General features: G+C 40.2%; 2 protein-coding genes across 2 annotated transcripts; one reads left to right on the forward strand and one right to left on the reverse strand.

Annotated features, from left to right (window-relative positions):
• The first annotated feature begins 13,322 nt into the window (after positions 1-13,322).
• On the forward strand, positions 13,323-35,554 carry LOC140523086 (uncharacterized). Its single transcript, XM_072638147.1, has 5 exons — positions 13,323-13,423; positions 15,547-15,803; positions 30,487-30,702; positions 35,088-35,249; positions 35,413-35,554. Exons 2-5 carry the CDS (start codon positions 15,568-15,570, stop codon positions 35,552-35,554), a joined length of 756 nt encoding a protein of 251 aa, XP_072494248.1. The 5' UTR covers positions 13,323-13,423; positions 15,547-15,567.
• A 6,643-nt stretch (positions 35,555-42,197) lies between these two features.
• LOC140524056 (uncharacterized) lies at positions 42,198-43,786 on the reverse strand. Its single transcript, XM_072638564.1, has one exon. The coding sequence runs from the start codon at positions 43,783-43,785 to the stop codon at positions 42,871-42,873; it is 915 nt and encodes a 304-aa protein (XP_072494665.1). The 5' UTR covers position 43,786; the 3' UTR covers positions 42,198-42,870.
• Between the last annotated feature and the right edge of the window lie 28,303 nt (positions 43,787-72,089).

The raw sequence follows: 72,089 nt of genomic DNA on the forward strand, positions 1-72,089 counted from the left end.
TCTCCCCCTTTCACCTCTGCCCTATATCCAATCAGTTGCAAAGTCCCATTTATGTTGCCTTTATAAGATTTCTTGTATCTGATTCCCAGTTCTCCATTCATATGACTGTTCTCATGGACAACCTCCATCACATCTGGATTAGTTTCCCTGCTTGTTTTTCAGTGTTTCCTCTGTCTTATCCGATGCCTGCACAGCTACCAAAGTGATACTCTTAACACACAAGTCTGACTATCTTCTTCCTAGACTCAAAAATCTTCACTAGCCTCACAATGCTTCTAAGATTCATCCTAAGAAAAATCTCAGCTTTCCTTGACTCCTAAGAGATAAGTAAATCTTCCTTCTTAAGCAGTCTACTTGTGAGCTCTCTAAATATTGTTCAAACAAGAACCTGACAGCTTACCTGGAAAATTTGTTTGAAAAAATTTTGTTTCCATGGTAAATGTGCAAGATGATGCTTCTGTTTCTTTGTCCAAAACCTATCACATCAAAGGAAGGCTAGTATTTTGAATTTAATTTTTGTTTAATTTTTATGCCCTTGGAGAAATGAACAAGAGTTCAACATGGAAAAGAAAAATTTCTCTGCCATTTTGATGTAATATTGCCCATAATTTTGCCTGTCTTATTATGGTCCTAATCAGGCTTTAGATTTTCTCTGGGGTCTGAACCTGCACTTGAGCATAAGAAAGTTTCAGTTTTTAATAGTATTATTTCTGCATTTTGGTAAATATGTATTGGGCAGCAGTTACCTGGAACATGAACTCAGAGAGGAAATGTTTCCCTTAAGAATGTGTATAGGTCCTCGGTCCCCAAAAAGCTCCTCAGGGACACAGATGATTTGCTTTTTGATTTGGAATCCCCAGCACCAAGTAACTGTGCTTTGAACATGGTAGGAAGTGATTCAATATTTACTGAATTGAAAGAAGTTGATGACTCTCACAGGTTTCATAGACATGGTACACGAGATGCATGCAACCCACAGTATTCCCTAATGCTGTCCAAATCAAATTAAAATGTAATTGAGAAATATTTAACAAAATAACTTAATGAATAAAAATAAGAACAATGAAAACCCCTGTGGTTTTCAAGGCCAATGTGCAGTTTGCAGGGATTCCTATACACAGCTTATTTGTCCCCAATTATATTTGAATTTGAAGATAACATGGTTTAGAAGAGGGGAGGTGATCAGGAAAAAAGGGGCTCTTGAAGAGTCTGATCTTGCCAGACTTCAGTAGCTTGGCTTAAAATATGAGGTGCTTCAGGGTAGAAGAGGTTTCACTTTTGTCTTTTTATCCCAGCCCTGGGACAGTGCCTTGCATACAGATGAGCTTTAAGAAATTCTTGGTGATTTGAATTGGATCTTATTGAAATAAATCATATGTGTACTGGTCAGGTAATTTTTCAGCACCCTGACTTGTTGTTGGAGAATCTTCTAAGGAAGACTTGCAGAAAAGACAAGGACAAAACTTGTAAAGGATAAGGTGTGGAAATCATGTCATGTATAGCCTTGGAGTAAGGTTGAAACCAGTGACATCAGAATGCATTGAAGTTATTTGTAGCCTATGCAAACTTCAGGGATCACAGCGGGTGAGGCATGGGTAGGAGATGGGAAGCAGGTTTGCTGCCTTGAAAGAATTACTGGGGAAGTGAGTAATAAGAAATAAAATGTCATATAGACAGGGTAGGGAGGAAGAAAGGTGGGGCTGGAAGCCCCTGCTAAGCAGTCTCTAATATCCTCATTTAATGTCTCCCTTACTCAGCTTACCTACTCACCTGCCCATACACTAAGTTACTATGGGAAATGGTGTCTTCATACACAGAGAACACTCAGGTAGGGATATGACCCTGAAAACTTGGGTCAGGAGCACTGGTCCTGTGGAGAATGGGATACAATACGGACAGTGATTGAACTTCTGGAAGGCCTTGTTTTTCTTGCCCCCTGTATTACACAGGGGTAGAGCACCTAGCAAGAAATCAGGAAAACCTGAGTTCAGATCTTGCCTCAGACACTTAGTAGGTATGTGACTATGAAAGTCCCTTAAAATTTCTCAACTTCCTCTATCAAATGAGGGTTCTAATAGCATCTACTTCCCAGGGTTGTGGTGATGATTAACTGAATGAAACTAAGGGAAGGGCTTTGGTAGCATTGTAGTGGTCGGGCTATGATCATGGTGTAAGCTTAGGAGGGCCTTGTCTCTGCTCCCACCATTTACTGGTAACTAAGGAAGGGTAAGGGGAGGAGTGGGGTGACATCATTGTGAGCTTCCTGGTGCCAAATAGCTTTCCAATGGGTGGTTTTTATCAAAAAGGGTGAATGGACAGGTAAAGGAGGAAAATGGATGTGATTCACAGCTGGGTAGGGAAAGAATGAAAATGGTAAAGCCCAAAGGCATCTCGTTTCCTTGAGGCATGGAGAGGATACCATATAAAAGGTCCCCAGCATCCCCACAGCTGAGTAGCAGACCAGAGTACTTTGACAAGTTCCCCTTCTCTGAGCACCAGGTAAGTTTTTTTCTTCTGGATTTCTAGCAAAGAACCTGAGCATTGGGATTCCATTGCCTTTGAACTTTGCTTTGGAGATGAAGAATCTGACCTCCAGAGAAAAGTGACTTGACTAAAGTCACACAATTAGTTACTGCAGTAATAGATTAAGATTGGATTCAGGTTTCCTCATTTCTGACTGGAGCAATTTAGGCTTTATTGGTCATTTCATTCTGCTGAAATAAATGTAAAATTCATAATGCTGCCTCCAGAAATAATATTCAAGAATATGGTGCCAGTATTTCCTTCAAACACAGATTAAAGGTGAATAGATCTTAGAAATTTCTTTCTCATACTTCATGTATACATACATAAGTGTGTTTATGTATCATATGTATACATACATGTATGCATATTCTGAAAAAGGATGCAGATGAGGGACATGCTCCCTCTGTTAGGGGTATTTGAAGCAATGTCACATTGAAGCTGGATTAGATTAGTTCTGCTTGGACCAGAGCCCAGGACTAGGAACAAAGAGAGAGAACTGCCCAAAGGCAGATTTAGGCTTGACTTAATGAAAGGATTTCCTGACAGTTAGAGCTATCCCAAATTTGAATGAAATGCCATGGACTAGAGTGGAAGTCTGCAAAGAGAGGCTGGATGAGGCTAGTTATAGAATGAGGTTATGTTATTCAGGTCTGGGTTGGACTAGATGGCCTATAAACTCTCTTCTGACTTTGAGATTATGTGACTCTGACTATTTATGGTCAAAATGTTTAATTTTATAGATGAGAATCTAGAAACAGTTGAATGGAATAGTGGACAGAGTGCTGGGCCTGGCTGGAGTCAGGGAGACTTGAGTTTCAATACGCCGTCAGACGCTTGTGAGCTTCTGTCTCCAGCAAACCATTCAATCTCCATCGGCTTCTGTGACTTCATCTGTCCAATTGAATAATAACAGTACCTATTTCTTAGAGTTGTTTGAAGGAGATGGGTTAAAACAGTTTGCTATAGAAATAATTATCACTATTTTTAGGGAGGCAGGAACTTGTCCAAAGTCACACAGCTATTGAGTGGAAGAGTTAGGAGTTTAACACTTTTAAACTTTAATACTAGAACTCTTGATTCTGTACGTGTGCATTCGTGTGTATGTGTGTGTATGTGTGTGTGTGTTTCTCCCAAAACATAACATATTGTCTGTATTAGGAAGTCTCCAGATTTGTTAATATGGGGTTTGTGAATCTGACATTTTAGCATTTTGATAATATATTTCCATATAATTAAATGAACTCCTATGTATTTTATTTTATGCATTTAAGAACCTGAGGAATCTACAGGCGTCATGGGCATAAGGAGTCCATGTCACAAAAAAAGCTTAAGCCTGCTCAATTTGTATGGAACTCTCCATCTCGGATCTTCAATATAGTTATGCTGTATTAATGCAGTAGTTTTTAATGTTTTTTAATCTGTGCATCAGAACCTCCCTCACAGTTTCTTTCCAAGTGACTTTGAAGTGTTTGGATTTTATCTCAGAAGTAGACCATATTGCACTAATCCATGCTGCAACTTTGGATAGTACAGGATAAGAGAATAAGACAAGGAAAGACCTCACAAGTCCACATTAGAGTACATTTTTTGGTCCACGAACCAGTACTACCAGCTCTTACATAGGTGACTTAAACTGCCCAGACCATAGCCATTTATTTATGTGTACAAAAGGAGGTTGGAGGACATGATCTCTGATGTTCCTTCCAGGGCTAGACTTGATCATCCCAGAGAGAACAAGTAAAGGGAAAAGTGCAGGGGAAGAGAAATGAAGCTTTGGAGAAAAGAAAGCAGACAGGGATGGGGAAGGAGAGGCAGGACTAAAAGATGGAAAAGGGTGCTGGGAGTTTCAAGAACAGCCTGTTGATAGTTGGGTCCTGAAGCAGGAGCAGAAATGATGAGAAAACCAGCAATCAGGGAAAACTAAAGACCATCATTCTGTGTTCCAAGTTAGTCAGATTCAAAGTATATTCTAAAAGTTAAATGGGCAAGAGAGACCCCAAAATGTCCTGAAAGTCATGTTCTTCTAGCAGGGCCTTGTTCTCTCCCCATATGATAAAAGAGTTGATATCATTTCCTCTCCAGGTCTTTCCACAACACTGAGCCATGTCTTCTCAGCAATGGAAGCAGCCCTGTACACTGCCACCCCAGCAGCCATGTGTCTCCCAAACCAAGGAGCCTTGCCATCCCAAGATACCAGTGCCTTGCCATCCCAAGGTGCCTGAACCTTGCCATCCCAAGGTGCCACAGCCTTGCCATCCCAAGGTGCCACAGCCTTGTATAACCATTGTTAATCCCCCTTGTCAAGAGAAGTGCCCACAGGTCCCCAAAACCAAGCGGAAGTAAGATGGCTCTGGACTATGCCCTCTTGGGGACCAACCTTTGAGGGCAGAACCTCCCTCCAATCAGCTTTCCAGTTCCAATGTTTCAAGCTCTCCATGTTGCCTGGGAAAGTTCTCCTCTGGTGATCCTGTCCTTCCCATGTTCCAATCAATTAGCAAAGGCCCTGGCGTTCATTTGGGTCCTGAAAATGTTTTCTACAGAAATGTGTCCATTTCTAAGCATGAGGACCAGGCTGAAGCTCCATCTGTCTGAGCTGATCCTCTGGCTACTCAACATTGAGGATTAGAATCAGGATCAACCTATAAAGGTTTCAACTCAGAAGTGATTAAACCCTCCCCTCATCCATTAAACTTACTTGTTATGCTATTTCTGACTGTCTGTGTGTTATCACTGAAAGCTTTCTGGTCTTCTATTTCTTTTTCGTCCTTCCAGGTTGTAGGTGGGTGGAGGATATGGGGAAGCTTGGGAGTATCTCTCCTAGCTCAGGAGCTCTCAATCAAGCATGGGATGGATAAAGGTTCAGGGTATCTCATCCTGGCATGAGCTTCAGGAGCAGCTGGGAGCATTCTGGGCACTTAGCAGAAAGTTGGTCAGGATTGGATGGATGATTAGGTAATCATCTTTCTAATCATTCTTTCTAAGGCTACTCAGTCCAGAGTTGGGTCTGGCACACCTGGCTCTGCTTTTGGGTCCAATTGATGTCCAGAATCCAAAATGGTGCTGCTCTCTCTCCACTTGTACCTCACCCTCTTTGCCAGCACCTGCTGAAGGTGAAATGAAGCCCAAGAATGTTAAGTTTTGGCTTTGCTGATTGTGGCTGATGTGACCTTAGACAAATGAAGGTATTCCACTAATGCTCTGTGTCTTCTCTAAGTTTGGATAATGTTTTCACTTGCAGTGTTATAGAATTTAAGTGAGGGAAACTTCCATTTAAATTTAAATATACAGTACCACGATGATTTCTTTATGCTAATTCTCACTTATCCTAAGAAAACATGGGGTATATACACCTACTCACTCAGCAAGTGATTATCTAATCACATCCCAAGGACTTTACAGTTGAATAAGTCAGACCCAGAAGGAGACAATATGACAAGGCCAAGACTGCACAACTTTTGAATGGCTGAGTCAGGCTTAAAACTCATCTTTCAATTCTTAGGGAGAACAAAAAGTTTATTGAATAGCTACAATGCACCAGGCATCGTGCTATACTCATCTGATCGTCACAACTCACAATGGGAAATGTGAGAAGGAGGAGGCAGAAAAAGGTAAATTACATCACAAGAAGAGGCACAAAGAGATATTATAGTAGAAGGAGAGAGGGGCAGGAGATAAGCATTGTTTGAGATTTACTCTCATCTGATTTGGTTCAAGGAGGGAAAAACAAACTCAATTAAGTATAGAAATGTAACTAACTTTATAGTCACCAAGAAGGGAAAGGGGAAAGAAAATGGAGGGGAGGCTAAAATGGAGGAAAGAAGTAGTAAGGGAAAAGAGGAATAAAAGGGATGGGGGCTGAAAGAAGGGAAGGGAGGGAAATGGTGGTCAAAAATTAAAACTCTATTGTGGAGGGGAAGGGAGAAGGGAAAACTGAAAGCACAAGGTGGGGGAGGAAAGAGGATAGAGAATAGATAGTAATCATAACTGTGAACATGAATGGCATGAACTCTCCCATAACATCGAGATGGACAGCAAAATGGATTAAAAACCATAATCCAACAATATACTGTTTACAGGAAACACATTTGAAATGGTGGGATAAAGGTAAAAGGTTGAAGCAAAAGCAGAAATAGATCTAATCAAAAGAGATACAGAAGAAAACTATATCCTGCTACAACGTACCATAGACAATGAAATAATATCATTACTAAACATATCATTACTAAATGTATAAGCTCCAAGTGGTATAGCATTCAAATTTTTAGAGAAGAAGTTAAAGAAGTTACAGAAAGAAGTAGACAGCAAAACTATACTAGTGAGCGACCTCAAACTCCCCCTCTCTGAACATGATAAATCTAACCTCAGGATAAACAAGAAAGAAGTTAAGGAGGTGAATAAAACTCTGGATAAGTTAGATATGATAGGTCTCTGGAGAAAATTGAATGGGAATACAGAGGAACATATCTTTTTTCAGGAATACATGGCACATATACAACAATTGACCATGTGCTAGGGCATAACAACCTCACAGTGCAGTGCAGAGAGGCAGAGATAGTCAATGAATCCTTCTCAGATCATAATGCAATAAAAATTATGTGTAATAAAAAGTCATGAAAAGATAAACCAAAAATTAATTGGAAACTAAATAATCTAATCCTAAAGAATGAGTGGGTTAAACAACAAATCATAGAAACATTGAACAGCTTCAATCAAGAGAATGAAAATAATGAGACATCCTACTACAACTTATGGGATACTGCAAAAGCAGTTCTAAGGGGAAGTTGTATATTATTGAATGTCTACCTGAGTAAAATAGAGAAAGAAGAGGTCAATGAATTGGGCATGCAAATGAAAAGGCTAGAAAAGAACAAACTGAAAATTCCCAGGTAAATACAAAATTAGAAATACTGAAAACCAAAGAAGAGATTAATAATGTTGAAATTAAGAAAACTATTGAACTAATAAATAAAACTAAGAGTTGGTTTTATGAAAAAAACAATAAAATTGACAAACCTTTTGTCAATTTGATTAAAAAAAAACCAAATTACTAATATCAAAAGTGAAACGGTATGCCTCTGACAAGGAGGAAATTAAAACAATAGTTAGTAATTACTTTACACAACTGTATGCTCATAAATTTGACAATGTAAATGAGATGGATGAACATTTAAAAAAAATAAATTGCCCAGATTAACAGAAGAGAAAGTTGAACACTTAAATAACCCTATCTCAGAAAAAGAAACTGAACAAACTATCAATGAACTCCCTAGGAAAAAATCTCCAGGGCCAGATGGATTTACAAGTGAATTCTATCAAACATTTAAAGAATAATTAGTTCCAAAACTATATAGACAATTTGGGAAAATTGATGAAGAAGGAGTCCTACCAAATTCTCTTTATGGTACAAATATGGTTCTGATACCTAAATCAGGAAGAGCCAAAACAGAGAAAGAAAATTATAGACCAATTTCTCTAATGAATATAGGTGCAAAAATTTTAAATAAGATATTAGCAATAAGAATACAGCAACTTATCATGAGAATAATACATTATGATCAGGTAGGATTTATACCAGGAGTGCAGGGCTGGTCCAATATTAAGAAAGCGATCAGCATTATTGTTCATATCAACAACAAACTAACAGAAACCATATAATTATCTCCATAGATGCAGAAAAAGTCTTTTACAAAATACAGCACCCATTCCTATTGAAAACACTGGAGAGCATAGAAATAAATGGAGCTTTCCATAAAATAATAAACAGTATCTACCTAAAACCAACAGCGAGCATTATATGTAATGGGCATAAGCTGGATACATGTCTAATAAGATCAGGAGTGAAACAAGGATGTCCTTTATCACCATAGTTATTCTATATGGTACTAGAAATGTTAGCTTTAGCAACAATTTAGAAAAAGAAATTGAGGGTTAAGAATTGGCAAAGAAGAAAGTAAGTTATCACTCTTTGAAGATGATATGATGATATACTTGGAGAATCCCAGATCAAGCAAAAAAACCACTTGAAATATTAAACAACTTTGGCAAAGTTGCAGGTTACAAAAGAAACCCACATAAATCATCTGCATATCTATGTATTACTAGCAAAGCCCAAGAAGCAAGAGGTAGAAAGAGAAATCCCATTCAAAGCTAAGGTAAGCAGTATAAAATATCTGGGAATCTACTTGACAAAACAAACCCAGGTACTATAGGAACACAATTACAAAACACTTTTTGTACAAATAAAGTCAGATCTAAGTAAGTGGGAAAACATCAGTTGGTCATGGGTAGGCCGAGCTAATATAATAAAAATTGTATTATAATAAAAATGACAATCCTAAATTAATTAACCTATTCAATGCCATACCAATCAAACTACCAGATAATTCTTTTCTATAACTAGAAAAAATATCAGAATTCATCCAGAAGAACAAAAGGTCCAGAATATCAAGGTAACTAATGAAAAGAAATGCTAGGGAAGATGGCCTACCCTACCAGATCTCAAATTGTATTATAAAGCAGAAATCATGAAAACCACTTGGTATTGGCTAAGAAACAGGGGCATAGACCAGTGGAATAGGTTAGGTATTCAAGACATGGTAGTCAATGAATACAGCAAGCTACTGCTTGATAAACCCAAGGACCTCAACTACTGGGATAAGAACTCACTGTTTGACAAAAATTTCTGGGAAAACTGTATAACAGTGTGATGGAAACTGGGCATAGCCCAATGCCTGACACTGTACACAAGAATAAAGTCCAAATGGATACATGATCTAAGTATAAAATTTGATACTATAGACAAATTAGGGGAGCAAGGAATAGTGTATTTGTTAGATTTATGGAGAATGGAGAAATTTTTCACTAAACAAGAGACAGAGAACATTGTGAAGTTCAAAATGGATAATTTTGATTACATTAAATTGAAAAGTTTTTGCATAAACACACCCAATGCAACCAAGATTAGGAGGGAAGCAGAAAACTGGGTAAGAATGTTTCAAACTAGTGTCTGTGATAAAGGCCTCATTTCTCAAATGTAAAGAGAACTGAGTCAAATGTACAAGAATACAAGTCATTCCCCAATTGATAAATGGTCAAAGGAGATGTACAGGCAGTTTTCAGAGGAAGAAATTAAAACTATCTATACTTATATGAAAAAATGCTCTAAGTCAATCTTGATTAAAGAGATGCAAATCAAAACAACTCTGAGATTCCACATCACACCTATCAGATTGGCTAACATGACAAAACAGGAAGATGATAAATGTTGGAGAAGATGTAGGAGAGTTGGAACACTAGTTCAATATTGGTGGAGTTTTGAGCTGACCCAACCATTCTGGAGAGCAATTTGGAACTATGCCCAAAGGGCTACAAAAATGTGCATACCCTTTGACCCAGCAGTATTGCTTCTAGGACTGTATCCCAAAGAGATCATAATAATGGGAAAGGGTCCACATGTGCAAAAATATTTATAGCTGCTCTGTTTGTGGTGACTAAGAACTGAAAATTGAGTGGATGTCCATCAATTGTGGAATGGCTGAACAAGTTGTGGTATATGAATGTAGTGGAATGCTATTGTGCTATTAGAAATGATGAACAGGAAGACTTCCGAGAGGCCTGGAAAGACTTATATGAACTGATGCTGAGTGAAAGGAGCAGAACCAGGAGAACTTTGTACACAGCAACAACCACAGTGTGTGAGGAATTTTTCTGGTAAACTTAGTCCTTCACAGCAATGCAAGGACCTAAAAAATTCCCTATGGACTCTTGAGGCAAAATGCCTTCCACATCCAAAGAAAGATCTATGGAATTGGATCACAGAATGAAGCAGACCATTTTCTCCTGTGTTATGTTTTGTTTTGTTTTGTTTTCATGGTTTCTCCCATTCATTTTAATTCTATTAAACATGACTAAGATGAAAATGTATTTAATAAGAAAGTATATGTAGAACCTATATAAGATTGTATGCAATCTCAGGGAGGGAGAAGGTGAGGCACAGGAGAAAGTTAAGGGAGGAAGGGGGAAAAAATCTAAGACATATGGAAGTGATTGTAGAAAACTGAAAACAGAAACTAATTAATTAAAAAAAGATATTGTGCTGGGACATAGTATCTTGTGAAAAGATAAAATGATTAAAAAAGAGGAAAGAAAAATTTACATTGTTTTTGTCTTTAAGGATTTTCCACACAATACCTTTCATTCTCATTTTCTATTCCTCTTTATCCCCTGGCCCCTTCCATGTGAATTACAAATTTGGCCAGGACATACCCCTTCTTTAAAATCTATACTTAACCCTCATTATTGTTCAGTCGTTTTCAGTCACGTCTGACTCTTGGTGACCTGATTTGGGGTTTCCATGGCAAAGATACTGAAGTGCTTTGCCACTTCATTCTCCAGTTCATTTTACAGATGGGGAAAGGGAGGTAAACAGGGTTAATTGACTTGCCCAGGGTCACACAGTAAACTTGAACTCTGATTTTCTAGGTTCCAGGCCCTATACTCTATCCACTTTACCACCTAGACTAAAGCAACTGCTCTATGTCTCTTCTCTTTTTCACAGTCACACTTGTGGTAAGAAACCTCTATGATCATTTGATCCATTTCTCCAATTCTCACTCACTCCTCCAATATTTGCAATTTGCCTTCTGAACTGGCCCCAATTCTATAGAAATTGTTCTTTCCAAAGCATGTACCTGAGCTAATGAATTAAAAGGTCTGTTCTCAGGCTTCACTTAGGATTTTAATAATTTTTTTTTTTTGACATCACTTACCATTCCTTCCTCATAGATACTATGTCTCCTCCTTTGCTTTCCATGAAATTCCTCTTTCTCCATTCTCCTTCTACCCACCTGACCACTCCTCCTCAGGCTTTTTTCCATCTTTTTTTTCCAATGAGTGTGTGTGTTTTCAAAGATTCTGTCCTATGCCTTCTTTTCCTTGTTCAATGGTTGCTTCATCAGTTTTGGTGAATTGAATGATCATCTCTAGGTAGATGACTCCCAACTTTATATATTCAGTCAGGCCCAATCAATGTCATGAAATCAAGTTATTCATTTCCAGCTTCATTCTGAAGTGTTCGAGGAGATGCCTCAGCAGGACCTCAAACTTACCATGTCCAAAGTAGAATTAGTTTTTTTGCCCCTCCTTCCCCCTATCATCCACACTTACTCTAGACTTCTCCATATCTTTTGAAGGCACTACCACCTTCTCTTTAATCCAGTTTCACAACCTCAGTCATCCTTAATTATTCTCACTCTCTCTTCCTTCTTCCTTCCCTCTCTCCCTTCCTTTCCCTTCCTCTCTCCCTCTCTGTCCCCTCTGCCCTTCCTATCTCCACGTCTTCTCTTCACCCTACCCCTATATCCAGTCAGTTGCAAAGTCCCATTTATGTTGCCTTTACCAGATTTCTGTTATTTGGTTCCCACTTCTCCATTCACATGACTGTTCCTATGGACAAACCCTATCTTGTCTGCATTATAGCAACTGCTTTCTCATTAACTTCTCTGCTTGCTTTTTTCAGCACTTCCTCTCTCTGATCTGATGCTTGCACAGCTAACAAAGTGATATTCTTAACACACAAGTCTGACTGTTTTCTTCCCTGACTCAAAAAACTTCACTGGCCTCACAATGTTTCTAAGATTCCTCCTAAGAAGAATCTTATTTGATAGATGAAGTTGAATGAATTTGAGACTTTCACCGTCACATAGCAATTAAGTGTCTGAGGCAAACTTTGAGCCCAGATTTTCCTGACTTTAAATTGGGTTCTCTGTCCCTTGTGTGATACAAGGAGCAGGAAGAACAAAGCCCTCCAGAAGTTCAGTTCCTGTCTATTGTATCCCATTCTCCAAGGGGCCTGTGCCCCTGACCCAAGTTTTGGAGGTCAAACTCCTTCCTGATTGTTGTCTGTGTATAAACAAGTCATCCACCTTTGGAGGGAGGTCCGAACCAATGGCATCAGAATGCAGTGAAGTCATCGGAAACCTATGCAAATTTCAGAGAGCAGAGAGGGTGAGACATGGTCAGGACATGGGAAACAGATTTGTGCCTTGAAAGAATTACTGGGGAAGTGAGTAATAAGGAATGAATACCTAGCCTAGATAGGGGAGGGAGGGAAAAATGAGAAGTCTCTAATATCTTCATTGAATGTCTCCCTCACTCAACTCACCTACTCACCTACCTATACACTAAGTAATTATGGGAAATGATCTGTTTGTACACACAGAATCCTCAGGAAGGGGCCTGACCTCCAAAATTTGGGTCAGGGAACTGGCCCCTTGGAGAATGGAATAAAATACAGACAATGATTGAACTTCTGGAGAGTCTTGTTCTTCCTGCTCCCTGTATTACACAGGGGATAGAGCAACCATTTTAGACTCAGGAAGACCTGGGATCAAATCTTGCCTCAGACACTTAATAGCTTTGTGACCATGAAAGACCCTTAAATTCTCTCAACTTCATCTATCACGTGATGGTTATAATAGAACCTACTTCAGAGGGTTGTGGTGAGGATTAAATGAGGGCACCATTTAAGGGCTTTGGCAGCACTGTAGCACTATTGCTATGAACATGGTATAAGGTTAGGAGGGCCTTGTCGCCACTCCCACCATTTACTGGTAGCTAAGGAAGGGTAAGGGGAGGAGTGGGGTGACATCATTGTGAGTCTCCTGGTGCTAAAGAGCTCTCCAATGGGTGGTTTTCATTAAAAAGACTGAATAGACAGGTAAAGGAGGAAAATGGATGTGATTCACAGCTGGGCAGGGAAAGAATGAAAATGGAAAAGCCCAAAGCGTTCTCATTTCCTTGAGGTATGGAGAAGACATCATATAAAAGGTCCCCAACATCCCCACAGCTGAGCAGCAGACCTGAGTACTTCGACAAGTTCCCTTTCTCCGAGCACCAGGTAAGTCTCTTTCTTCTGAATTTCTAGCAAAGAACCTGAGCTCTGGGATCTCATAGCCTTAGAACTTTGCTTTGGAGATGAATAATGTGCTCTCCATAGAAAAGTGACTTCACTAAAGTCACACAAATAATTACTGTAGTAACAGTTTAAGACTAAATTCAGGTTTTCTCATTTCTAACTAGAGTGATTTATGGTTTATTGACCATTTCATTCTGCTGGAATAAATGAAAAAATCATATTGCTGCCTCCAGAACTGAAATTGAAGTATCTGTTGGTAGTATTTCATTGAACTATAGACCAAAGGGGAATAGATCTTAAGAATTTCTTTTTCATATAATATTACATATTCATGCATAAGTGTGTATTTATATGCACACATATGTACGCATATTCTGAAAAAAAAAAGATGGGGGACGTGCTCCCTCTCTTAGGAGTATTTGAAACAACGTCACATTGAAGAAGGTTTAGATTAGTGCTGCTTGGACCAGAGCCCAGGACTAGGAAGAAAGAGAGGGAGCTGCCCAAAGCCAGATTTAGGCTTGACTTAATGAAGTTCATGACCGTTAGAGTTATCCCAAATTCAAATAAAATACCATGGAAAAAAGTGGAAGTCTTCAAGCAAAGGCTGGATGAGGCTGGTTATAGAATGAGGAGATGTTTGTTCATGTCTGAGTTGGGCTAGATGACCCTGTGAATTCTCTTCTGACTTTGATATTATGTGACTCTGAGTACTTATGGTCAAAATGCTTTATTTTACAGATGAGAGCCTACAGCCAGTTGGGTGGTATAGTAGACAGAGTACTGGGCCTGGAGTTGTGGAGACATGAATTTAAATCTGGTCTCAGACATTTATTAGCTGTGTATCTCTAGCAAACCACTTAATCTCCATCTGCTTCAGTGTCCTCATCGGTCAAATGGGGTAATAACACACCTATTTCTTAGAGTTGTTTGAAGACCTGATGAGATCTTTGCAAAGTATTTTGGTATAGAAATGCTAGCTATTATCATTATTTTTAGAGAGGCACAGGGAGTTGTCCAAGGTAATCCAGCTAATTAGTGGAAAGCTAGGACTTTAACACTTTTTAACTTTAACATTAGAACTCTTGATCCTCTGAGTGTGTGGATGTGTGTGCACATGGGCATTGGGTACATTTTCCCCAAAATATACCATATATTCTGCAATAGGAGGTCTCAAGATTTCTTAATATGGGGTTTGTGAATTTCAGTATTTTGATAAAATATTTCCATATGATTAAATGAACTCCTGTATATTTTATTTTATGCATTCAAAAGTCTGAGGAGTCAACAGGCTTCATTGGTATAAGGAGTCCATGACAAAAAAAAAGCTAAAGCATACCCGATTTATATAGAACTATTCATTTAGGATCTTCAATATCCTTAATATATATTAATGCAACAGTTTAAAAAATTTTTTAATTGGCAGATCAGTATCTCTCTTATACAGTTTCTTTCCAAGTGACTTTAAAGTGTTTGAAGTTTATCCCAGAAATAGACCATATTACACTAATCCCTGTTGCTGCTTTGGACACTATAAGAAAAGAGACAGAAAGAGAAGGAGACGGCATAGACTGGGGAAAGAGCTCACAATTTGGCATTAGAGTAGATTTTTGGTCCCCATCTCAGCACTGTCCGCTTTTATGTAGGTGATTTAAACTGCCCAGACCTTAGCCATGTCTTTATCTGTAAAATGAAGACATTGGAAGAGATGATCTCTAATGCTCCTTCCAGTGCTAGACTTGATGCTCCCAGAGAGGACAAGGAAAAAGAAAAGTGTAGGGGAAGAGAAATCAGGCTTTGGAGACAAGAAGACTGATAGGAATGTGTAAGGAGAGGCAGTGCCAAAGATACAAAATGGCACTGGGAGTTTCAAGAACAGACTCTTCATAGTTGTATCCTGAAGCAGGACTGGGAAGGATAGGAAAACAAGGAATCAGGCAAACCTGATGACTATCCTTCTGTCTTCTAAGTTGGTCAGATTCAAAGTACATACTAAAAGTTAAATGGGTAAGAGAGACCTAGAAATATCATGAAAATCATGTTCTTCTGGAAGGACTTTGTTCTCTACCCATACAATAAAAGAGCTGGTATCATTTCTTCTCCAGGTTTCTCCACAACACTGAACCATGTCTTCCCAGCAGCAGAAGCAGCCCTGTACTCTACCTCCCCAGCAGTCATGTGTCTCCCAAACCAAGGAACCTTGTCATCCCAAGGTGCCAGTACCTTGCCATCCCAAGGTGCCAGAGCCTTGCTATCCCAAGGTGCCAGAGCCTTGCCATCCCAAGGTGCCACAGCCTTGTATAACCATTGTTAATCCCCCTTGTCAAGAGAAGTGCCCACAGGTCCCCAAGACCAAGCAGAAGTAAGATGGCTCTGGACTATGTCCTCCTGGGGACCAACCTTGGAGGCAGAATCTCCCTTAAATCAGCTTTCCACTTCTAACTGTTCAAGTTCTCTGTGTTGCCTGGGAAAGTTCTTTTCTGGTGATTTGCAGCCTTTACTTCCTGTGTTCCAATCAATTAGCAAGGTCCCTGCCTTTCCTTTGGGTCCTGAAAATGTTTTCAACAGAAATGTGTCCATTTCTACATATGAGGACCAGGCTGAAGCTCCATCTGCCTGAGCTGACCCTCTGGCTACTCAACTGTCAGGGCAAGAATCAGGATCATTCTAAGAAGGTTTCAATCCAGAAGTGATGAAATCCTCCCCTAATTCATTAAACTCACGTTCCATGCTATTTCTGGCAGTCTCTGTGTTATCATTAATTACTTCCTAGTCTTCTATGTCTTTTACTTCCTTCCAGGTTGGAGGTGGATGGGGGATATGCAGAAACTAGAGAATATCTTTCCTAACTCAGGAAATCTCAACCAAGGGTGAGGGTTGGGGTGGATACAGTTGCAGGGTATCTCATCCTGGCATGAGCTTCAGGAGCAGCTGGCAACATTCTGGGCATCCAGCAGACATTTGGTGAAGATTGGATGAATGATTAGGTAATCATCTTTCTAATCACTCTTTCCAAGGCTACTCAGTCCAGAGTTGTGCCTGGAACATCTGGCTCTACTGTTGGGTCCAATTGATGTCCAGAATCCAAACTGGTGCTGCCCTATGTCCACTTGTACCTCATCTTCTCTGCTACCAGCTCACCAACTGCCACTGGTGAAATGAAGAGTTCATTAGTACTGGAAGCCCATGAGGTTCAAGTTTTGGCTTTGCTGGTTACTACTGATGTGAAGTTAAACAAATGAATCTTCTCCTGTAAAGCAAAGTTTCTTCTATAAAGTTGGAATAATAATGTTTTCACTCACTACCTTATAGAATTTAAGTGAGGGAAAGTCCTATTTAAATTTAAATATACAGTATCATCATGATTTCTTTATGCTAATTCCCTCTCATCCTCATAAGACATGGAGTTTGTCCCCCTACAAACTCCTCAACCCAGACCCATTGAGTTGTAAGTGATTATCTAATCACATCCCAAATACTTTACAGATGAATAAACTCAGACCAGAAGGAGAGAATATGACATGCCCAAGACTGTGCAACATATTAATGGCTGAGTCAGGTTTAAAACTCATCTTTCAATTCTTAGGAAGGAAAAAAAAAGGATTTATTAAGTAGCTACGATGTGCTAGGCATTGTGCTCAACTCATTTGACCATCACAACCACTCTGGAAAATATCGTCTATTATTCACCCCATTTCACAGTTGAGGAATCTGAGGCAAAAAGAGGTTAAAAGATTTGCTCAGGATCACAGAGCTAGTAAATGTCTGAGGGCAGATTTGAACTTGAATCTTTGAGATGCCAAGTGCTGTGTTCTGTGCACTATGGTTCCACCTAGCAGCCTCTTAGCATACAGTTCTTTTCCACCAGCCTACACAACCTGGTTCCTTCCTGCCTTTCCACTCTTCTTATGGGTCTACTTGATGTTCCTCACACTGGACATTCCATCTGCCCTCTCCATGCCTCTGTACTTACTTACTGTTGCCCAAGCCTGAAACATGGTCTTTCCTTTCATTTACCTTTTAGAATTCCTCATCTCCTTCTAGTTTCGGTTCAGTTGCCATCCTATGGTTCAGATTTCTAGTCCAATCCGCTGCTAGTACATTCTCCTCTGACATGACTTTGTATCTACTTTGTATGCATCAAATCTATGTGTGTAGATATCTGTATATATATATATATATGTGCATATATAGGTATACACACATGAATACATGTATATATATATATTTATAGATATCTGCATGTCTGTCTGTCTGTATGTATTTATCTATCTATCAATAGCTAGGTGGTACAGTGGATAGAATGCTGAGTCTGGAATCAGGAAGATTCCTCTTTGTCAGTTCAAATATGGCCTCAGACAGTTAGTAGCTGTATGACCCTGGACAAGTCACTTAACCCTGTTTACCTCAGTTTCTTCATATGTAAAATGAGCTGGAAAAGGCAATGGCAAACCATGACACTATATTTGCCGAGAAATTGGCAAATAGGGTTATGAATAGTCACTTATGACTGAAAAACCACTGAACAACAACAGAATACCCACAGACACAGACACAGACACACACACACACACACACACACACACACACACACACACACACACACATTGGACTGGGCCTCCTGGCTCTATCCCTGGTTCAGAATCCAGATGTTCCTGCCCCCTTCCTCTCATCTGGCTCACATGCGGCTGCTGAAAGAATGGAAAGACCATCAGTATGGAAAGTCAAAGATATAGGTTCAAGTCCTGCCTTTACCATTTTTTTACCCATGTGACCTTAGCCTCCTATTGGTCTCCCTGCCTGAGTCTCGCCCTTCTCTAATGCTCCACATATCTGCCAGAAAGATTCTTAATGTATAGGACTGACAATGTCACCCTCCTGCTCAATAAACTCCACTGATGCCCTCTTGACTCAATGATCAAATCACATTTTATCTTTGTCATCATTTTTATAATTTCTATTTTTGTGTTGATTTTGTGATGGACAAAACTCTTGGTAGCTCACGGTCACACAGGTGATAAGTAGCAGATTGGGTATTAGAACCCAGTTCTTTGACTTTAAATCCATCAGTCTCCCCAGTGTGCCAACACTGCCTCCCAAAGGTGACTGCTCAGAATGACTTCCCTGGCTGTTGCAAAAGCTCCCTGTGGGATAGCAGTAAGCACTAAGGAATCTTAGGAAAAGTGGAACCTGATAACTCTTCCCCAAGTTGTTACAAGTTGATGGGCCATTGTCAGAGGGACAGGAAAGAATTAAATCACTTGGAACTGGAAACTCATGTACATTTTGGTGGGGCTTCTCAACATTAGTTCTGATGTTTGAATGTGATATGATGTTGTTGGGGGAAGTTCTGGACATGATTTCAATGTTGTAGAGACCTCTAGGTCCCTCTCCCAAGGCAGGGCAGCTCTTGTTCTGCAATGCATAGGAAGCTGTCTCCAATTTATCTCTTTTCTATCTTGTTTCTAAGTAGGCTTCTGTTTGCTGTCTCACCTACTACATTTTTCAAAAAAGTTTAAATGAAGTGCTTTTACATTACAAACATTTGTTTATTACTCTTATTTAATCAGAGATAAAAAAGTTAAGTAAAACGTATAATACAGTGACCTCAACTGAAAATGCCTTTCTGAGCCCCTCTTAATTCCAGTGCCTTCCCTCTTTTAATTATTTCCATTCTTTTGTGTGCTGTTTACTTTGTATCTGTTTTTTGCACTTTGTCTCCCCGCGTTAGACTATAAGCTCCTTGGTGGCAGGGACTGTCTTTTGCCTCTTTTTTTATCTACAACATTTGGCTTAGTGGCTGGCACATATTAGGCATTTAAGAAATTTTTATTGATTGAGTGATGTTCCACTTCACATTTGTAGCACCCCGTCCACGTCTCTACTGTTAAAATATCCACACCAAACTTACTATCTATGTGTTCTGTCCTCTTTTCAGATGAAAGTGAAGTTCTAGTGATGGCCCCTTTCCCCACTCCTTCCTGGTTTGCATATAATTCTACTTAAGTATCCCTTAAATTGCTTAAAAATTAGTCCATTTTTTGCGCCAAAAGAACATTTTTAATATCTCCTCTCTCTCTTATATTATAAGCTATATGCCATCAAGGATTTCTTTCCTTCCTTCTTCCCCTCCCCTCCCCTCCCCTCCCCTTCTCTCTCTCTCTCTCTCTCTCTCTCTCTCTCTCTCTCTCTCTCTCTCTCTCTCTCTCTCTCTCTCTCCTTTCTTTGTATTCCAGGTACTTAGCAGATAGTAGGCACTTAAATGGTTCTTGATTGACTGACTGGGGATCATGTAACTTGCCTAGGGATATACAGCTAGCATAAAATAAAGTCGTTCTTAAACTCAGGTTTTTCTGATTGACATGTGTCAGAATCGGTCTGGGGGTGGTAGTGAGTGAGATGAGGAGATTGTGAAGACTTTTCATAATAAAAATATGAGGAATATTGGATTTTCTAAATAAAATTTCTCTTCCATAAGGCCTCTCTCCTTAAGTGCTGTGGGCTGTAGCCAAAACTTGGAAGTTACTCAAATCTCCCCTTTGTTTGTTGTACTGTTGCCACATCAACACTACCAGCTCCCACTTCTCCCCCTCCCCTTTTTTTAAAGCCACATCAGCAGTTAAGTTAGATATTAGATGAGGTAATTGTGTTGGGATAGGTGAAGATTTCCTGGGGTTTGTCTAGTTTTCCCACTTAGATTGTGAGCCCGCCTCCCAGCCAATGGAGACGTGGGATAGTGGGGAGGTGGGATTCTCTGAGTTAGGGTATAAAAATTGTGCTTCAATTTCTGTAAGTTGCCTCCTTCCATCAGATTCCCCGACCTGGTGGAAGGACGTCCCTTTCTCGAGAATTGTAATAAATCTTTTTCTTTCTATTCTTATTGAGAAGCCTCTTCATTTATTTAAAATTTTGAGTAAGGGTCCTTTTATCCCATAGAGTAGGGTACATGAGTGATCAACCAATTGGAAAGGGGGGAAGAAGAATTTCTCCCCACCTCCCTGTGATAGCAATCATAAAGCTTGTCTCCAACATGACTACATCTACCCTTATGTTCCCTACCTTTGCCCTCTCTTGCGACTTATGCTCCCAAGCCATACTTTGGCTCCTGGGGCACTCAAAAGCTAAGTCATTCCAGGCACTCTTGTAATATGCATCAGTGGAAGAATTTTAAAACGAACAACATAAATGATCCCCTGAATTCATCTGTGGCTTATGTAAACAGGCGTCAAGCGAGGCTGAGGCAAGGGCAAGGAGTTGGGCAGCAGGTTTACTCCACAGGATGAAAGCCACAGCTGCACAGGTGCTCCTGGGAAGAACCGCCTTCCCCACCTCCATGGCTTCATGGTTTGCCAGTTTCCTCTGGGGAGCAGCTCTGTGCTCCAGGCCAGTGACTGATAAGAGTCCCATTTCCCTTTCATTTAGGAATAGAATGACTCCCAGACACCCACAGGATGAACAGTCATGGATGAAGACACACTTCCTCACTCCCACCCTCCTCAACATTACTTAGTTCCCTTATGTCACATTCAATAATTAACCAACACCTTCCATCATGCTATCCAGAATGTCCCTGCTCACTAATTAACCAATTTGCTTTCACCTTAAACCTTTTGCAATCATACCCATTCATCTTCTGACTTTCACCGAGACATGGATCCCTCCTCCATCCCAGTGTTGAGATTGGGGGTTATGGGGACTCCAAAATACTGACATGCCAGGTCCTGCTTGAATGAATTTGACACAAGCCTTCTTAAAGGCAAAGGAAAACAAAGTTTATTAAAGATTTGCCATACTGGGTTGACTCTTAAGGAGCCTATGCATTTGCAATACTTGTATTAACAAGGGAGCCAGATAGAATCTCAGCTAGACAGAGTTAGAGCTGGATTGAATCTGAATCAGAAAAAGCCTGAGGGAAGAATCCAGGTATTGTCAAGTAGTCTCAGATCCCAGGGATGGTCTTGATAGGAGAGGTCAGCCCTTACTCACGACCATTTCAAAACAGACCCTTTATCACAATCACTCATCAGCCTATCTTTCTCTGAGGTTCCTTTTTCCATCCCTGATGTTCATTTCTGACCCTTTTTACTGTCTTCTGATCGCTTCCAGTTTGCTCTCCTTCCTTTATCCATAGAGTCAGTACATCACCTTTTCCAGCTCCAACCCCTGTCCCCATACTTAAAGCCTCTGATATGCACATGAGTTTCTTCCTAAACATATCGGCCTTTTAGTTCACCATTTCAAATTCCATTACCTATTTTTCATCCTCTTAAGTCACCTAAATAGATTGTTACAGCCTTGTTCTCCCTGTCCCTGATGACTGTGGTACCTCCATGACTCACAACTGAATTTCTTCCCTGAAATTTGTCCCTCCCTTTAGAAAGAATTTCCTGTCCTCCCAACTCTCCCTCTGCTTTACTCTTCCTCAGCCTATTGTTCATTCTCACTCTGACCAACAGTTTCTCTACTCCTCCCTATTCTCCAAATTCTTTTCCTTTTCACTGTTTTCTGACACCTTCTTTATCCTATGGTTGGATCAGATCAATATCACAATATCCCAAGAGATCCTAGGTTCCCCTTATCTCAATACTAGCTATTCCTTGCCATATTAATTAAGCACCTGACATGTGTAAAATATTGTAGTGGGGCACAACATCTTGTGTAAAGATAAAATGATTTTAAAAAGATAAGGATTTTACACACAATAACTTTCATTTCATGTTAATTACAAATATGGCAAGGACACATTCCTTCTTTAAAATCTACTCTTGACCCTTGTTCTTTCTATTCAGTCATTTTAGTAGTGTCTGACTCTTGATGACCCCATTTGGGATTTTCTTGGCAAAGATATGGAAGTGGTTTGCCATTTCCTTTTCAAGCTCATTTTACAGATGAGGGCACAGAGGCAAAAGACGTTAAATGACTTGCTCAGGGTTTCAGAGCAAAGTAGTAGATTTGAACTCAAGTCTTCTTGATTCCAGGCCTGACACTCTATCTACTGTATCACTTAACCTAAAGTTACTCCTCTATGTATGTCTCTTCTCCCTTTCACAGTCACGCTTGTGGTGAGAAACCTCTACAATCATTTAATCCACTCATTTCTGAAACATTTGTAATTTGGCTTCTGAACCTGCCTCAATTCTATCAAAATTGTTCTCTCCAAAGCATGTACCTGAGCTAATGAATTAAAAAGCCTGTTCTTCACTTGGGCTTTCATTGGATTTTTTTTTAACATCACTGACCATCCCCTCCTCATAGATACTCTGTCTCCTCCTTTGGTTTACATAATATTGCTCGCTCTCCATTCTCCTTCTACCCATCTGACCACTCCTTGTCAGGCTCTTTTTCATCTTACATCCAATGAGTGCATGTGTCTTCCAAGGTTTTGTCTTGTGTCCTCTCTTCCTTGTTTAATCTGTCATCTGGTCATTTCATCAGTTTTGGTGAATTTAATGATCATCCCTAAATAGGTACCTCCACCTTTATATATCCAGCCAGGCTCAATCAATGTCATGAATTCCAGTTCCTCATTTCCAGATTTATTCTGGATTATTGAAGGAGATATCCAAGCAGTATCTCAAACTTAGCATGTCCAAAGTAGAACTAGTTTTGTCTGCCCCTCCTTCCCTCCATTCACACCCTTTTTCCAGGTTTCAGTATTTGTTTTGAAGGTACTACCATTTTCTCTTTAATCCAGTTTCACAATCTCTGTCATTCTCAGTCTCAGTCTCAGTCACAGTCTCTCTCTCTCTCTCTCTCCTTCTCTCTCTCTCTCTCTCTCTCTCTCTCTCTCTCTCTCTCTCTCTCCTTCTCTCTCTCTCTCTCTCCTTCTCTCTCTCTCTCTCTTTCTCTCTCCTCTTCCTTCCTTCTCTCCTTTCCTTTCTCTTCCACTCTTCCCCACTTTATTTTCTCCCTGTCCCCCCATATCCAATCAGTTGCAAAATCCCATTAATGCTATCTTTACAAGATTGCTTGTATCTGGTTTCCACTACTCCATTCGTAGAACTGCTCTCATGGACAAACCCTATCTCATCCATATTTTTGCAGTTGCTTTCTAATTAGTTTCTGAGCTTGTTTTTTCAGCATTTCCTCTCTGTAATCTATGCCTGCAAAGCTACCAAAGTGATATTCTTTTTTTTAAACTTTCTTTTTTCTTGTCTCTGTTTTCTTTCAAAACATTACTACTCCTTCTGAGGGGGGAGAGGAGGAGAAAGGGAGAGAATTTGGAACTCAAAGTCTTTTATTTTGCTCTAAATCATTGTTTATGAGAGAAATGCAAATTAAAACAATCTAGAGATATCATTTTATGCCTATTGGATTGGCTAAAATGATTTTTGAAAACTTATTTTTAGTTTTCAGCATTCATTTCCACATGATTTTGAGTTCCAAATTCTCTCTTCATCTTTCCCCTTCCCCCTCCCCTGAGATGGCATGCATTCTGATTACCCCTTTCCCCAGTCTGCCCTCCCTTCTATCATTCCCCCTGTCTTATCTCTTTCCCCATACTTTCCTGTAGGGTAAGATATTCAATTGAGTGTTTATGCTATTCCCTCCTTAAGCCAAATCTGATGAGAGTAAGGTTCACTCATTCCTTCTCATCTTCCTCCTCTTCCCCTCCACTGTGAAACCTTTTTCTTGTCTCTTTTATGTGAGATAATTTACCCCATTCTATCTCTCCCTTTCTCCTTCTCCCAAAATATTCCTCTCTCACCCCTTAATTTTGTTTTTTATATACCATCCCTTCATATTCAACTCACCCTGTACCATCTATCTATCTATCTATCTATCTATCTATCTATCTATCTATCTATCTATCTATCTATCTATCTATCTATCTATCTGTCTGTCTGTCTGTCTGTCTGTCTGTCTGTCTGTCTGTCTGTCTGTCTGTCTTTCTGTCTGTCTGTCTGTCTGTCTGTCTGTCTGTCTATCCATTTCCTCCAACTGCCTTAATACTGAGAAAAGTCTCATGAGTTACAAATATCATCTTTTGATGTAGAAATATAGGCAGTTTAACTTTAATAAGTCTTCTCTTATGATTTCTCTTTCTTGTTTACCTTTTCATGCTTCTCTTGATTCTTGAGTTGAAAGTCAAATTGTCTATTTAGCTCTAATCTTTTCATCAAGAATGCTTGAAAGTTCTCTATTTTATTGAATATCCATTTTTTCCTCTGAAGAATTACACTCAGGTTTGCTGGGTAGGTGATTCTTGGTTTTAATCCTAGTTCCTCTGTCCTCCAGAATATCATATTCCAAGCCCTTTGATTCTTTAATGTAGAAGCTGCTAGATCTTGTGTTTTCTTGACTGTCTTTCCAAAATATTTCAATTGTTTCTTTCTGGCTGCTTGCAATATTTACTCCTTGACCTGGGAACTCTGGACTTTGGCCACAATATTCCTAGGAGTTTTCCTTTTAGGATCTCTTTCCAGAGGTGATAGGTGGATTCTTTCAATTTCTCTTTTACCCTCTAGTTCTAGAATATCAGCGCAGTTTTCCTTGATAATTTCTTGAAAGATGATGTCTAGGCTCCTTTTTTGAACATGGTTTTCAGGCAATCAAATAATTTTAAAATCATCTCTCCTATATCTATTTTTCAGGTCAGTGGTTTTTCCCATATTTCATATTTCTTCTGTTTTTTCCTTCTTTTGGTTCTGTTTTATAATTTCTTGATTTCTCATAAGTCATCAGCTTCCATTTGCTTCATTCTTATTTTTAAGGAATTGTTTTCTTCAGTGAGCTTTTGGACTTCCTTTTCCATTTGACCAATTCTACTTTTTAAGGCATTCTTCTCCTCATTGGTTTTTTGGACCTCTTTTGCATTTGGGTTAGTCTATTTTTTTAAGGTATTATTTTCTTCAGTTTTTTTTTGGGGGGGGGGGTCTCCTTTAGCAAGCTGTTGACTTGATTTTCATGATTATCTTGTATCACTCTCATTTTTCTTCCCAATTTTTGCTCTACTTTTCTTACTTGATTTTCAAAATTCTTTTTTAGCTCCTCCATAGCCTGCAACCAATTCATATTCCTCTTGGAGGCTTTTGATGTAGGAACTTCAACTCTGCTGTCCTTCTCTGTTGTATGCCCTGGTCTTCCAGAAACATCATAAAAGTACTTTGCCTATAGAATCTTACACATGATGTTTGCTGATCTTCCCAGTCAAACACTTGACTTTCTGACTCTTTGTCAAGACAGGACTCTGCTTCCAGTGGGGGTGGGGGTGGGGATGGGTGTATGGTCAAAGGTTTCAGGTATTGTGTATCATATCCCACCATCTGTGGGGCCAGAGTTCCAGAAGCAGCCTCTTCTCCTGCTACTGGTCTTTGCTGCCACCACTCCCGCTGTCCTGGGGTTGGGGTTGGACCTGGCCAGACCATGGGATCTTCTTTCACCTAGGTCCCACAGAGTTTTCCCGCTAACCTTTTTGGTGTTCGTGGGTTGAGAAGCCTGGAAACTGCCTCAGGTGCCAATGATTCAGCCCTCTGAGGTCTACTCCAGCCTGTCTGTGCTGGTGCAGCCAACGCTGGACAGTGCTTCACTCCCTGTCCAATGTGAATGACACTTCCTGTTGCCTCTCCAGGTTGCCTTAAGTTGGGAATTTGTTTCACTCTGTGATTTTGAAGGTTCTGTAGCTGTACAATTTGTTTAGGGCCGTTTTTTTTACAGGTATTTGGATGCTATTGGGGGAGAGCTCAGGGAAGTCTCCGGTTTTACTCTGCCAACTTGACTCAGCCCCCAAGTGATATTCTTAAAATACAAGTCTGAACACCTAGATTCAAAAATCTTCACTGTCCCTTCATGTTCCTAAGATTCTTCCTAAGAAAAATCTCAACTGTCCTTGACTTCATAGAGACACATAAATCTTCCTTCTCAATCAGTCTGTTTGTGAACTCAAAATGTTGTTTAATCTGTGACCTGACTTAGCTTACCTAGAGAGTTTGTTTCCTTAGGGAATGCACAAGATGATGCTTCTGTTTGTTTGTTAAGCACTTATAAAATTGAAGGAAGTGTGAGATTTTGGGGTTTTTTTCCTTTAATTTTTATGACCTAGGAGGAATATGCAAGATTGCAATATAGAAAAGAATAATTTCTCTGTCCCTTTGATGTAATTTTGCCCATAAGAAATCTTATTAGAGTCTTAATCAAAGTTTAGGTTTTCTCTGAGGCCTGAACCAACTCCACTACATAAAATCTCAGTTTTTAACTCTATCATTTCTGTATTGGAGTAAATATATTTGGCAGCAGTTACCTGACACATGAACTCAGGGAAGAGATATTTTCTCCTTAACAGAGTACATATGTCCTCACTTACCAGAAAGCTCCTCAAGGGCACAGATGATTTCAGTTTTTTGGTTTGGAATCCCCAGCACCAAGTACCAGTGCTTTGAACATGGTGGGAGCTTATTCAATATTTACTGAATTTAAGGAAATTGATGATGATCAGAGGTGTCAAAGACAGAGCACTTGAGATGTGTACAGTCCACAATATTTCCTAGTACTGCCCAAATCAGATTAAAATGTAATTGGAAAATATTTAACAAAACAATTGAATGAATAAAAATAAGAAATACATAAACAAGTGTGATTTTCAAACTCAATATGCAGTTTGCAGGGATCCTTATACAAGATTTAGTTGTCCCCATTTGTACTTGAATTTGAAGATAATGGGGTTTGGAAGAGGGGAGGTGATTAGAAAGAAGTGACTCTTGAATAAGTCAGACTTCTGATCTAGCCAGACTTCAATAGCTGGGCTTAAAATATAAGCTGCTTTAGGGTAGAACTGATTTCATTTTTGTTCTTTTATTCCTTGTATACAAATGAGCTTTAAGAAATTCTTGGTAATTTGAATTGAATCTTATTGACATGAATCATATATGCACTGGTCAGATAATTTTTCAGCACCGTGACTTCTTGTTAGAAAATCCTTTAAGGAATACTTGTTGAAAAGACATGGATAAAACTTATTCAGCATAAGGTGTGGAAATCATGTCATGTATAGCTTTGGAGGAAGGCCCGAATCAATGACATCAGAATTCATTGAAATCATTTGGAACCTATGCAAATTTCAGAGAGCAGAGAGGGTGAGGCTTGGTCAGGAGATAGGAAGCAGGTTTGCTGCCTTGAAAGAATTACTGGGGAAGTGAGTAATAAGGAATGAATACTTAGCCTAGACAGGGGAGGGAGGGAGAAAGGTGGGGCTGGAAGCCCCTAATGAGAAGTATCTAATATCTTCATTGAATGTCTCCCTCACCCAACTCACCTACTCATCTGCCCATACACTAAGTAATTATGGGAAATGATCTGGTGGTAAACACAGAATTCTCAGGAAGGGGTTTGACCTTCAAAATTTGGGTGAGGGCACTGGCCCCTTAGAGAATGGAATAAAATACAGACAGTGATTGAACTTCTGGAGGGTCTTGTTATTCCTGCTCCTTGTATTACACAGGGGATAGAGCACTCATTTAAGAGTCAGGAAGACCTGGGATCAAATCTTGCCTCAGACACTTAATAGCTATGTGACTGTGAAAGTCCCTTAAGCTCTTTCAATTTCATCTACCAAATGAGAGTTCTAATAGCATCTACTTCAGAGGGTTATGGTGAGGATCAAATGAGGGAACCTAAGGAAAGGGCTTTGGCAGCATTGTAGCGCTAGTGCTATGAACATGGTGTAAGCTTAGGAGGGCCTTTTCTCTGTTCCATCATTTACTGATAGCTAAGGAAGGGGTAAGAGGAGGAGTGGGATGACATCATTGTGAGCCTCCCTGGTGCCAATGGGTGGTTTTTATCAAAAAGACTGAATGGACAAGTAAAGGAGGAAAATGGATGTGATTCACAGCTGAGCAGGGAAAGAATGAAAATGGTAAAGTCCAAATCCATTTCATTTCCTTGAGGCACGGAGAAGACATCATATAAAAGGTCCCCAACATCCCCACACCTGAGCAGCAAGCCTGAGTGCTTTGACAAGTTCCCTTTCTCTGAGCACCAGGTAAGTCTCTTTCTTCTGAATTTCTAGCAAAGAACCTGAGCATTGGGATCTCATAGCCTTAGAACTTTGCTTTGGAGATGAAGAATCTGACCTCCAGAGAAAAGTGACGACTAAAGTCACACTGTATGTTACTGCAGTAATAGATTAAGACTAGCTTCAGGTTTCCTTTTTCTGACTGGAATTATTTAAGCTATTTTCATTCTGCTGAAATAAATGTACAAATCATAATGCTGCCTCCAGAATTAATATTCAAGAATATATTGACAGTATTTCCTTGAAACACAGATCAAGAGGTAATAGATCTTAAGAATTCCTTATTCATGTAACATGTATATACATACATAAGTGTATATGCATGTGTTTATATGTATTTCTTTGTGTATACATATGTATGTATATTCTGAAGAAGACTAGAGGTGGGGAACGTGCTCCCTCTCGGGGGTATAGGAAGCAATATCACATTGAATAATTAGATTAATACTTCTTGGAGCAGAGCCCAGTACTAGGAACAAAGAGAGGGAGCTGCACAAAGATAGATTTAGGTTTGACTTAATGAAAGAATTTCATGACAGTTAGAATTATCTCAAATTCAAATGAAATTCCACAGGAGAGAGTGGAAGTCTTCAAGCAAAAACTGGATGAGGCTGGTTATAGAATGAGGAGAAGTTTGTTCAGGTAGGGATTGGGTTAGATGCCCAATGAATTCTCTCCTGACTTTGAGATTATGTGGCTCTGAGCATTTACGGTCAAAATGCTTTATTTTATAGATGATACTGTAGAGATAGCTGGGTGATATAGCAGACAGAGAGCTGGACCTGGAGTTGTTGATACTTGAATCTAAATCTGGCCTCAGACATTTGTTAACTGTATGTCCCTAGCAAATTACTTAATCTCTATCTGCCTCAGTGGCCTCATCAGTCAAATGGGAAAATGTTTGAAGGATCTGATGAGATCTTTGTAAAGTATTTTGCTGTGGAAATGGCAGCTATTAACATTATTTTTAGAGAGGCAAAGGGACTTGTGGAAGGTCACACAGCTATTTAGTGGAAGAGCTAGTACTTTAACACTTTTTAACTTTAACATTAAAACTCTTGCTCCTCTGAGCGTGCGTGTGCTTGTGTGTGAGTGTCAGTGTACTGGGTACATTTTCCCCAAAATATAACACATTATCTGTATTTGGAGCTTTCAAGATTTCTTAACATGGGATTTTTGAACTTGGCTTTTTAATAGTTTGATAAAATAGTTCCATATAATTAAATGTGCTCCTAAATATTTTATTTTTTGCATTTAAAAACCTGAGAAATCTACAGGCTTCATGGGCATAAGAAGTCCATGATGCACAAAAAGCTTAAGTATGCCCAATTTATATGGAACTATCCGTTTTCAATAAGATAGTTATTGTTATGCCATATTAATGAAGCAGTTTTTAATGTTTTTCAGTCAGCAAATCAGAATCTCTCTGATACAGTTTCTTTGCAAATGACTTTAAAATGTTTGAAGTTTATCCCAGAAATAGACCATATTACACTAATACCTGCTGCAGCTTTGCACAGTACAAGAAAAGAGACAGAAAAGGAGATGGCATAGGCTGGGAAAAGAGTATCCATTTGGCATTCTGTCAACTCTTATTGCCCAGCCCTTAGCCATGTCTTTATCTGTAAAATGAGGAGATTGGAAGAGATGATCTTTAATGCTCCTTCCAGTGCTGGGCTTGATGCTCCCAGAGAGGACAAGGAAAAAGAAAAGTGTAGAGGAAGAGAAGACAGACAGGGACGTGGAAGGAGAGGCATGGCCAAAGATGCAAAATGGCCCTGGGAGTTTCAAGAACAGACTGTTCCTAGGTGAGTCCTGAAGCAGGACTAGGAAGGATAGGAAAACAAGGAATCAGGGGACACTGAAGACTATCATTCTGTGTTCTAAGTCAGATTAAAAGTATATTTTAAAGGGAAATGGGCAAGAGAGACCCAGAAATGTCCTGAACATCTTTTTCTTATAACTGGGCCTTGTTCTCTCCCCATATGATAAAAGAGTTGGTATCATTTCCTCTCCAGGTCTCTCCACAACACTGAACCATGTCTTCCCAGCAGCAGAAGCAGCCCTGTACTCTACCTCCCCAGCAGCCATATGTCTCCCAAACCAAGGAGCCTTGCCATCCCAAGATACCAGTGCCTTGCCATCCCAAGGTGCCAGTACCTTGCCATCCCAAGGTGCCACACCCTTGCATAACCACTGTTACTCCCCCTGCTCAACAGAAGTGCTCACAGGTCCCCAAGACCAAGCAGAAGTAAGATAGCTCTGGACTATGCCCTCCTGGGGATCAACCCTGGAAGGCAAAACCTCTCTTAAATCAGCTTTCTAACTGCTCAAACTCTCCATATTGCCTGGGAAAGTTCTCCTCTGGTGATCTACAGCCTGTATATCCCATGTTCCAATCAATTAACAAGGGCCCTGTTCTTTCTTTGGGTCCTGACAATGTTTTCTACAGAAATGTGTCCACCACCTGGGGATTCCTAAGCATGAGGATCAGGCTGAAGCTCCATCTGCCTCAGTTGACCCTCTGGCTACTCAACTGTCAGGGCTAGAATCAGGATCAATCTAAGGTTTCAATTCAGAAGTGATTAAATCCTCCCCTCATCCATTAAACTCACTTTCCATGTTATTCTGTCTCTCTGTGTGTTCTCATTGATTGCTTCCTGGTCTTTTATTTCTTTTTCTTCCTTGCAGGTTGGAGGTGGATGGAGGATATGGGGAAACTAGAGAATATCTGTCCTAGTTCAGGAGATCTCAACCAAGGATGGGGGCTGGGGTGGATAAAGGTGCAGGGTATCTTACCCTGGCATGAACTTCAGGAGCAGCTGGCAACATTCTGGGCATCCAGTAGACATTTGGTGAGCATTGGATGGATGATTAGGTAATCATCTTTCTAATCACTCTTTCTTAGGCTACTCAGTCCAGAGTCGAGCCTAGAGCATCTGGCTCCACTTTTGGGTTCAACTGATGTCCAGAATCTGAAATGGTACTGCCCTGTGTCCACTTGTACCTCACCTTCTCTGCCACCAGCTCACTACCTGCTGCTGGTGAAATGAAAAGGCCATTAGCTCTGAAAGTCCAAGAGGCTCATGTCTGGGTTTTGCCCATTGCTGTTGATGTGACCTTAGACAGATTAATATTCTCCTTTAAAGCTCTGTTTCTTTTACAAAGTAGGTATAATTATGTTTTCAGTCACTACCTTATAGAATTTAATTGGGGAAAGTCCCATTTAAATTTAAATATACAGCACCATAATGATTTCTTTACGCTCCTTCCCTTTCATCCTCAGAAGACATGGGATTTATACCTCTACCCACTCTGCAATCCATTATCTAATCATTTCCCAGTTACTTTACAGATGAATAAACTCAGGTCAGAAGGAGAGAATATGACTTCCCCAAGTTTGTACAACCAATTAATGTCTGAGTTCTGTTTAAAACTCATCTTCCAATTCTTAGGAAGGAAAAGAGGACCCATTGAGTAGTTACAATGTGCCAGGCATCATGCTAAACTCATTTGATCCTTACGACCACTCTGGGAAATACCTTCTATTATTCACTCCATTTCACAGTTGAGGAATCTGAGGCAGAAAAAGGTTAAAAGAGTTGCTCAGGATCACAGATCGTTTGCTAATGTCTGAGAGCAGATATGAACTTGAGTCTTTGAGATGCCAAGTGTTGTGTTCTGTGCACTATGGTGCCACCTAGCAGCCTCTTAGAGCACAGTTCTTTTTCACCATTCTACCCTACCTGGTTCCTTCCTGCCTTTCTACTCTTCTTATGGGTCTACTTGATGTTCCTCACACTGGACATTCCATCTGCCCCCTCCAATGCCTCTGTACTTATTGGCTGTTACCCAAGCCTGAAACATCATCTTTCCTCTCATCTGCCTCTTAGAATCCCTCATCTCCTTCTAGTCGAAGTTCATTTGCCATCCTATGGATGAGGTTTCTAGTACAATTCATAGCTAGTATACTCTACTCTCCTCTTTTGTATCTACTTTGTGTGCAACAAATGTGTGTGTTTATATGTGTATATATGTATATGTATGCATGTAAGTATACATATATTGATATCTAGATGCATATCTGTCTATCTATAGGTAACTAGGTGGTACAACAGACAGAATGCTGGGCCTGGAATCAGGAAGACTCTTCTTTCTGAGTTCAAATCTGGCTTCAGACACTTATTAGCTGTGTGACCCTGGCCAACTCTGTTAACTCTGCCTCAAGTTCTTCATCTGTAAAAGGAGCTGGAAAAGGCAATGGCAAAACACTCCAGTATCTTTTTCAAGAAAATGCCAAATGAGGTCATGAAAAGTCACACACACACACACACACACACACACACACACACACACATACACATATACACACACATGGACTTGGTACTCCTGGCTCTATCCCTGGATCCAGCCTCCAAATGTTCCTGCCCCCTCCCTTTCATCCTGCTCACACTGTGCTGCTGATAGAATGGAAAGACCAGTAGTATGGAAAGTCAAAGATACATGTTCAAGTCCTACTTTTACTACTTTTTACCCATGTGACCTTAGTCTCCAGCTGGTCTCCCTGCCTAAGTCTCACCCTCCACTAACTCATACTCCATGTTTCTGGCTGAGGGATACCTAAAGTATAAAGCCTACTCAGTATAGTCCACTGACTCCCTCTTGACTCAGTGATTAAATTATATTTTACCTTTGACTCATTCCTTTTTTGTTTTGATTTTTGTGTTAGTTTTGTGATGTACAAAAGTCTTGGTAGCTCAAGGTCATACAGGTGGTAAGTAGCAAATTGGAGATTAGAACTCAAGTCTTTGATTTTAAATCCATCAGTCTCCCCAATGTGCCAACACTGCCTCCCAAAGGTGACAGGTCAGAATGACTTCCCTGGTTGTTGTAAAAGCTCCCTGGAGGACACTGGTAAGAACTAAGGAATCTTGGGAAATGTGGAACCTGATAATTCTTCCCCAAGTGGTTACAAGTTGATAAGCCACTGTCGGAGGGACAGGGAAGAATTACATCACTTGGACTTGGAGGGTCATGTACAATTTGGTGTGGTTTCCCAACATTAGTGGTGACTTTTTTGTGTGGTGTGGTGGTATGGGAAGCTCTGGATAAGATTTCAATGCTGTAGGAATCTCCAGGTCCCTCTCCCAAAGTGGGCCAGCACTTGTCCTGCAATGCAGAGTCTTAGGAAGCTGCCTCCAGTTTACCCAATTTCTATCTTGTTTGTAAGTAGGCATTTGTTTGCTGTCTCACCCAGTCGATTTTTCAAAGAAGCTTAAATGAAATGCTTTTACATTGCAAACATTTGCAGATTATTCTTATTTCATTAGACATAAAACGTTAAGCAAAACTTGTAATAAAAAAACCTAACTCAAAGTGCCTTCCTCAGCCCCTCTTAATTCCAGAGACTTCCTTCTTTTAATTATTGCCTTTCTTTTGTATGTAGTTTCCTTTGTATGTGTTTGTTTGCACCTAGTCTCCCCCTTTAGACTATAAGCTCCTTGAGGGCAGGGACCATCTTTGACCTCTTTTTGTATCTGCAGCATTTGGCTTAGTAGCTGGCACTAAAGAAGTGTTTATTGATTGAATGATGTTCCACTTCACCTTTGCATCACCCCATCCATGTCTCTACTGTTAAAGTATCTACACCAAACTCATTGTGTATGTGTTCTGCCCTCCTTTCACCAGTTCAGATCAAAGTGAAGATCCAGTGATAGCAACTTTCCCTCTCCTTCTAGGTTTGCGTAGGATTCTACTTAAACAGCTCTTAAATGTCTTAACAAATTAGCCCATCTTTTCTTCCAAAAGAACACTTACAATATCCCCTGTCTCTGTTAGACTGTAAGCTGTATGTCATCAAGAATTTCCTTCCTTTCTTTGTTCTTTCCTTTCCCTTTCTCTTCATTTCTCTCCCCCCCATCTGTCTCTGTCTCCTCTCTGTCTCTCTTTCTGTCTCTGTCTCTGTTTCTCCTCCTTTCCTCCTTTCCTTGTATACCAGGTACCTAGCACATAGTAGACACTTAGTAAATGCTTCTTGATTGACTGACTGGGGATCATGTAATTTGTCTAGGGTTATGGTATGGTATAGTATAATATAATATATATATATATACATACACTATATAATATATACTGTATAGTATATATACTATAGTGTAGTATAACATATATAGCACAGCTAGTATAAAATAAAGGCATTTCTCAGACTTAGGCTTTTCTGAGATCTTTCACCATTGGTGTGTGTGTGTGTGGGGGGGGGAAGTGGGGGAGGGTACATGAGTGACCAGCTAATTGGAAGGTGGGAAAAAGAATTGCTTCCCAATCTCCCTGTGATAGCAATCATAAGGTTTGTCTCCAACATGGCTACATTTATCCTCCCTAGCTTTGCCCTCTCCTTCTGCTACTTAAGCTCCCAGTCAATTCCCTTCCAAGAAATACTTTGGTTCCTGGGGCACTCATAACCTAAGCCCTACCAAGCAGTCTTGTAATATGTACCAGTGGAAGAATTAAAAAAAAAAAAACCAATGATATAAAAGATCCCCTGAATTTGTGTGTGGTTTATGCGTGTCAGAGAGCATACTCTTTGTGTTATTATTGATTGCTTCCTGGTCTTCTATTTCTTTTTCTTTCTTCCAGGTTTGAGGTGGATGGAGAATATGGGGAAGCTACAGAGTATCTCTCCTGTTGCAGGAGCTTTCAAGTAACGGTGGGGTTGGGGTGGATAAAGGTGCAGGGTATTTGGTCCTGGCAAGAGCTTCTGGAGCAGCTGGTGGCATTATGGGCATCCCCAGACATCTGGTGAGCATTGGAGGGATCATTCGGTAATATACACTCTTTCTAGGGCTGCTCAGTTCAGAGTTGTGGCAGGCATATCTGGCTTTACTTTTGGGTCCAACTGATATCCAGAGTCCAAAATAGTGCTGCTCTCTCTCCACTTGTACCTCACCTTCTCCCCCACCAGCTCATCACCTGCTACTGGTGAAATGAAAAGACCATTAGTACTGGAAGCTCAAGAGGTTCGAAGCTTGACTTTGTCAATTGCTACTGATGTTAACTCAGACCCCTCTAAATGTACTTCTCTAAAGCTCAAGTTTCTTCTATAAAGCAGGGATAATAATGTTTTCACTCGCTACCTTATGGAATTTAAGTGAGGGAAAGTCCCATTTAAATTTAAATATACAGTATCATTATGATTTTTATGCTAATTCCCACTTATTCCAAGAAGACATGAGGTTTATACCCCTACCAATCTTTCAACCCAGTCACATCCCATTTACTTTACCGATGAATAAACTGAGGTCTAGAGGGAGAAAATATGATGTGACCAAGACTGCTTAGCATTTTAGTGGCAGAATTTGGTTTACAGTTCATCTTCCAACACTTAGGAAGGAAAAAAGAATTTATTAAGTAGCTACTACGTGCCAGGCATTGCACTAAACTCATTTGATCCTCACAACTCTGGGAAACATTTGATTATTAATCCCATTTTGTAGTTGAGGAAACTGAGGCAGACAGAGGTTAAGTGACTCATTCAAGAGCATAGGGCTAGTAAATGTTTGAGGGTAGATTTGAACTGAGGTCTCTGAGATGCCAAGTGCAGTGTTCTGTGCACCATGAAGCCATCAACAACCTCTTAGCACAGTATTCTTTTCCACCAACCCAAACAACCTGGTTCCTACTTGTCTTTTCACTCTTCTTATGGATCTGCTTGATATTTCTCACACTGGGCATTCTATCTGCCCTCTCCAAGCCTCTGTACTGATGGCTATTACCCAAGCCTGAAATGTTGTCTTTCTTCTTATCTATCTCTTAGAATCTCTGATCTTCTTCTAGTCTCAGTTCTATTGCCATTCTATGGATGAGGTTTCTAGTCCAACGTACTGCTAGTATATTCCCCTTTGAGATGGTTTTGTATCTACTTTTTAATGCATCAAATATATATGTGTGTGTATATACATGTGTATGAATATAGGTATACACATATGTATGTGCACATTTATGCATATATCAATAGCCATATGGATATGGATTTCTCTCTCTATCTATAGGTAGCTAAATGGTGCAGTGGATAAAATGCTGGACCTAGAGTCAGGAAGACTCATCTTTATGAGTTAAAATACGACCTCAGAATTCTACTAACTATGCGACTCTGAGCAAGTCACTGTAATGTTAATGGGATGTAAGATCTTCCTGTCCATTAATAGGCCTCTTGTGGAGCCCATTACTGGAAGCTTGCTTGTAGGAAGGCTTTCACAACTTTTGTTAATTTCTAATTAGACAGTGAATCATGAAGGTTGTGATGCCTTCTGGTTTGAGAAGTGTATATATAACCTGAGGTGAGGTTTTGCTTTGGGGGCTCTCTTATGAGAAGGATCTTGAGATTTCTTGGTTGAGACTCTGACTGGCCATATATTCAGAGCTCTCCAACTGCTCAGATGACAATAATGCTTTGCTTCAGGCAGTAGAGTCTTGTCCATTGGTCTTTATTTCTCTGCTTTTATTTTCTCTGTATTTTCTCTGAAGTTCAGGGTACTGACTTTCCCCCTGAATTAGTCAATGTAATTAAAAAAGATTGTTGACCCCTTAAACAGCTATCTTTCCTGGTAAAGCAGGTCTAAGAATCTGTGCTAGCAGTCATCATGGATATGCTAGGGTGCTTGCCTTTACAGTCACTTAATTCTTTTTGCCTCAGTTTCTTCATCTATAAAAGGAGTTGGAGAAGGAAATAGCAAACTACTCTAATATCTTTGCCAAGAAAACCCCAAATGTGGTCAGGAAGAGTTGGACATGACTGAAAAATGACTGAAGAACACCGGAGTGCATCTGCAATCCGCTCTTCCCCCAGTATCAGCAAAGATTTATTAAGTACTTACTAGTTGCCAAGCACTAGGGTCACAAAGGAGTAAGCAAAAAAAAATTAACATACACACACACACACACAGATATATACACACTCACAGATACACTTCCTGAGTCAGGGAGAGATTTATTATTTATTTATTTCCTTGTGTCCCCAGTGTTCAACAAAGGGTCTGGCAACCAATAAGTGCTTAATGAATGTCTGTTACTCACATAATATATTGGATGGATATGTAATGCCACTCTTTTTCTAAGGCTACCAGTCCAGTATTGGGTCTGGTGCTCCTGGCTCTACCCCTGGGTCCAGCATCCAAATGTTTCTGTCCCTTGCCTCTCATCTGGCTCATACTCTGCTGCTGATAGAATGGAAAAACCAGTTGGTGTGGAAAGTCAAAGATACGGGTTCAAGTCCTGCCTTTACCATTTTTTTACCCATGTGACCTTAGCCTCCCATTGGTCTCCCTGCCTAAGTCTCACCCTCTCTAACTTATGCTCCATGTATCTGCCCCAGGGATTCCTAAAATACAGGAATAACAATGTCACTCTCCTGCTCAGTAAAGTCCAGTGACTTCCTCTTCACTCAATGATCAAATCACATTTTATCTTTACCTCATCATTTTTAAAATTTCTACTTTTGTGTTAGTTCTGTGATGGACAAAAGTCTTGGTAGCTCAAGGTCACACAGGTGGGAAGTAGCAAATTGGGAATTAGAACCCAGTTCTTTGACTTTAAATCCATCAGTCTTCTCAGTATGCCAACACTGCCACCCACAGGTGACAGGTCAGAATGACTTCCCTGGTTGTTGTAAAACTTCCCTGTGGGATGGGCAAGAACTAAGGAATCCTGGGAAATGTGGAATCTGATAATTTTTCCACAAGTTGTTACAGGTTGATGAACCACTGTCAGAGGGACAGGGAAGTGTTACATCACTTGGAACTGGAAAGTTATGTACATTTTGGCGGGGCTTCTCAACAATAGTTGTGATTTTTTTATATGTGGGGTGGTGTTGTTGGGGCAACCTCTGGACATGATTTTAGTGTTGTAGAGATCTCCAGGTCCTTCTCCCAAAGCACACCAATGTGTGTCCTGAGCTCATAGTCTTAGAAAGCTGCCTCCAATTTATTTCTTCTCTATTCTTTTTACATAGGTAATTGCTGTCTCACCCATTAGATGTTTCAAAGAAATTTTATTGATGTGTTTTTACATTACACACATTTGTCAATTACTTTTACTTCATCAGAGATAAAAAAGTTAAGTAAAACTTGTAATAGTGACCTAACTGAAAGTGCCTTCCTCAGCCCCTCTTAATTCCAGTGCCTTCCCTCTTTTAATTATTTCCTTTCTTTTGTATGTAGCTTACTTTGTATGTGTTTGTTTGCATGTTGTCTCCCCCTTTAGACTATAAGTTCCTTGAGGACAGGGACTGTCTTTTACCTCTTTTTGTATCTACAGCATTTGGCTTAGTAGCTGGCACACAGTAGGCACTTAAGAAGTGTTTATTGATTGAATGATGTGCATCCTCACTTTTGTAACACCTCTCCACGTCTCTGCTGTTAAAATATTTACACCAAACATTGTCTATGTGTTCTACCCTCCTTTCACCAGTTCAGATGAAAGTGAAGTTCTAGTGATAGCCTCTTTCCCCACTCCTTCCAGGTTTGCATATGATTCTACCTAACTCTTAATTGTCTTAACAAATTAGTCCCTCTTTTCTGTCAAAAGAACACTTGTAATATCCCCTCTCTCCATTAGATTGTAAGCTATGCATCATCAAGATTTCTTTCCTTCATTTCTTTGTTCCTTAGTTCCTTCCTTTCCCCCTCTCTTCATTTCTCTCTCTCTGTGTCTCTCTCCTTTCTTTGTATTCCAGGTACTCAGCACACAGTAGGCACTTACTAAATGCTTCTTGATTGACTGAATGGAGGCCAGTTAACTTGCCTGGGATTATGCAGGCTTGTATAAAATAAAAACATTCCTTAAACTCAGTTTTTTTTTCTGACTGAGATCTTTCTGTATCAGTAGCGGGGGTAGTAGGGTACATGAGTGATCAGCTAATTGGAAGGGGGGAAGAATTTTTTCCCAGCCTCCCTGTGATAGCAATCATAATGCTTTTCTTCAATATGACTACATCTACCCTCATCCTCCCTAGCTTTGCCCTCTAGCTCTGCTACTTAAGCTCCCAAACACTTCCCTTCCAAGTCAGACTTTGGCTCCTGGGGCACTCATAAGCTAAGCCATTCCAGGTACTCTTGTAATATGCACCAGTGGTAGAATTTTAAAACCAACGATATAAAAGATTCCCTGAATTCATGTGTAGATTGGGGTCAAGAGAGGCTGAGGCAAGAGCAGGAGTTGGGCAGAAGGTTTACTGCACTGGATAAAAGCTGCAGCTGCACTGGTGCTTCTGGGAAGAACCACCTCCCTCTCCTCCATGGCTTTGTGGTTTGGCAGGTTCCCCTGGGAGAGCAGCTCTGTGTTACAGGCAAGTGACTAGTAAGAGTTCCATTTCCCTTTCATTTGGGAATGGAATGACTCCCAGCACCTAGCATGAACAGTCATGACTGAGGACACACTTCCTCACTCCCAGCCCCTTCAATACTACTTAGTCCTCCTATGTCACATTCCATAACTAACCACCCCCTTCCACCATGCTATCCAGAATGTCCCTGCCCACTAATTAACCAATTTGCCTTCACTTTAAACCTTTTCCAATCCCACTTGTTCCAACTTCTGGCATTCACTGAGACCTGGATCTCCTCTATATCCTTGGACCACTTGATAACACTGGTTGCACTTTTACTTAAACTCCTTGACTCACTGGTGTGGGAAGGAGAGGGTTGGTATAGATCTTGCTCCCTACTGCCACTTCCAGATGCTACCACCATCACTAAGCAACCTCTCCTCTACTGTCCACACCCCTCAAAACTTATTGCCTGGTCCAAATTCTGCTGCCTATTATCTCTCAATGGGTTCAATGCCTGGCTCTTTCTCTTCAGTTGTTCACCATCTTTCCTCCCCAGTTTCTGATTTCATATTAGGAAGCTTCAACTTACGTCCTGACACCCTTGCAAATATCCTAACTCTGCAGTTACTCTATTGACTGAATTCCTATCTCCTACCCCTTGCAGGGCAGCAAGGTGATAGAGCACCAGTGCAGGAGTCAGGAGGACCTGAGTTCAAATCTCATCTCAGACACTTGACACTCATTAGTTGTGTGACCTTGGGCAAGTTATTTAACCCCAATTGCTTCATCCTGGGTCATCTCCAGTCATCCTGATGAATATCTGGTCACTGGATTCAGAAGACTCTGGAGGAGAAGTGAGACTGGTGATCTGCACATCCCTCCCTCACTCAAAACAAAGCCAAGTGCAAGTCATGTCATTATTCCTTTGATGGCATGGTCTTCTTCGGCAACGAAGGACAAACACACATCTCCTACTCCTATATGCCACTGAAGTGATGCACAGAGATGGTCATATCCCTGATTTTGCCATCACCTACACTGTTTCACTTTCATGTTCAAGAACTCTGGAATTCCTTTACCTCATCAAAACCTTTTAATCATTCTTTGTATCTTTCCTAGGTTTTTGCTGGAGCTAGCTCAACCCTCATTACTAAATTTTCAGTGTAAGCATTTGTAAGGGGCAGCTAGGTGGCACCATAGTGCCCAGAGTGCTGTATCTTGAGTCAGGAAGACTCATCTTCCTGAGTTCATATTCAACCTGACACTTACTAGCTGTATTAGCCTGGGCAAGTCACTCAACTCTTATTTGCCTCAGTCCCAGTGGTTGCAGTCAAAGGGCCTGCAAGGAAACCCAAAACTGAAAATACTTGCTTTGCAAACTCAGGCCTGTGAAGTGATGGTCAAAATCCCACATAAATTTTCTGAAAGTCTGATATCCAGATTGCTCAGAGATACCTATAAAGTCAAGGTACCTCAAACTGTAAAATCAGCACCATTGTCATAAGAATGGGAAACACAGAAAGGATTTGTATCAGCTACCTAGGGCTCTACTAGCTTTGTGACTCTGAGTAAGTCATTTCACTTCACTGAGACTCCATTTCCTGCTTGTAAAACAAGGAGATTGGATTAGAACATGTTTTACGTACATTCTAACTTTATTTTATAAAAATATTATGACCCTAATGTAAGATTAAAACACAACTTTAAATTCCATGGTTCTCTAGGTTTGGGAACCATCATTGTGACCTCTGTATGTCTGGTGTATAATCTATTCCCTCATAGAACATTACTAAAGGAACAGTCTTTGTTGTAATCACCCAAACAGACCCATGTTGAACTAGATTTAGTTCTGTACAATAGTGCACTAAAAAACAGTCATAAGTCCTCTAAACTCTGACCATGTGACCTTAGGAAAATCATACCACCTCATTTTGACTCAGTTTCCCTAACAGCATAAAGAATATAATAATGATGGCTTCTGTTGCTTTTAATATAGCGCTTAAAAGTTGGTAAATTTGATCCTAACCAAAGCCCTGTACAGCAGGTGCTTACCACTGTCCCCATTTTATATGAGGAAACTGAAGCACAGAGAAGTCTTGTCTTGGGTCAGAAGTAACATTCAAATCCAGGTCTCAGTACCAGTGCAGAGCTCTTTCCATCACACCAGCTTCCCCCTTGAGAATCTGTGCCCTGTCTACGACATGGGGTCATTGTCAGAAATTCATGAGATGAAGATGTAAAATAATTTGTAAAGTAAGAAGTTTTATAGAAATGTGAATGATTCCTGCCTTCTATGTTGATAATCAGACCCTAGATCCAATGATTTAAAATAGATAGGAAACAGTGATCTAGAAAGAGATGATACCACCTAACAAATCAGGGATGAGGGTTGAGATGGCTGGAGAAGAACAATCCAGAACACACCATGAAACAAAGACTTTATTTAGGGGTTTAGAAGGAGTTTACAGGGGTTTAGGGAATCGAAGAAAATAAGTATACAGTCCAGAGAAGAGCTCCTGCAGTGGCAGGGGGCCAGGAATTCTGGTTCTTCAGAGCCATCTTCCTTCTGAAGCTTCAGGAAGCCTGGCATTGAGTTGTTATTCAGTCATTTCAGTCATGTCCAACTCTCTGTGACCCCATTGATTTTCTTGGCAAAGATTCTGGAGTGGTTTGCCATTTTCTTCTCCAGATCATTTCACAGATCAGGAACTGAAGTAAACAGGGTTAAGTGACTTTCCCAGGGTCACACAGCTCGTAAGTGTCTGAGGCCAGATTTGAACTCAGGAAGATGAGTCTTCTTGACTCCAGGCCTGGCACTCTAGCCACTGTGCCACCTAGTTGCTTAGCTAGCTGGTAATGAGGAGGCTGGTCCTTCCTTTGCTGTCTCTCATCCCAAGGGGTGTGGAGATGGGCAGTGGACAGTGAGAGGAGGGCTCTTGTTTTTGAAATGACTGCAGTTCGAGGAATACTCTTCTCTGACGATTTCCATCAAGGGCAGATCAAAGACAGAAAAGCATGGAGGTTCAGAGAGAAGAGGAAGGACACTGCAGGCTTCTCAGACTCCTTGTTTCATGGTCAGATGAGCAACAGGTGCTTTTACTTCTTTCTGGGTGAACCCTGATGTTGGCAGGGTTGAAGAACCTGCATAGGGGGACATTTCTGATGGCACAGCTGTGGAGAACATGGCTCTTGGCACTTGGGAGGGCATGGCTCTTGATACTTGGAAGGATATAGCTTTGGGAACCTGGGAGGGCATAGTTCTGGACATTTAGGAAGACATCGATCCAGGCACTTAGAAGAACATGGTTCTGGGTATTTAGGAAGGCATTGATCTGAATAATTAGGAGGGCATGGATCTGGGCATTTGGGAGGACATAGCTCTGGGCATTTATGAGAGCAAGACTCTGGGTACTTAGGATGGCATGGATCTGGGCATTTGGGAGGGCATAGCTCTGAACACTTAGGAAGACATGTTTCTAGGTATTTGGGAGAGTATAGCTCTGGGCATTTAGAAAGGCATGGCTCTGGATACTTAGAATGGCATGGGCACTTAGGAGGGCACTGAGAAAGGCATAAATCTGGGCACTTGATAGAACATGGCTCTGGGTATTTGGGAGCACATGGCTCTGGACACTTAGGAGAGCATGGATCTGGGCATTTAGGAAGGCATGGCTCTGGATACTTAGGATGGCATGGATCTGGGCATTTGGGAGGGCATGGTTCTGGGCACTTGGGAAGGTATGGATCTGGGCATCTATGGGGGCATGACTCTGGATGCATAGGATGGCATGGGCATTTAGAAGGGCACTGAGAAAAGCATGAATCTGGGCACTTTGTAGGGCATGGTTCTGGGCATTTGGGAGGGTATAGCTCTGGACACTTAGGAGAACATGGATCTGGGCATTTGGGTAGACATGGCTCTGTGCATTTTGGTTGGCAAAGCTGTGGCCCATTTAGGCATGACTGGCATGACTGTTTGCCTTGCTGCTGCTGTTGCTGCTGGCAGAACATCTTTCCTGGAACTCAGTGAATCTGTAAGAAATAGAGAGCAGTGTTCACATGGAAGAGGGAAAGGAAAGGAGGGAAAGGGAACAAGTATATATTAAGCACCTACTATGTACCATTCACTGTACTAAGTGTTTTGTAAGTATTATTTCAGACAAGCATTTCCAAGGGCAGAACAAACCAAAGTCCACATGTCAAGCTAGGTCATGATCTTAGCAGTCTCTGGGGTCAGACTTTTTAGTGAAGGAATAAGCCCAGGACATAAAGTCAGAAGGCTTGAGCAGGCCTTTAGTCTGACACTCAACAACATTTTAACCTTGGTCAGGTCATACCCTTTTAGAGACTGTTTCCCCATTTGTAAAATAGAGATAATGCATTGCCTTATTGATTTCCCTGCTGCGTAGAGTTATTGTAAGGTAAGAAAAACTTTCTGTAAACTGTTTTCATGTTATATCAGTGACCCTGATATTACTGTTCCTTCCCAACACCCTATTATGGAAGGATGATGACCGTAGGCTAACAAAGGCTAGGACAGAAGAGTACAAGCTCCAGCTGAACCTTCCAGACTGGCAGGGTTTCTAATGCAGGGAAACAGCAGATCATTTGGGTCCTTTGAGAACCAGCCAAGTTCAGTTCAGAAAAGGCTCATTGCCAGAAAATGGGTCATCAAGGAATAATTTGATGGTAGTGGTGGTAGTAGTCATGGAAAGTCATGAAGAGAATCTACTGAGGGATAGACTGGTTGGAGAGAGTCCCCAGCCTGATAAGATCACAGCTTCTTTTATTTCTTTCAATCCAATTCAACAAGCATTTATTGGTCCCTACTTCTGCTTGGTGCTAGGGATTCAAAACTAAGAAACCCTCGACCTTGCCCTCTAGCTGCTTTTTTGGGGGAAGGAATACAACACTGAGGTCACAAAACTTGCTTCACTGGTGGGAAGCCAAAACTTACAAGACTGCAAGGTGAAGATCACAGCTTTTTGAAGGATCATTATAGGCCAGCTGGGTCCCACTCTCTCCCACATCACCTCTGCTCATTGGTCCCCCTCTGGCTAAATCTTTGTCTCTCTACAGGTCAGTTCCCAAACACTTTAGCCACCTCCCCACATTCCCACCTCCAAGGTGGTAACAAATACCTCTAGCATGTCAAGTGACCCTTGGACAATATCTACCACCAATATCTTCCCTGGAATGTTAGAGCTCATTTAGTCTAGCTTCTGAATATTACAAAACTGTAAGGAGACTGAGGCACAGAGAAGCTGTGACCTGTCTTCTCTCTTTCAGATCAGGGCTTTGTCCCCTATTCTGGAGCTATCAAACCTGAAGCTGGCTGCATGTGTGTGCCTATGTGTCAAATACTGGGGGCTGAGACGTGTACATGTAGGAGAGGTAATAGTATCAAACTCAAATAGAAATGAGGGGAATGATGGACTCATAAAATGCCATAAGGAACCCTGTGGGTTGAATACTGATTTAGCATATATTAACATTATCTATGTTCTATTGAATTTTATTTTGTTAAATATGTCCCAATTACGTTTTAATTTGGATTAGGCCGCACTTAGGAGCATTGCTGGCCACATGCAGTCTGCTTCAGGTATGATACCTCTAGAACAGAAGACAAAGCCCTGGTCTGAAAGATCGGAGACAAGTCATAGCTTCTCTGTGCCTCAGTTTCCTTCTATTTTTGTAATACTAGGAAACTAGACAAAATGAGCTCTAAAGTTCTGAGTTCTAACACTCCACAGTTCTATGATTCTATAAATGCTGGATAAATCTGAGTAAATGTTTGAGAGAAAGGGACCAAAGTCACTGACATTTCAGCTACTCTCACAATAATGTAACATCACCATCACTACCAACACCAGGTCCTTGTTAAGTCCCCCAGGGTATTGTGCCTGGAGCTGTGCAGAGACCATGTGAGGGACTCCGACATTGCCCTCATAGCTCATACTTGAATGTGTCACTTTTAACACATGAGATTCTGCTCTAACCATGCGATTCCTCTAGAGGAGAATGGAGCCTAGTGAATTACATAGAACTTTAAGGCCTTTTCCTAGACGTATCTTGTCTTTATTTTTTCTTGTCTTAAGTGAACTTCAAGACCACCCACAGAAATAAACAGCAAAAATAATACTTTGCCAGCTTCCTTCACCAGACTTCCTCAACTCTCTCGTCTTCCAACAGAACCAAATACATGAGCATCAATTCATACACAATTAATTTAGGATTTCAATATCAGGAGGGGTGTTAGATATTATAGAATCATGAGATCACGGACTCAGAGCTTGAGGTGTCCTTAGAATCCATCCCCCTCATTTTACAGATGAGAAAGAAGTTGTCCAATGTCAGATAGATATTTGGAAAGAGTGTCAGGACCAGAACCCAAGTCTTTTCATTTCTGACCAGAGAATCCTATGAATTCTTAGTCATTTCATTTTTTTTTTGAGATTAATCCCAAATGATCCACAATACCATCCTTTTATAGAATTAGATGGAATATAGTAATATAATTATAATGATTAAATATTATTATTATAATTATTAAAGATTATAATTAAATTATCCATTTATTTAATTATCCCCTGATATAGAATTATCCATTTACTCAATTTCATGGAATGTCAAAACTGAAAGAGGCCTTAAAGATCATCATTAGAAACTGAGGCAAAAGGAAGCAAAGAAGGGACTTGCCCAGGGTCATACAGCTGGTTAATGGTAAAGCCAAGATCTTCTGTCCTTCAAGTTCAATATTCTCTCCATTTCTCCCACTGCCTATAAGCTTCCAAACTAACCCGTCCTGACCCAAAGATGGCCCCAAAGGATATCAGACTCACCAGATGCTTCAATGCTGATCTGGGACCAGATGGCAAGTGGATATCTGCAGCTTCAGTGAGAGCCCCTTTATAGGACTGGGAAGTCCTGCCCAGAAGGAAGCAGAGACAGCTGGGGAATGTGCTATCCCAATTATCACCCCACCAAAATGCAATCCACCTGCGATTCTGCAACCACCTTGCCAGATTCAGCCTATCAACAGAAACCTCCCCTTTAAGTGATCCTCCCAGGGGCAGCTGCCTGCCTGGGGGGATTTATCTCACACAGTACTCACCTTGACTTGAGATGGTATTTCCTTGTGGAAGACCTTGTCTGAATCCCATCCATTGTTCCTCCCAGATAGAGGCCCTGTAGGGTTCGGGGAGGCCTTTCCTACTGATGGGGTTTAGTTTGAAGCATAAAACCTCTTAGAATGGTAGGAGAGGATGAATGCCATAAAGGAAACTGCTGGTCCCCAAGACAAACAACTGACCTTTCTCAGCTGTGTGATTCTGGGCAGGTCACTGAATGATCTCTGTGCCTTGGCTTCCACCATCTCTAAAATGAAGATGATAATACTTCTCCTGTATCCCCCTCTCCCAAGTGAGGAGGATCCAAAGAGGTAATGTATGCTAGGTGCTTTGCAAGCCTCAATGTAATAATGGTAGTTGACATTTCTCATGACACTTCGAGGTTTGCAAATCACTTTACAGATAGGATCTCATTTCATCCTCACAACAGCCTTGGAAGGTGGATGCTGTTAACTCCATTTTAGAGATATGGAAACTGAGGAAGACAGAGGTTAACATGACTCCCTCAAGATTACACAGCAAGTGTAGGAGGCTGGATCTTAACTTGGGTCTTCCTGAATCCAAATCCATTGTACCACCTAGGCACCATATAAATAGAATCTCTAAAGGTGATCTGGAAGGATTGGGTTCAACATAACTTTAAAGCCAGAAAGAATTTTAGAGATCTTTTAGCTTGACCTCTTCCTCATTCAACAGATGAGTGAACTGAGGCCCAGAGAAATAAAGTGATTTGCCCAGTGTTTGTGTTCCAGTTCTGCCAACATGCTAAGTAGAATATAAGATGCTTGATGGTAAGGACTGTTTTTAGCACAGGGCCTGGCACATACTAAGTGCTTAATAAATATATATTGAATTGAATTGGGCGTCTGTCTCCTGATCTCTAGCTAATAACTGTCAAAGCCTGGATACGAACTGAAGATGTCCAACTCTAAGACTAATGCTTGTGCAATTCTACCACTTCAGAATAGCAAAACAACAACGACAACGGTAATATTTATATGTGTTCCAAGGTTTGCAAATTACTTTATATATGTTATCTCATTTAGTCCCCTCAACAACTCTATTAGGTTGATGCTATTATTATCCCATATACGGATGGGGAAACTGAGGTTCACAGAGATTAAGGGCTATGGTGACACCACTAAGAAATATTTAAGGCCAGATTTAAATTCTAGTCTTTCTTCTCTCTGGTCCAACAGTCTCTCCAATGGACCACCTAGTCCTCTCTCATCCTGGTGACATATTGGGTCACACTAATGCACTATCTTACATTCCCATGGTCAGCACCCCAGGACTCCACTTGTCTATCCTTCCTAGGTCCTCAGGACTATCTCTTGCCAACTCTCTTTCCTCCCACTATCTTCCCAAGGCCAGCCAGCTCTATGATGTATGTCTGTTGGCTGAATTTCCTACCACTCCTCTCCACACACATGGCATTGGGCTTACTCCTACAAAATATCACCCAGTTTCCTTCTGATTACTTCTCCAAATGTGCTAAGGGCACTTGGGAGTTCACTGCCTATATCCTGGGCTCCTTTCCAGTTTTAACTTCACCTGTATATTCAATGCCCCTCTCTTCAACTTTACCCACCAAGGAGCTGATTCTGAACCACCTTCCATCGTGAGGAAGGGGACCTTTGGAAAACCCAGAGTAGAACTGGACATTCAAAAGGGGGCTTGAGTTTGTGCCAGTGTTCTTCCCAAAGCTCATTCATGCCAAGGTAAACACCTCCTTCAAGACCACCTTAATGACAACCAATCCTACTCAAGAACCTTTTGTTTCTCTCTACTACCTCTCAGGTCATAGGTGCTCTGTTTTCTAAAGCCCTTTCCCAACAAACTCTGGATTTCTAACATGATTCTTCCTTTTGGAAGGGGCTTTACATCATCTGCTCTCATTGGATTTTATAGCCTTGCCAAAGGTTCATAGGTTTAGAGTTCCTTGAGAAGATCTAGTGTACCTCCCTGATTTTACTGGTGAGGAAACCAAAGTACAGCCGTAGGGAGTGATCTGCCCAAGATGATCAGCCATTGGATTAGAGAAAGGATTGGCTATAAACAATTGAGGACCATGAGGAAAGGCATCCGTAGTCCCCAAATGTACTTCACCTTTCAGAAGAATCATTGCTTACTGAAATGTGAGACTCAGCATGTGCCTGTAAAATTTCAAGTAGTGCAGTGAGTAGAGTGCCAGACCTGCAGTCAGGAAGATTCATCTTCTTGAGTTAAAATTCAGTCTCAGACACTTACTAACCTAGCTGCGTGACCCTGGGCAAATCACTTAATCCTGTTTGCCTCAGTTTCCTCATCTGTAAAATGAGCTGGAGAAAGAAATGACAAACACACTCTAATCTCTTTGCCAAGAAATCTCAATGACTAGACAACAACAAAAAGTGCTGTTTTACTACAACAGTGACAAAATGCTGGAGTATGATGACTTGCTTATATGCTGTGGCAAGTATACAACTGGAGGCTGAGTTAAGTTCAATGTTTTTGTTTTTCCCTCACTAAAAGATTCGTCATTAAAAGAATTCCATGTGGTTTTTTTTTCTAATAAAGAATTTTCATTGCAGAACAAAACTTGGTATTATGAGTCACAAAGGCACTTGAACTGCAATCAGATATCTTTCAGCACCTAGCCCAATATTCACAGTAGGCCCTTAATAAATGTTTGCTGATTGATGGATTTTGCAAGACAACTTTTAACTAAGTGCTCACCATTCATATAAGATGTTTTCCCACTGTGAATGAAAGCATAACTGAATGGATGACATATGACTATGAAAATGAGATGAGAAATACCAGCTCTGATGCTTACCACCAGTGAGATGTCGGAGAAGTCTCTGTTACTCCATGGGCCTCAGTTTACACATCTCTAAAATGAGGGAGGAGGTAGAATAGATGGCCTCTAAAGTCCCCCCAAACTCTACATGTATGAGGCTATTGTAGCACCCCCTCCCCCCAAAGGCCACTCCTTGAACCTGCCTTTTGCACTGGAGGGCAGAATCTTCAGAGAGGCAGCTGTTATGTTGACTTAAAGGTACTCTATGGGTGACTACTTCTAAAATTATAGCTCAAAGGCCCCCAATAGTGAGATTTCTATTAACAACCTTCCAGTTGATACAATTATATCTTAGCAAAGGCATTTCCTCATGTCATAATACAAACAGTAGCTACAAAACATCCCTCCCATAAACTTGGGGTACACTATACACAAGTACAAATAGCATTTATTAGAAGAGTGACCATAAACTTAGAGTAAAATGGCACTGGGATACACATGTGCCAAGGTAAATAATAACTCTAGAAGTGCAGGATCAAAAAGTCCTTTCTCTTTTCATAGAGTGTCCTCATGAAACTTTCCCTTGGGGACAATCAACAAGTCAACAAGCATGTATTAAGTGTTTACTGTGTACCAGGCAAGGAATTCACATTCTGATGGAGGGAAAATAAAATGCAAATAATACGTATATACAGTGGAGGAGGGGAGAACAAGCATTTATCTAACACCTACTATATGCCAGGTACTGTCCTAAGCACATCACAGATATCTCATTTGATTCTCACAACTACCCTTTGGGGTAGGTACTATTATTGTCACCATTTTACAATTCAGGAAACTGAGACAAACTGAGGCTAAGTGACTTGCCTAGGGTCACACAGCTAATAAGTTTCTGAGGCCAGATTTGAGCTCAGGTCTTTCTGACTGTAGGCCCAGCTAGTGCCACCTAGGTGTCTCTTACAACATTTATACAGGGTAAATTGAAGATAATTTCAGAGGGAAATCACAAGTACTGAAGGGAACCCAGAAAGGTTTTTTTGAAGAAGGTGGAATTTTAGCTGAAACTTGAAGGAAGCCATGGAATCCAGGAGATGTAGATAAGGAGGGAAAACATTTTAAATATATGAGGAAGCCAGATGAAATGTCACTTGCAAGGGACTGAAGGGAGGCCAGAATCACTAGATTGTAGTGTACATGGGGTGGAATCAAATGTAAGAAGATTGGAAAAGTGGGAAGGGGACAAGTTACAAAGTATTTTAAAAACTAATTAGAATATTTAAAGTTTGTTCCTAAAATGAAAAAAAAATCCACTGGAATTTATTGGGAGGAGAGGTAGGTGACATGGGCAGATCTACACTTCAGAGGATTACCTTGGCAGCTAAATGGAATATGGATTTAGGAAGAGACTTAAGGGAGTTCAATCAGAAGGCTACTACAATAGTCCAGACATGAAGTGATGAGGACCAGCCCCAGGATGGTGTCTGTGTGATTGGAAGAAAGGAGCCATAAAGTAGAAGTACTGAGAAAGTAAAATCAATAGAGTTTAGCAACTGATATGGGAAAGAGAGAGAGAGAGAGAGAGAGAGAGAGAGAGAGAGAGAGAGAGAGAGAGAGAGAGAGAGAGAGAGAGAGAGAGAGAGAGAGAGAGACAGAGAGACAGAGAGAGACACAGAAACAGAGACAGAGAGACAGAGACAGAGAGATAGAGACAGAGAGAGAGACACAGAGACAGAGACAGAGACAGAGAGATAGAGACAGAGAGAGAGACAGAGAGAGAGACAGAGAGAGACACAGAGACAGAGAGACAGAGACAGAGAGATAGAGAGAGACAGAGACAGAGAGACAGAGACAGAGACAGAGAGACAGAGACACACAGAGAGAGAGACAGAGAGAGACAGAGACAGAGAGATAGAGACAGAGACAGAGAGAGAGACAGAGACAGGGACAGAGACAGAGAGACAGAGAGAGATGCAGAGGATAGAGAGAAAGAGAGAGAGAAAGAGAGAGAAAGAAAGAGAGAGAGTGAGAGAGAGAGAGAGGAGTTGATTATGACAACTAAGTTATGAACCTGGAGGACTGGGAAGATGGGGGTATTCTCAAGAACAAGTGAGAAAGGTTTCGTGGAAAAAGGTGAGTTCGCTTTCAGACATAATGAATTTATGACGTCTACAAGATGTTCATTTTGAGAGTCTAAGCTGGGCAAATTGCTTGCCTGGGCTCCCAGTCTACTCTTCTCCACTCTTCATGATTAGGGTTAACTCTCTCTTAAGTCCATAGCTAGTTCTCTTCTCTACTGCTTAGGGGTCCCATTCCTCAAATATATTTCCTCCTTCAAGTTACAGCCTTTCGGTATATGTGTTTGTTTGAAGTGTATGTCTCTATTTTTTCAATTTCTCCTTGAACTTTATTGAACCAACTAACTCTTGAATTGATGGATCTCCTTCTATGCAAGTCACTACTAGATTCTATGGCCCAAAGGGGAAGAGAGGGAAATCCACTTCTTCCCTGCTCCTCAGTGATCTACCCAAACCATTTTAAACCAGCTCTCTTATCTCTGAAACTCTTTAGCTGTGAGTATAGTGGAAAGAACACAAATCCAGCCTCAGGAACTTAGTAGCTGTGTGATGCTGTGCAAGTCACTTAACCTCTGTTTGCTTCAGTTTCTTCAGCTATAAAATGGGGGATAAACATAGCACTTACCTTGAAGAACTGTTGTGAGGATCAAGTAAGATCATATTTGTAAAATGTGCTCACCAAGTATCTGGCACATAGTATGTAAATGCCTATTCCCTTCCTAGTCTTTTTCTCCTGTCATCAGGCTCTGGTTTCCTTATCATAATAAAAGTATTGAAATAGATGCCCTGTAAGGTTCTTTCTACTCTCTCTTTTAAAAATATTCACGCATGTTTATTGATTGATTTATTGATATATCCATTTTGAATGCACCACTGGCACCAAAACTGAGCTCCTCATCTCTCCTAACTAACATTCCCTATCTCCCTTCTCCTCTTTGATTACTTAATTCTATAACCTTATTATGAAGTTTATTATGTAATTTACAGAACAGGACACTATCAGTCTCCTGAGTTGTCAGCCTGGGCATTGTCTGTGGGAAGGTAAAGGAGAAAACAGGAGACCTGTAGAAGAAATGGCATGGAATTCAGGGATGACTTTAATATTTTCCTTTGTGTACTAAGGCTGTGAACATCTTACTTTGCTGAAGTTATTAGCTTTATCATTCCCTGCTTTATACGTGGCTAGTAAAAAGTTAATTTTTGCTATAAGAGATTTCAAGTAAGCAATTGAAGATGTTCAGCCTGAGGACCCCTGGAGCCCAAGGAGGGACAGATAGAAGAAGGTGGCAACTTTTGGTTGATAGAGAACCTTGATTAGTGGGGTCTTGGTAGAATAATTTTGAACCTATGGCAAATGCTGCAAAATGTGCCTCCAAGTCACTTACTAAGTATGGGAGACATCATATACACTGAGATGCCATTAGATTACTTTTGGGAGAACATTTACCCTTGGTGGTGAGAATGGAGGGGGAGTTAGAACAGGCAGGGCAGAGACAGTGAAGAACTCCTTATCTGGGTGTAACATTAGGGAAGAGAAAGAGGGGGAGAAAATCATCATCTGGTAACATCTTATTTTAATTAATTATTTTTGATAATTTAGGTTTTGAGCCTATGCTGCTAGTTCTGATGCTAGTGAAAGAAGAGAAGGCTTTTGAGGTCTCTCTAAAATTTACCACCCAGGAGCAAAGCTCTAGCTGTCCTCCCCTAGTTAGTATGCTGAGTCTTGGATGCTACAATAAGTTGGAAAGTACAGTATAGAATCAGGTATAAATTCTTGACTAGTCTTGGCCAGGATCTCTTACACAGTCATTTTAGAGATAGGAGAAATGCAAAAGCATGTATTTAGTAATTGCTGGGAAATAATTTCTCCAGTTCCAAGATGCCCCGAGAAAGAACCTCCAAACAAGGTAAGCTGGAGATAAAGAGGCCATACTAGAAAGCTAGCCCTGATAATGAAGAGTTGTGCTGTGGAGAAAAGGAGACTCTGGGAGTCCAAGCAAGTGACTTGCCCAGTTTAGTCTCTCAAGTCAGATGTGTTTAGACATCTTAAACTCAGCATGTCCAGAAGCGAACTCATCTTACCCCCCTCAAACCCTCCCCTCTTCTCTTATTGCTGAGAACACTGCTATCTTCTAAGTCACTGAGGTTCACAACTTAGGTGTCATCATCAGCTTCTCTCTCTCTCTTTCTCTCTCTCTCTCTCTCTCTCTCTCTCTCTCTCTCTCTCTCTCTCTCCATCTCCTTTTTTTCTTCTTCCCCCTGTCTTTCTCTCTGTCTGTCTGTTTTTGTCTCTCTGTCTGTCATTCCCCATATCAACTGCCAAATCCTGTTGATCTTATCTTCTCAATACTTTCTCTTTTCTCCAATGTCTGCAAATGCAACCTCACTATTCATTACTTTTGGACAAGAATTGTACAGAATGAAAAGGAGGGGTTCTGACATGTGAGTCAAGGTCCCACCATCTCTCCTGGTGACAGCTTGCTCACACTGCAATCATGGGACCAACATCCCCACAAGTACTTTATTTAAACACCCAAACCTATAGAGCAATGGTCAATATCTCATTCAGGATTTCTGAAAATCAAGGACTGAGATTCCTAGCAGATTTCTGGAGTGTCAAGAAAGCTAGAACAGTAAAATACTGCTCACTTCTGTGGTGAGAATAGACAGCACAGGTTGGAGGAGCAAGGTGACTATCTTCCACACTGGGGAAAGCTAATTTCCCTTTCTTACCCCCATCTAAAATATAACATTTTCAGGGATATCATACAGGAAGACAGAGATCCAGAATTTTGCTCCTGGTAAAAGACATATAAAGAGAGGGAGTAGAGCCAAGATGGTGGAGTAAAAGCAGGGACTCACTGGAGCTCTCTCTCAAACCCCTCCAAATACCTGTAAAAAATGAATCTAAACGAATTCCATAGCAGCAGAGCCCACCAGCAGAGTGAAGCAAATTTCCAGCCTAATACAACCTGGAAGGTTGATAGGAAAGATCTGTTGCATCAGTTTGAGAGAGGAGTGCAGTTCAGGGTGGACTGCATTGGCACAGACTAGGCCTAGCAAACCTAGAGCAATCCTCAGGGCACTGAATACCTGGCATCTGTGACATTTTCCAGACCTCTCAACCAACAAATGCCAAAGACAACTTAGAATGTCAGTAGGAAAGGTCTGTCAGACTTGGGTGAGAAAGGATCATGGTCTGGCCCAGACCAGGAGGTGGTAGCCACAGCTGCTGTTTCTTCTTTTGGAGCTCTTGGCCAACAGATGGTGGGGGAGTCAAGGGGCTGATCAGGAGGAGATTGAAGGGATCTCTTTTTTTTTGGCACTGAGGCAGTATTCTTTTGCTTTGTTCATACTTAGATCTAGGTCACATTGCAGGGTGGCGGTCCTTGCAGGACAAGGAGGAGCACTGTCATGGCAGAGCTTGTGGTGGTGGTGGAGAAGGAATCCTCTTCATAGTTCTAAGACAGAAAAGAGTGCTTGTGCTCACTCACAGAGCAGAGCACAGGTCAGGAGAAGAGTAAACACCTCTCCTTTGATCATATCACCTTGGAAGAACTGAAAATTTATAGGTTCCTAGAAGTATCTCTGGAAAGAACTTCACAAATCACCTGAAGCTTGGGGCAGTACACTCTCCATACTGGAAGCAGAATCCAAACTTAACAAAGAGTTAGAAGGTCAAGTAATTGCCTGGGAAAATGAGCAAACAGTAAGAAAAAAATCAGACTATAGAATCTCACTTTGGTGATAAGGATCAAAACATACAACCAGAAGAAGACAACAAAGTCAAAGCTTCCTACATCCAAAGTCTCCAAGAAAAATATATTAAGGGATCAGAGGGCTTGGAATATGATGTTCTGGAGGTCAAAGGAGCTTGTATTAAAATCAAGAATCACCTACCCAGCAAAACTGAGTATAATTCTTCAGGAGAAAAAAATGAACATTCAATGAAATAGAAGACTTTCAAGCATTCTTGATGAAAAGATCAAAGCTGAATAGAAAATTTGACTTTCAAATACAAGACCCAAGATAAGGGACTCATTAACGCCGAACTATTTACATTCCTATATGGAAAGATGAATTTGTAATTCATGAGACCTTTCTCAGTATTAGGAGAGAATATATGTGTGTATGTATGTATGTATGTATGTATGTATATATATATGTATACATGCATATATAAGTATATATACACACACATCTATACATACAGAGGGCACAGGATGAATTGAATATGAAGGGATGGTACCTAAAAATGAAATTAAGGGACGAGAGAGGAATGTACTAGGAAAAGGAGAGAGAGAGAGATAGAATGGGGCAAATTATTTCACATAAAAGAGGAAAGAAAAGGCTTTTAAAGTGGAGGGAAGAGGGGGAGGTGAGGGGGAATGAGTGAACCTTACTCTAATTGGATTTGGCTTATGGAGGGAATAATATACACACTTAATTGGATATCTTACCCTACAGGAAAGCAAAGGGAAAGGGATAAGAGAGGGGGGATGATACAGAAGGGAGGGCAGATTGGTGGAAAGAGTAATCAGAAACAAACACTTTTGAGAAGGGACAGGGTCAAAGGAGAGAATAGAATAAATGGGGGAGGATAAGAAGGAGAGAAAAGTAGTTAGTCTTTTACAACATGACTATTATGGAAGTGTTTTGCATGTATATACATATTAACCTATATTGAATTGCTTGCCTTCTAGATGAGGGTAGGTGAAGAGGGAAGAAGGGAGAGAATTTGGAACTCAAAGTTTTGAAAACAAATGTTAAAAATTGTTTTTACATGCAGCTGGGAAATAGGATATACAGGCAATGGGGAATACACATCTATCTTGCCCTATAGAAAAATAGAAGGGAAAGGGAATAGGGGGGAGAGGGGATGATAGGGGGAGGGCAGACTAGGGAAAGAGGTAATCAGAATGCACACCCTCTTGGGGTGGGGTGAGGAGAGAGATGGGGAGAAAATTTGGAACTCAAAATCTTGTGGAAGTGAATGTTAAAAACTAAAATTAAATTAATTAATAAAAATATAAAGAAAAAATTAAGAGAAAAAGAATACTAGAATAATTAGAAGGAAAACTCCTGGCAATAAAGAAGGTAACCTTTTCTTAATTATTTCCTCTTTATCCTATGAGTATCTTGTTTACACATAGTTTTAAATGCTGTCTTCTCAATTAGATTGTGAGGACAGGAGCTTTTGCCTTTATTTGTATCCCTGAGGTTTAGCACATATGTATTTAATATATACTTATTGATTGACTAACTAATGGGAGGAGCTCTGATCAGAAGATTTGGCTTTGATTTCCACCTCTATCTCTTACTAACTATGTGATCCTGGAGGGGCAGCTAGGTGGTGCAGCGGATAGAGCACCAGTGCAGGAGTCAGGAGGACCTGAGTTCAAATCTATCTCAGACACTTGACACTCACTAGCTGTATGACCTTGGGCAAGACACTTAACCCCAATTGCCTCATCCTGGGTCATCTCCAGTCATCCTGATGAATATCTGGTCATTGGATTCAGATGGCTCTGGAGGAGAAGTGAGGCTGGTGACCTGCACAGCCCTTCCTCACTCAAAACAAAGGCAAGTGCAAGTCATATCATCATTTCTCTTATAACATGTAATAGGCATTGGAATTGGAGACAACAGACCTGACATTAAGAGTTGTTCATATAATCTTTAATGTGTGTGATTAAGAGTTGTTCATATAATCTTTCAGAGTCAGTTTTCCCATTTTAAAAATTGTTATAGAAATAGGTAGGATAGGAACTCACCTCATAGACCTCCCCTTGATAATTCTGGTGATATATGGAGTCTGGTTTAGCCATAAAGAACTTTCACTTTGGGATGATATAGCCCCTCAGTGGATCCTTGGGGAACAACCCAAATCACTGAAATTCTGTTCAATCACATGATAAATCCACATCACCACCTTCATTATCCTCTTCCACACCACCATCATTGCCTGACCATGATTGAGCACCTCTATCAGTAACAACAGTAGCTGTATGGACTCAATGCAGAGGCTGGGTTGCTGCTCCAGGAACATATACTCTAACTTGTGACTGACAGCACAGAAGGAGGTTCTGCTCCAAGCAGGAGACTTCTCTAAAGAACTTTCAGCCCTTGAGTTTAACTCATTCTACAGAATCCTTGAACATCCTCTAACATTACTCTTGGGCAGCTAGGTGGCACCAAAGTGCACAGAGCACTAGGCCTGGAATAGGGAAGACTTCTCAAGTTAAAATCTGGCCTCAGATACCTATTAGCTGAGGGCAAGTCATTTAACTCTGTTTACCTCAGTTTCCTCATCTGTAAAATAAGATGAAGAGGGAAATGGCAAATCACTCAAGTATTTTTGAAAAAAAATCCCAAATAGGGTCACAAAAAATTGGACATGACTAAAAATGACTGAACAGCAACAAAACATTTATCTTGTAACTCTTTTCTTTCTAGTGGACTTCAAGGCTATCAAAAGGAAAACAACAACAACAGGGAAAAGAATACATTAGCAACCTCCCTCTTCAGCTTTCTTCCCAACCCGTCACCCCTCATGCAAAAGCAACCACATGAGCCTCAATTGATACCAAATATCATAGGATTTCATGGTTAAGAGGAATCTTAGAGTTGAAAGAATATAAAATATTAGGACTAGTGGAGATCTTATAAATTATATAGCCCAGTCTCCTAAATATATATACAAGGGAATAGAAATCTTTGCCCAAGGTTAAGAGTGTGCACTAGAGGTCTATTAGTTTCTGGGATGTATATGGTTCAGTGCTAAAGGATTTAATATTTTGAGATCCCCAACTCTCTTTACACTATACCATGTTGCCTCTGTTAACCAGACTGTCAAAGCATCTGCTGAAAATTCAACCTTAAAGTCAATCAATTCATTTTTTTGAGAATGTATACCCCTGAAGATGCTATGGAAGTGAGATTTCTAATTTTAGTGATAATAGTTCAGATAAGAAAATGAATAGCAAGTGAAATCCAGTTGGTGATACAGGAAAGAATATGAACCTGGAGAAGAAATCTACTTTAATTGGTACATGTAAACGCAATTTTGGTACGCTGACCTTTCAATGGAAGACATGATAAAGAACATAAAATGCTGACAAGAGCACAAAGCAAGTAAATGTGCCTGCTCAAGAAAATGAAACTGGCCTGTACCTCGAGTTGGAGAGAACATAGAGTCTGATTGGCTCTCTTTGCATAAGTTTCTTAAACAGAATATGTAGAACTCTCCTAAACACCTGCCTGCCTCTCAGGTCAATTTAATGGTACTTTTCATTACACTTGCTTCTGAAACATACTTTGTGATTGTGTGTGTATGAGTACCTAATACAATGGAATCTGACTGTACCAGAAGTGCTATCCATCTGTTTAATTTGCTCAGTAGCCAATAACCTCTTATTCAATATAAATAGAATGTACAAGGTGGCTTCTGTGGTGTTCTATTATCAAAATAAAGCTACAGTTTACTTTTAGTCTACATTCACTAAATTTTAATCTTAAATCACCATAAACATTTTCATACAAAACTGTTTGCTCTCATTTCACTGAGAAGAATTCTCCTTGAGGTAGCTAGGGGCAGAGTGAATAGAGCCCCAGGGCTGGGAGCAGAAAGACTTGAGTTCAAGACTTTGGGCAAGTCACTTCACCTGTTTGCCTTAGTTTCCTCAATTGCAAAAGAGTGATAAAGATAGCATGTTCCTCCCAAGGTTGTTGTGAGGACCAGATAAGACAATATTGGTAAAGAAAAATCTTAGCATTAGTCTAGTATATGTTAGGCATTTAATACTTATTCCATGCCATTACTTTTTTATCTAGAAATACATGACCTATCTCTTCATTTACAAGAGACAGCACAGCTGACTCATTTGTGTTTTCTGATTGTAAGACTTCATTGTCATTAGCACTTGATTGTGGTTGGACTTTCAGATGAAACAATAACATTTATGAAATTTGTACCATTTCTGAATGATTCTTGTTAGAATATAGGTATGTTAGTTTACATCAAATTCTTACCATGTCTATTTAGAGGTAGCTAGATGGTCCAGTGGATAGAGTATCAGACCTGAAGTCAGAAAGATCTCAGTACAAAAACTACCAGAGATACTAGCTGGGTGACCTTGAGCAAAGTCATTTAACTTCTCTATTCATCAACTTCCTTATCTGTAAAATGGAAATAATAAAACACCTACTTTTCTGGGCTGTCCTGATGACAAAATGATAATATTTGTAAAGTGCTTTGTAAACTTTAATATACTATAAAAATACTAGCTATTTACTATTATTGTTAATCTAATGAAACATTCTAAGAGGACTATGTTATTGATCATACAAACCTGGGTTTGTATTTTTTTAAACAAAATAAACAGAATTTGGTGGTTTTGAACGTAACGTTCAAACTGCTTTTTAGTTGCTAGCTAAATGTATTTCTCATTTCCTAAAGCATCACCTTATTAATAATTGGAAAAATTAAGTGGAAATCTTGAGTTTTTAACTTTCCCATAGGGACAATGTAAATATTCATCTAGTTGGCTGGGAGTTGAAATTGGATGTGGTGTGTGTGTGTGTGTGTGTGTGTGTGTGTGTGTGTGTGTGTGTTCAACAGGGAGACAGAGATTGAGAGTGAGAATGATGTAAAGCCAGAAAGGAATAATGGCTTTAATATCTAGTACCCAATTATACATTACTCTTTCAAATAGAGAATCTGTCTCAATAAAATGTACAAGTTAGCATGTGTGTTTTTCATACAAGAGGTACAAAATAGTGGGCAACTATGACTAACCTGTATTTTGTGTCAAATGTGAGGGTCTATGTTGAGTAAATAGAGTATGTTTTATTTTGGTTTCATTTTATCCCTCTGCTGAAAGCTTTCTCCATAAAACAATTTCAGCATTCTTTCCTATTAAGAAAATTTTATTGCAGAACAAATTTTCCTACTGTGAGTCATGCAGATATTTAAAGTACAATTGTGTAGCCCTCTGCAAGACAATTCTCAGATGAGTGTTGTCATTGGTACCAGATATTTTCCACTGTAAGAGTATGTTTGAATGTAAACTATTTGAACTGGCAAAAGCAATGGGAAATCACTCTTTTGTTTCATCCAGAATAGTTGGATCACTTCATAGTTCTACCAGTAGTTCCTTTATAATAATAACAGCTAGCTTTTATATGGCGCTTTTAAGATTGGCAAAACATTTTACATTCGTTAATTCATTTGATCCTTGGAACAAATCTGTGAGATAGATGCTATTTTTATCCCCATTTTACAGATGAGGAAACTGAGTTTGAAGGAGATTAAAGTGATTTGCTCAAAGTCACAAAGCTATTACATGTCTGAAATAATATTTGAACTCAGGTCTTCCTGACTCCAGGTTCAATACTCTCACCTGAGGTACATTGGTGTCTTTCCATCACATCTTCAAGATTTAACAATTTTCTGGGGGTGAGGTAAATTGTCAGAGCTGTTTTACCAACGTTCTTCTTAATCTGTGACTCCCAGAATGAAATTCAATACTTCAGAAAAGGTCTGACAAGCATATAAAGATAGCAGGATTATAGCCTCCTTATTCCTAGAGGTTGTGCTTCTCTTAATTTATCCCTGATTGATCTCTTCCTTCATTTAAGACCTAAATCAGGCTCTACCTTCTAGATGAACCTTTTTCTCCTTCTAGGAAATTAAATATGTCCAAAAAGATCAAGATGGAATTCAAGGAACTCATTAACCAACTTAGATTTTTAGAAGAAACATACAGAAGATAGAAATAAGGTAGAAATACTTTAAGATGAATATGAGAGCATGGCAAAATTCTGTAAAAACAATGACAGGAAGGATAAAGTTTAAAATGAACTGAGGCTACAGAGGAAGCTAAGGACAGTATAAGGGAAGGTTTTGTTTTATTTTGTTTTTGCTTTTAGCCATTGAGAGAAAAAAGAGAGGATCAAAGAAGATATAAGATCTTTACTTGGGTGGAAGAGGTATGATAAGAAAGAACCTAGAGGTGTACAGTTCTTCTTTTGTTTCCATTTTCTCTGCCAAGAATGATTTTTGTACTGGAAATGACAGGGTAAAAATGATGGAATGGAGAGTTGGTACTCAAGAAAAGTAAAGAGATAGTAAGAAAGCATCTAGTTATCTTTAATGAGATCAGGTCTCTAGGGTTAAATGAATGACATCATACCTTTGGAAATTTAAAGAACTGGTAGACATGGTTAATGAGCCATTGTCAGTAATATTTGAATAAACCTGGAAAATGGATGAAGTGTTGTTGTTGTTGACATGATATCCTGAAGGTGATGCCATGACTTGCAAGTGAATTGGATTTAAGTGAGGCAGGACTGTGCAAAGCTACCAACTTCACTGTCTTCTCCTGAACTATCTAGATCCCATGGCAAGATATAGATCAGGATGACTGGAGATAGCCCTGCATGTAGTGGGAGACCAGGGGTCTTTTTAATCTAAAGTCTTTCCCAGGTCTCAGTTTGTCTGAGGCAATGCCCATTCAGTGATTAAGGCTAGGTAAGAAATGAGACAAAAAAATGACCTCTTTTACCTACTTAAAAAAATCAGTCCAGGGAGGTTTCTGGCTAAAACAGAAATAATTACTTTTTGCTTTCTCTCTGAGCCAATTAGGGCTAAGACATGACCAAATGGGGCTTGGCCTGGGGCCTATTGTTGGCCAATCAGTGAGAGTCCCAGTGATTTAGATTTAAAGCATAGTTCTTAAAAAAAGAAATCTAGCCCATAAAATCTCAAGATATCTTGTGAGGTTTCAGTGATCAAAATTTATATTCCTTTGGGCAGAGCACCCATAGGGAAAGGTTCCACAAGACTGGAGGAAGGCAAATACTGACTTGATTTTAAAAATTAGGGGAAGGGAATAGAATGTGAAAATTATAAACCACTGAACTTGACTTTGATTGCTGATGTCACCTCTCAACCTAGGAGGTGGGGATAGTGGGCAAGATAGGACAAGACTAGATCTTCTAGAAAAGTCTACTTATTGTACAAAGTACAGCTGGGTCATGATTAGTGTAAATAATGAATGTCTTGAAGTAGTCATATATATTCAATTTTGCAGTGTTTGAAGTTCTAATTATGTAAAATATGGTAATTGACTCCAGCCCTATGGAAGTATGCAGAGTGAACTCAAATAATCAGACCACTTTAGGGGAATCATTAGTCACACTAATTAGGACCTAGCTGTAGTAGAAATAAGGTATAAGACAGCTATTTGTTTTATTTACCCATGAGTAATGCTTAAAACACAAGCATTTATTAGCCAAGACTCAAAATAGTAATTTATCTTTTCAATTATACCACCCGCAAGGGACGAAGACTCCTGGACTACTTGTGAGACGACTGAACAGATGTTTCACTTTTTTCTTTGAGTGGTACTATACGTAATTCACATGTTCCTGAGTGTGAATTCTAGTCAACCCAGCAAAGCTTCAATTTTCTTAGTCCTTTCATCTAGAGTATTATCCTGGAGGTGGTCATCTTCTAGTCTGAGAAGGACCTTCCCTCTGAAAGGCCAGAAGAAACTAATGATGTCCTGAGTTCTCTAGCTCACTGGATATATACCTAAGCTAAAAACATGTATTTTAGGATCTATGATTGGTCACCTGTGGCCAGAAAAAGAAACATAAAGGAGGAGAGGGAACCAGGGACTAAAGACCCAGACTCAGACTGGCCTAGGCAAAACATTTGTTCTCAGTACTTTATGATAATAGCTTCTGTAGTTCCTTCTGGAAAACAGAGGCAGGGGTGGGGGGGTGGGGGGTGGGGAAATCTCTTTCTCATCATTGGAAAGTCTAGGACAAAGACTTTCCAAAAAATATTTTCAAGAGAGAGAAAGATGTGTGTGTGTGTGTATACACATACATACACACACACATATATACATTTATACATATATACACACATACATACATACATATATGAGATACACATATACACATTATATAGTATGTGTGTATGTTAGCTTCTCCTTTTGAATACCACTGAGTGCATGATTCTTCCTATCTCTGATACCAGTTCTCTTGACTAAGAGAGAGATCCCCTTGTGATTGATATAGGACAGTCCCTTTACTTTACTATTGCCTTTACCTTTATTGAGATGGATAATGGAGGCATCTTTGAACTCTTGGGGGATAACTTCCTCTTGCCATATAACATGGAAAATTTCAGTCAGCTTTTGTATGAGTAATGGTCCCCCTACCTTGTAAATCTCAACTGGAATAGGATCAGCACCAGGTGTTTTCCTATATGAAAGGAGCTTTAAGGCCCTCAAAACCTCTTCTTCTGTTGGAAGTTCAGCTAAAGAAGGATGGACTTCAATCTGAGGTAAATGATCAGTGGCCTCAGCATTGATTGATGCACTATGGGAGTGTTCAGCCCATCTCTCTAGGATCATGTCCTTATTACTAATCAATGTGGCTCCATCAGCACTGAGTAGTTGTGATGCACTTTGGTCCACAAATAGCTTTCAGGGAATCATAAAAGCACTTTGGACTGTTACTATCAGCAAAAAACTGAATTTCATTTGCCTTCTTACTGAACCAGGAATCCTGCATCTATCTAAATTTTGCTTCTACTTTGCTTTACTTTTGCTTATGTTGTGCTGCCCTCATTGTTATATGCTTGTGAAACATGGACAGTCTACCAGTGCCATGCCAGGAAACTGAATCACTTCCATTTGAACTGTCTTAGGAAGATTCTGAGGATCACCTGGCAGAATAAACTACCAAACACTGAAGTCCTTGCTTGAGCTGAACTGCCAAGTATTCAAACTATGCTTCGAAGAGCGCAACTCCGATGGGCTGGCCACGTTGTTCGAATGCAAAATGTACACTTGCCAAAAAGACTATTTTATGGAAAACTTGCATGGGGCAGGCAATCACATGGTGGTCAGAAGAAGTGATATAAGACACTGTCTCAAGAACTTTGGATTTGACTGTGCAACATGGGAGCCACTGGCATAGGACTGTTCAGCGTGGTGTGTCCACATCAGAAAGGGTTCTGTGCTCTTTGAGCAAAGCAGAAATGGGACAGCACAAAGTAAATGCAGGATGAGCAAATTTGGAATATCCACCTCAAATATTCACATGGACTATCTGTGCCCAACCTGTGGTAGAGAACTCTGACCTTGTATTGATCTGATCAGTCACAGTCAGACATACTGAAATTTCACTTTATCACAGTGATATCATTTTGGTCCTCTTTGAAGATGAAGGACAACAACCAACCAGTTCTCTTTGATGCACTTTCCCTGAACTGTCTTGCAAACAAAAGAAACAATCAAGAAACTCTGACTGCATGTGTCCCTTAGGAAGGATCTAGGGCACATCTTATCAAAAGAAATCTAGCTCCATGGGAAAAACTCTGGTTGAGTGTGCCATTACATGGGAAAATTCTATAATAGCCCATTAAAGATAAAGTCGATGAACATCTAGTAAGGGAAGCAATGATTACAAAGAGTCAGTTTGGCTTCATCAAGAATAGGTCATGCTAGATATAAATTTTCTTTTCTTAATAAGGGAATTTGGGAACTTTGCTATAAATATATCTATATTTAAGCATATTTATCTAGACCTCAGCAAGGCTTTTGATTATGTATATCATATTATTCTTCTGGAGAAAATGGAGAGATTTAGGTGCAACTAGATAAAGAACTGGTTTGTTGGCTTGACTCAGAGAGTGGTCATTCGTGGTTCACTGTCACCTTGGCAGTAGTTTTCTATTGGTCATTCCAATGAATTTGTTCTTGGCCCAGTGATGTTCAACATTTTTATCACTTACTTTGATAAAAGTATGTATTTAAAGACAATAAAATTTAAAGATGATATGAAGCTAGTAAGTAACTGCCATGTTGGGTCACAAAGCCAGAAACCAAGAAGACCTTGACAGGTTAGAGCACTGAATTAAATCTAATAGGGTTAAATTCAATAGTGTTAAATATAAAGTCATACAGTTGGGTTAAGACAGTAACAACAATCTAATGGCTTAATTACGGAGTTAAGCAGGGTTAGACAGCAATTCAAAAAATATCTAGGGGTTTTAGTGGACCACAAACAATGCAAATCAATAGTGTGATGTAGCAGCCAAAAATAAAAAGGCCTAATGTGAATTTTGGTTACATTAAGAGAAAGATAATATTCAGGAATAAGAAGGTAGTAGTTCCTCTCTGTTTTGCCCTCATGAAATCTCATCTGGAGCATTGTGTTCAAATTTAGGCACCACAGTTTAAGAAGGATACTAGCAAAAGAGCGTCTAGATGAATTTAACCAGGATGATAACCTTGAGTTCAAGTCCTGAGGAGTGGTGAAAGAAACTGAGACTTGCTGACTGGAGAGGTGAAGACTAATGGGGAGACTTGAAGTCTGCTTTCAGTTATTGAAAGAACTATTATATTAGAGAGGGATTAGATTTGAATTATTTGCACACAGGACAGAACCAGAAGCAATGGGTTATACAATTGCAAAGAAGCAAAGTTAGGCTTGATGTCAGGAAAATCTTCTAAGAGTTAGGGTTGTCCCAGAATGGAATGGGCTGTGCTGAGAGAGTTGTATTCCTCCCTCTTTTGAGGTCCTTCAACAGAGGCAGGATAAATACTCATAATCCATGTTATAATGGAGATTCCTTTTCAAAATGGATTGGATTAAGTATGCCACTCTCAAAATCCTGAGATTTTGGGAATCAGTAATTCATTCCAGGATACTAGAATTTTTTAGTGAACTCCTGGACATGAAGTAGCCCAGTTTGAAGAATGAACAGTGAGGAGAAAAAGGAGAAAATTTGACCCATACATGAAGGATTAAGAAGGAAAGATACTGAAGAAAGGGAAGATGGTACCAGGTAGTCTGTGAGATCTCTTCAATTCTAGAAGTCTTACTTTAAATCAGAAAGATGATTAATGGTGACAGCAATTTATAAAGATTATAGTTATGGGTCTTGTCTTCTGTTGTCATTGTGTTTCTGTGGCTAGAGTAGGATCAGATTTCTAGAGCTGCCATTTTGTTGTTGTGCTTCCAGGAGGCCTGACATTTTAAGGGAATATGGGTAGGCCAGAGTCCCACAAGGAATTTTCTTTCCCATGGAAGATTTTGTTCCTGCTTAAGTCACTATAAACAAATCTTCTTAATATGTTGCTTTTTCCTGTAATGTTCCAACAGCAACTAATTCAACCTTGTACTCCTCTCTCTCTTCCAAATTTATTATACCTCATTGGTCCTTTGTCTCCTTAGAATAATGAGAAAAGAGTATAAATTATTTAGCTCACCTTAGCTTTGCATTAGCACTTTAGGGGTATCTATAACCTGACTCTTTCTTTATGACTGTAAGAAATAAAGAACAAGTGGGCCAATCAACATGCAAAGAATTGAATCAATGCTTCTCTGTCAGTAAAAACTTCATTTTTCCCATATGTGGTTTCTGATGACCACTGAAGTGGGAAGACTAAAGACCCTGAGGTCTGTTGTCCAGAGAATATCAGATGAAGATAGCTAGCAGCTGTTGGAAAAACCCTGAGACCTACCAGAGAAAGGATAAAGAAATTATTACTTATATAGCAACTACTGTGCACTGAACTTTGTGCTAAGCACTTCATAAATGCTATCTCGTTTGATCAAAATGGAGTCTTGGAATAGCCGTGATTAATGATCATCGAGCCCATGGAAAAGATTGCAAAACGCAACCTGAATGCAGCTGGTGGGTGTGGGGTCTTGGGACCTTGGGATGCCTTGAGATTACTTTGGGGAGGTCAAGACCAGAGGAGGGTGGAGCAGGGCCGGACTGCCCCTGGGGTACGGCTGTGTAGGAGGATGATACAAGAAGCTGCCATGTAGTAGTTTTCTAATTTCAATGATTATTTCTAATTGCTAGGTTCTAAGCTCAGTTGTTTCAACTGTCAGGGCTGTCAAGAGCCCTCTATAATTCGACACCCAGGAATAAAGCCCTAGTTGCTCTGCCCTACCCTGAGTTTTGGCAATCCTAGTAAGCAGATCTAGAGACAGATGTGGGTTCCCAGCTACGTTCTTTTCCAGGATCTCTTATGCAATCATTTTAAAGATAAGAGTGATGCAAAGAATGCATTTAGTGATTTTTGGGAAATGAATACTCTGGTTCTAAGAAGATCTGAGAAAGATCCAATTCCTTCTATTAAGGGCTAACAAGAGATTAGGGAAATACCCTCAACTTCCACAAATACTATCTCATATTCTTTTGGACAAAAATTGCACAGATTGAGAAGGAATAGAGGGTTTCTGATATTCCTTCAAAGCCCTACCATCCCCCTAGTGGCAGCTTACCCACATAGCAGTCATAGGACCAAGAAAGAAGCAAACATTTTCACAGGTATTTGCCTTACACACTGGAATGAGGACCACCCTCTCACTCAGAATTTCTAAAAGTCAGGGATCAGGATGTCCAGAAGATTACCAGGGTGTCAAAGAAGTAAAAATGCAGATATCTTATTTATTCTGTGGGGGAGAGATTTGGAAACAAGCTGGAGGAGTGAGGTGACACAGCCTCCTTCACTCTGGGGAAAACTCTTTTTCTTCCTGCTCTGATACCCAAGATTGAAGGTCTGCCAGGATTCCATTAGGGGAAATGAGAGCAGCAGACATTCCCAACAGCTAGCTATTTACTACTGAATACACATACATGTGATATACATACATATATGTATATCATCTATATCTATCTATATCTACCTATCTATATCTAGATATATCTGTCTGTCTATCTATCTATCTATCTATCTATCTATCTATCTATCTATCTATCTATCTATCTATCTATCTATCTATCTATCTATCTATCTACCTGAAGACCAACTGAGATATGGAAGGACGTCTCCTGGGAATAATGAAAGGTATGGATAATGAAAAGAATGCTGGCATTGAACATCAGATCTGGGTTTGCTTCTTTGCTCTGCTGTTCACCAATGATGTGACCCTGTCAGTCATTTAGCTTTTATGAACCTCAGTTTCCTCCTCTATGAAAATAAGGAGGTTGGATAAAAAGATCTCTGAAGTGTCTTCCATTTCTAAATTCTATGATTGTATAAGTTTGGGACCCATTTTTGTTACTTGTATAAATTTGCCAACCCATTTCCAGGCTGAACACTTTGTGTAGACTCTCCAAACAGACTCATGGCAGGTCAAATCCAATTCATAGAGATATAGTGTGGTGTATTGGAAAGGACACTGCCTTTCAGGCAGAAGCCCTTGATTGGCTTTCTGCTGACCAATAACAGCACTCATTTGTTAGAGTTCATTGACTAGTTAGTTTAACTATTTCTATTGATTGGCAGGACCTAGATCTAACAATCCAAAAAGTAGATGGAAATTGCTGACCTGAAAAAGGTTGACACTACCTGACAAATGGTGTTGAGAAGACTGGAGAAGAACAATCCAGGTCTCAACATGAAACATTTCTACCCTGTGAACTGACTTATTTGGTGAAGTGAGGAGTTACAAGGATCAAGGGGATAGAAAGTCTTCTCCCCAACACACACACAGGTTACAGCACATAGCACAAGGAAGAGATCGTGCAGTAGCAGCAGGCCAGGGTGACCAGAAAGACCAGCCTTGAGTAGGTCTATCCTTTCTCTGCTGTATTTCGTCGCAGAGGTATATATAGATATGTGTGTGTGTGTGTGTGGGGGGGCATGAATTGCAGGTGGGGAGGAGGGAAGTCTGATTTCTAAAATGACCATAACTCCAGAAAGAAAGACACTTCTCCCAGGGTGTCCATCACAGGGTAGATCAAGGACAGAAAGGCATGGAAATTCAGAGAGAGTGAGGTGGTTGGATGTTTAAATTCTCCATTTCATGGTCCTGGAAGATGTCATTCCTCTTTGATGGGTACTGCTGTGAGCAAGGAGGAGGATAAGGGGATATTTCTGCTGGCACGGCTGTAATGGCTATGGCTCTGGGTATTTGATAGAGTATGGTTATGAACTTGAGCTGGCAAGGATGTTTGCACTTAAGAGGTGGCTGGCAGGATATCAGGCATTGCTGCTGATCTCCTGGTAGGGCATCTTTCCTGAAACTCAGAGAAGCTATTCAGGTGGGGGAATGGTGGCCAGCTCCAGAGAGGCAGAAGCTCAGCTGGGAGGGAAATAAATCATGGCTTCCCTAGGCTCATCCCCAAAATGGAAGCCCCTGGAAGGAACTCACCAGTGGAAGAAGGGATGCAACATGAGGAAGGGATAGCCCATGGTGAAAAGGTCCAGCCATTGAGGGGACTACTGGGAGGTAGAAAGCAGCTGAAAAATGGTAAAGGCATTTAGAGAGTCATAAGCACAGCTAGGAGTGGAGTAAAAGCAATAAATGACTCACCTGTCACCTGAGAACCAATTAAACTAATTTCAGAAAATTCATTGATCAAAGGTAGGACTTTAGGTAACAAGTTGGAGAAGACTATTGACTGAAACATAGAGTCCAAGCCATGTAAAGCATTTTCATAATTATTATTCCTCATCCATCTGAGCTTCCCTCCCTTCCCTTTAGTTTCTCATCTTTTTATTGATCCCCTTTGGTTAATTTTATTTCCCTTCAAGTGATTTAACAAGCACTTTAGCTGCTACTCCCTAGTTCTATCCCTATAGAGGTATAATGAATACATGCTTAGTAACCTTTGGGAAACTCCTTTCGTCTCTATGATCCTTCCAACTTCTCTGGTAAAATGAGTGACTAAAATGAATTCTAAATCCCCTGCTAGCTCTAACATTTTGGGACTATAATTTTAGTGATTTTTACAAACTACATGAGCATGGATAGAAGTTTGAAATAAAGGGACCAAAGCCACTGAAATTCTATGTTATCCTATGATAAATCCATATCACCATCACATTTTTTTTCATTACTACCAGTACCCCAGGGTACTAACTAAATACCTAACTGAGCTATGCCAAGACTGAACAAAAGAAAATGTATGTACTACTTACTTACTATTATGCCAAGCACTGTGCCAAGTTCTATGGATAGAAATACGAAGGCAAAGACAGTCCCAGACTTCAAGGAACTTAAGTTCTTATAGAATCATGCAGTGCATATAGGGGAATGGTGTCCAGGAAGGGAACTCTGGTCTGCAAAATTATAAATAGTGAGTTCAATGAATAGGTTGGGGGTAGATTAATATATTCTTCCAGGACCAATGGCAGAGCTCCAAGCAATGACATGGTTCCAAATTTGAGGGAGTCAGGGAGAAGGTAAGCATTTGGCAGCAAGATGGTTGGTGGGAAAATGGTCAGGGAGTAAAGTGAAGTATGGCTGGGATCTGCCTGATAGAGTGGACCAGATGGGGCAGTCACAGGTCAGGACAGTAGGGCATCAGGATAGAAATTCTGGAGATGAATTGGTTAAAACCTCTAAAGCATGCTATCTGTATTCCAGCAAATCAGTTATGAAAAAAAAAAATGAGTAAGGAGCAGGGAGTGAAGCTGAAGGAGTTAGATTATTTGTCAGGCTCCCAGGGAGTTAATAGTCATATGTGTGATTAATATCTCTGGAGAAGACTGCTCTAGAGGGCAAGCTCTTCTGGGGGAAGAACTTTTCAGTAGGAAATCTAATGGATTCCACAGTTTCATGACTTTGCACAGTGGGAAAGTTGATTCCTCCTCCAGACCATTGAAGGGCATGGATGAAGGTATAGCTAGACAGATAGGAGAATCTGGGATACAGAGGTCATCAATGAGAAACTAGGTCTCATTGAGCACTAGTAGATGGAAGGAGTGGCAGAGAAAGAGATACAGAATGAAAGGAAGTTTTAGATAGGTAGATAGCCATATGGATGGATGATAGAAAGATGGAGAGAGACAGAGAAAGAGAGAGAGACATAAACATATAGATGCATAGAGCTTAACGTGTGCCAGCCCTCAAGTTAAACACTAGAGATACAAATTCAGACAAGTAAGATGATACCTGCCTTGAAGTATTTTGCATTCTAATGGGAGAGACAATACTTACAACTATTTTATAAAGAGAAATGATGAGTCAAACAATTTTGTACTGGTTAAGTAGATCTGCAGATCAGACATTATGAATCAGAAACAAACTAGTCCATTGTTTTGCAAACACAAAACATAAAACTCCTTAAGGAAGGACTCCGTTTGAAAAAGGTTATGTTAATAATAGTTTATTTAAAGCTACAAAGGGGCAACTAGATGGTGCAGTAAATACAGTACTGGCCCTAGAGTCAGCAGGACCTGAATTCAAATTTGACCTCATACACTTGACACTTACTAACTGGGGAACCTTGGGCAAACCACTTAACCCTAATTGCATTGCCTTCCCCCCTCCAAAAAAAAC

The sequence above is a fragment of the Notamacropus eugenii genome, chromosome 2, assembly GCF_028372415.1.
Source record: "Notamacropus eugenii isolate mMacEug1 chromosome 2, mMacEug1.pri_v2, whole genome shotgun sequence".
Classification (NCBI taxonomy): Eukaryota; Metazoa; Chordata; class Mammalia; order Diprotodontia; family Macropodidae; genus Notamacropus; species Notamacropus eugenii.

Bases quoted from the DNA above. Each gene is read 5' to 3' on its own strand.
- LOC140524056 (XM_072638564.1), bottom strand. From the start codon at position 43,785: ATGTTCTGCCAGCAGCAACAGCAGCAGCAAGGCAAACAGTCATGCCAG.
- LOC140523086 (XM_072638147.1), top strand. From the start codon at position 15,568: ATGTCTTCCCAGCAGCAGAAGCAGCCCTGTACTCTACCTCCCCAGCAG. The intron at 15,804-30,486 runs GTAAGATGGCTC...TCCACAACACTG, and splicing joins GTCCCCAAGACCAAGCAGAA to AACCATGTCTTCCCAGCAGC. The intron at 35,250-35,412 runs GTGAGCATTGGA...CTCCCCCACCAG, and splicing joins TGGGCATCCCCAGACATCTG to CTCATCACCTGCTACTGGTG.